The 72089-nt window shown below is 47.0% G+C and overlaps 1 protein-coding gene across 1 annotated transcript; it reads right to left on the minus strand.

Annotated features, from left to right (window-relative positions):
* Window positions 1-12670: 12670 nt before the first annotated feature.
* On the minus strand, window positions 12671-40996 carry rnf7 (ring finger protein 7). Its single transcript, XM_085989904.1, has 3 exons — window positions 40784-40996; window positions 15823-15870; window positions 12671-13158 (listed from the first exon to the last, which is right to left on the minus strand). The coding sequence occupies exons 1-3, from the start codon at window positions 40947-40949 to the stop codon at window positions 13040-13042; spliced, it is 333 nt and encodes a 110-aa protein (XP_085846030.1). The 5' UTR covers window positions 40950-40996; the 3' UTR covers window positions 12671-13039.
* Window positions 40997-72089: the final 31093 nt, after the last annotated feature.

The following is a 72089-nucleotide window of genomic DNA, read 5'->3' on the forward strand; positions in this document are numbered from 1 at the left end:
CATTGCATAAACTTACAAATCCTTAACTGTTTACTAATATGAGCTCACAACTCTTAAGTTGTGTTGTTATCTCTCAAAGAACATTTGCTATGAGGAATATTAGTTAGTACTTGAAAAAGCTGTAAGAAACAGACAGTGCATGGTACTTGAGATGAAACTAGGTTACGTTGAAAGGATAATCCTCTAAAACCCTACTGGGTTATGTGTAGAGCCTCTTTAATTTCAATTTTGAACTGAAAAATACTTCAGAAAAAATGTGCTGACTATTAACATCAGAGGCATATCTAATTAGTGTGATACATGGGTGCAATCCTGTGAAGAGCAGTTCTAACTGGCGTTGTACTTCTTTCATATGCAATTAATCAGGCTGATGGACATCAAGGGTTGCAAATTAGGTTATTACCATTGAGAGGCAACTGGTGAGCCAAGTACAGAAAGATGAGCTGCTGCTGAATTAAAAGTGTGTGCTTGTTGCAAATTTAGGTCTGCCGCAGATACCTTCTTGGTTCAGTGGCATTAATCAATCCCACAGGTAGTGTAAGCATCTTCATTTTAATCAGAGTTGACTCCACACACTACCCTATATCTACTTGCATGATGGCATAACCCTGGGGTGTAAGAATATTTCCCCCTTTTGACCTGAACCGGATATCTGGGTCTTTTGCACGTGTCCTCACGCCTCTTCAAACTTTATGAAGGCGTAACCAGAAAACACTCAACAAGACACAGCCTTTATACAAAATAAAGAATGCACCACGTTACCTCCTGTCCTTCTCCCACCCTCATCAGTGGGTCATCTTTGACTTAAACAAGGTGACCTCTAACTGTCCTCCAGCACTTCTAACCACCTAGTCTCGGCAAAAGCCCTTGTGGCTTTTGATTTAAAAACCTTGGCTTTTGTGGGTCCTGACTGCCTACGTCTCGATCTATTTTTTTTTGTTTGCCCCAGTTCAAGAGCAAAAATGAGACACCCCTACCTTACCAAGCACCCGAGACCAGAGAGTTCCCAATACAATAGGTGTGAGGTCTTAATTAATTGCCAAATTAAGCTAATGAATTGTTTATTGTTTACAGTCTTTGGTGAGAACAACTCTATTAGCATATTAACAACTTATTAGCCTTTTGTTGAAGCACAACATTTTTTCCCAACTCCTTTCTGTGGAAAAGTGATCAAAAAATCACAAAATATGGCAGTGCCTTTAAAAAAAAAATAAACTGAGCCATGTGAAACTAATTGAGCCGTTTTTCTCAAAATCAGCAGTGTCAAGTCAGTCCAAAATATATCCTGGGCAGGATCTGGCTTCCAAGGAGCACTATACACTGCACGGACACTAAATATTCAATTTGGACAGGTACACTTCTTCAAGGTCCTACTTCCGGCAGGTAACTTCACTTTAATTTAACGTGGAACTGTGTAAACACCTTTCATGATGCTGTTATATTCCACTGGACTTCCACTGTCTGGAATTCAGTATCTGTTTGGATATTGGCCTTTATCTAAACCGATAGTGAGTTACAAAGGACATTAACCATTTTCCCCTCTCTCTGACCACTGTCTGAGGCGGAACCACACTGTTCCCAACCTCGGCGTTCAATTTGACCCTGAGCTGAGCTTCCGACTCCATAGCCTCTCCGCCACCAAGACTGCCTACTTCCACCTCCGTAACATTGCCCATCTCAGCCCCTGCCTCAGCTCATCTGCTGCTGAAACCCTCATCCATACCTTTGGTACCTTGAGATATGTCTATTCCGATGCGCTCCTGGCTGACCTCCTACCTTGCACCCTCCGTAAGCTTGAGCTCATCCAAAATTCTGCAGTCCATATCCTAACTCGCACTGAGTCACGTTCACCCATCACCTCTGCTCGCTGACCCACATTGGCTCCCGGTCTGGCAACACCTCAATTAAAACATTTTCATACATGTTTTCAGATCCCTCCCATGGCCTCGCTCCTCCCTATTTCTGTAACCTCCTCCAGCCCTACAATATTCCGAGATCTCGGCGCTCCTCCAATTCTGGATTCTTGCGCATCCCTGATTTTCATCGCTCTACCATTAGTGGCCGTGCCTTCAGCCGCCTAGGCCCTAAGCTCTGGAATTCCCTCCCTAAACCTCTCTCTCTCTCCTCCTTTAAGATGCTCCTTAAAACCTACATCTTTGACCAACTTGTCCGAATATCTCCTTTGTCTGATAACGCTCCTGTGACGCGCCTTGGGATATTTTACTATGTTAAAGATGCTATATAAATGCAAGTTTTAGTAGTAGTAGTCTGCAATACAAACTGACCTATTAGGTAAATATTTTTAATAAGTCATATTTCTGTGCAGTAGTGCTGCAGTCCATGGGTAATTAGAGTGCTGAACAAATAAATCTGTAAATTAAATCATCTGGACTTTCCAATTATTAAACTGGACAACAACAGAAAATGCTGGAAACACTCAGCAGGTCAGGCAGCATCGAGGAGAGAGAAACAAAGTTAATGTTTCGGGTCGATGACCCTTCGTCAGAACTGGAAAAGGTTAGAGAAGTAACAGATTTTTAAGCAAGTGCAGGAGCAGGGAGGGGAGGAAAGAACAAAGGGAGGGTCTGTAATAGGCTGGAAGGCAGGAGAGATTGACTGACAAAAGGGATGATGGTGCAAGGCAAAAAGAGATGGTAATGGGACAAGTTAAGAAACAAAAGATGACTCTAGATGAGATGTAAATGACAAAGGCAGAATCATCAACAGCTGCCATGTGAGAAAAAAAGGGGAAAAAAATACAGGGGCCAAGGTTATAGTCTGAAATTGTTGAACTCAATGTTGGGTCCAGAAGGCTGTAAAGTGCCTAATCGAATGATGAGGTGCTGTTCCTCGAGCTTACGTTGAGCTGTACAATCCATTCATATTGATTAAGATGAATGTGTTGGACAACCACACATAGTAGAAGGACTCCACTTTACTAACTCTATTACAATTAGAAGAAAAAAATAAAACTTCTTTTGTCATTACTGTATATGAATTTCTTCACCTTGTCACTACAACTCAGAGACAGCAACAGAAGTTAGGTGGAATAGCAAAACATTGAATATAGTGGACGATGGTAACCAGAACTGCAAAATGTGATCAGTGTCAAAGAAGATATGAATATACACATCACAAATTGCCATGCTAGTGGAAAGTAGAAATTATGGCAACAAAGCTGATGTAGAATACAAACTCTTAGCCTATAGCAGCATAATATTAGGATGCTGATGACTTGCTGTTGTGTCTTGAAACCGCGTAACCTCTCTCAACTGTAATATTGTTTTGTAACACACCCTCTATTGCTCTACTTATATACTTGCTCATCTGGAATCGAATGTTTTCAACATTCATTCTTTATATGTTAACCCGTGAAAGGTTTCAAAGTGTTGGGGGGAAAAAAACAGGTGTTTGTTTACTTATGAAATAAAAATATTTTGGAATGAAGAAATAATGTTTGAAAAACTGTAGACATGCAAAAAGGGAGTATGAAAAATAACTTGCAAGGAATATCAAAGCTTAACAGTAAATGCTTTTAGAAATACATTAAGAGAAAGAGAGTGGCAAAGGGGAATGTGGATCTATTAGACACAGAAGCAGGTTATAAGAACATAAGAAATAAGAGCAGGCGTAGGTCATACGGCCCCTCGAGCCTGCTCCGCTATTCAATAAGATCATGGCTGATCATCGATCTCAACTCCACTTTCCTGCTCGATCTCCATATCCCTTGATTCCCCTAGAGTCCAAAAATCTATCTATCTCAGCCTTGAATATACTTAAAGACTCAGCATTCACAGCCCTCTGTGGCAGAGAATTCCAAAGATCACAACCCTCTGAGTGTAGAAATTCCTCCTCATCTCAGTCTTAAATGGCCTACCCCTTATCCTGAGACTATGCCCCCTAGTTCTAGACACTCCAGCCAGGGGAAACAACCTCTCAGCATCTACCCTATCAATCCCCTTCAGAATCTTGTATGTTTCAATGAGATCACCTCTGGTTCTTCTAAACTCCAGAGAGTATAGGCCCATTCTACACAATCTCTCATCATAGGACAGCCCTCTCATCCCAGGAATCAATCTAGTGAACCTTCGTTGCACCGCCTCCAAGGCAAGTATATCCTTCCTTAGATAAGGAGACCAAAACTGTGCACAGTACTCCAGGTGTGGTCTCACCAAGGCCCTGTATAATTGTAGCAGGACTTCCTTACTCTTATACTCCAACCCACTTGCAATAAAGGCCAACATGCCATTTGCCTTCCTTATTGCTTGCTGTACCTGCATGCTAGCTTTCTGTGTTTCTTGCACGAGGACACCCAAATCTCTCTGAACACCAACATTTGAAAGTTTCTGACCATTTAAAAAATATTCTGTTTTTCTATTCTTCCTACCAAAGTGAAGAAGCTCACATTTCCCTACATTATACTCCATCTGCCACCTTACTGCCCACTCACTTAGTCTATCGATATCCCTTTGCAGACTCTTTGGGCTGGATTTTCATTGACTCGTCGGGTAGGAGGCGAGACTACAACTTTCGGGGTTGTAGTCCCGCCTCCATCGAGTTGTGGCCAACCCACGTGATTTTGACTTGATTGACCTTGTTGAGCCCGCCCAGTGGGCTCAGAAGGCCAATTAAGGGCCACCCAGCAACAGGTGACGTCACAGATTGATATTTCATCTGTCAAGACCTTTTGACAGATGAAATATCAGCGTTTCACAGCTGTTTGAAGCTGTCAAACACTGACAATCTGTACTCCAAGTTAATTCCTTCCTGTCAGGATGATTTAGAGATCTCCCCGGAACAGAAAGCTGAATGCTGGAACTTTTGACAGATCGCGGCCATTCTGCTTTCTGTGCCGGTGAGATGAGGGACTCCCAAGACCTGAGGGAAGGAAGGCTGTAAAGGTATGTAAATGTAAGTAAAACTTCTTTAAACACACTTACCTCTGCACTCATGTACCCATCACTCACCTGAACACTGGCCATCTTGACCCCTCCAACTCGCCCCTCTTATTTAAGTTTAAGACTCTAGTTTTGGACTTAGGAAGTCACTCTCAAAATTAATGTGAAATTCTATCATATTATGATCACTCTGCCCCAGAGGATCCTTTACCATGAGATTGCTAATTAACCCTGTCTCATTACTATTACAATACAAGATCTAAAATAGCCTGTTCCCTGGTTGGTTCCATGACGTTATACTATAATGGATAATAAAGAAATGGCAGACTTGCTTAATGAAGACATTTTATCTGTTTTCATAGTAGAGGAAGAAGACAAGGGAACCTAAAAATAAGTCAAGGGGAGGAACTTAATATAAGTAAGAAAATGGAATGGAGAAAAAAATGGGACTTAAGATAGAAATCAGTTAACTACAGTTTAAGGCCAGTTATAGCAGGTTGAAGAATGAGAGGGGATCTCATTGAAACTTATAAAATTCTAACAGGACTAGACAGACTAGATGCAGGAAGGATGTTCCCGATGGCGGGAGAGTCCAGAACCAGGGGTCACAGTCTAAATATAAGGGGTAAGCCATTTAGGACAGAGATGAGGAGGGATTTCTTCACCCAGAGAATGGTGAACCTATGGAATTCTCTACCACAGAAGGCAGTTGAGGCCAATTCATTAAATATATTCAAGAAGGAGTTAGATATATTTCTTAAGGCTAAAGGGATCAAGGGATATGGGGAGAAGGCGGGGACAGGGTACTGAGTTTGGATGATCAGCCATGATCTCATTGAATGGCGGAGCAGGCTCGAGGGGCCGAATGGCCTACTCCTGCTCCTATCTATGTTTCTATGTTTCTGAAATCTATCATCAGGTTGGGTCAATTGAAATTTTCAAGACTGAGATTGATATATTTTTATTAGGTAAGGATATCAAGGGATATGGATCAAAGGCAGGTAAATGGAGTTGAGGTATAGATCAGCCATGATCTAACTGAATGGTGGAACAGGATCAAGGGGTTGAATGGACTACTCCTGTTCCTATGTTTCTATAAGATGTACCATACAGAGATTGTCCAATATCAATTGTCCACTTTCTTCAAATAGGGAAGAGAAGACCCCCAGCATACTTATGCACAATAGTTTGGAGAAAGTAAGTGGGACGGTGCTATAGTTTCCACCTTTTAATCAAACCCTAGATTATTAAAAATCTACAGTAAAATACTGCACAGCACCACCCAGCTGACATAACCCAGGTCTAGCGAATAGGCTGTTTGCGCCACAGTTTCTATTACAGTTCCAAGTCACAATATTTTGCCCAGCTTTATACTTTGTAGATCTCCGTGAAGTTGTCTTTACATAACTAATAAAATATATTAACGATAGAAAGTGCTTGGGGAATGCATTGTGGTATTAATCTTGATACAACCACTAATTTAAAATAACTGTATTCTGCATGGGAAAACAATATCTACACTATTCAACAAATTCTTTTACTTTCATTGTGAAATGAAATCAAAAAATATTGAATGTTACATTCTTAGTTCTAGAAACTTCCAAATTTGTTACACAGTAGCTGAAGTTCATGCAACTGTTATTGTTTAACTGATTTTTCACTTATACAAGCTGATTACCTGCCAGATACAGAACAGGTGCATAGTAATCCGTCATGCTGCATTAGTATAAAGACGACTGGAATCCTATTATCAGACACCAGCTGCTTACTACACGTTGCTGTGAACTAATGAGGAAAATGTTTATCAGAAATACAACTTGTACACAGGAGCAGTTTTATATTCCAAACTACCCATTTAATCAATAGAGTGAAAGATAAATAAATTATTCCATTTTTATTGATCAGTGGGGGGTGGGGGGGGGGAGGGGATCCAACCCTAGTTCAGCCTTTTTCCAGTGAGTTTAAGTTAAAATGTTGTGAAAAAGAATTGTGACACTTGCATCAATATTAACATCCAAATTGTGGTGTCCTATTTTCCCTAAGCAAACTATGAAGGGCTAATTTGCTGTCAGCAGTTGTTTCTATCCTCCTGTGCAGATGGTTCTAGTGTTGTGGAAGAGGTCAGGGGATCATGCATAAGACTCAATAACATGTATCTAAGTGACCCATAAAGGCAAAATGCTTGGGTTCCCCTGAAGCGGATGTTTGTAAAAAGTGATGCAGTTGGGGGAGAAGAAATTATCAGACTATCTGTCCGTGTTTATTTTTCCCCCCCCGAAGATTTCAACCCTATAAAAGTGGATTGAGAAACGTTAGCAAAATGTAGGTAAAATGTCATTTGTTGTTAAGGCCAATAAGCTGGTCAAAATGATGGTACAGTGGAGGATCACTGAAAGGTGAATAGTCTGACGAGAGGTCATCGACCTGAAATATTAGCTGTTTCTTTTTCCACAGATGCTGCCTGACCTGCTGAGTGTTTCCAGCATTTTCTGTTTTTATTTCAGATTTCCAGCATCTGCAGTATTTTACTATTTTACCCATTTAGAACTGGTAGCAATGAGTTTTCAGAAACATCACCTTTTAAACTAACCCTTTTATCTTTTTCTTATTAATTAACTACACAGCTGGAAAGTTGAAACCACCTATTGGGGAGCACAATATATGGATTTTAATAGCCAACTGGGACTTGTACATAAGTCTGAAAGGGGGGAAAAAATTACTACATCCATTAACGAGTTAATGCTGGAAATACACAGCAGATCCATCAGCATTTGTAAGAAAAAATGGGTTAACCTCTCCGATCTCTTTATAGAGGCCGATAGATTTGCTATGTACTTCCAGTATTTTCTGTTTATTAAAATTTTAAATGAAAAAATTAATTTACTCCTTGGCTGCGTTTGAAAGCTTCAGCTGAATTCTGTATCTAAACTTGAGGGTCAGACTATTACTTACACAACATAATGGCCCAGAAATTCGGGTCGGGGGCTTCCCGCGGGTGCAAGCTCCCGATCTGCACTTAGCTAGTGCGCCGGCCGTTGAGCTGTGGGCCCGCGTGGGATTCCGATCCTGGGCCTCCTCCAACTGCCGACGCGCAGTGCTTGCGTATCCCAGGGGCGCAGTTAGTTTGAAGCATCCCCTGGGCCATGGAGAGCCAATGGTAGCAGGGAATGCTTCATTCATAAGTTTGTCAAACCTATAAATACTACAAGCCCCAAAACATCACTAAATCTTCAAATAAATTTTTAAAAAACCATCACATTTTTAAAATAAACTATAAATTACATGAAATAACTATTTTAAACAATAATTTAAATTTTTGAAAAAATTAATTACATTTTCTAACGGGGCTAAAAATAAACTTACCTTTCTTTAAAGTATTTAAAAATAATAAACCTGTGGAAAAAATGTTTTAATTTTAATTAATTCACCACTTACCTTGTAAAAAGCAGGCCTTGCGACTGCTTTTTACATGTCTAACTTCTGGAGACTTACCTTCCCGGGAAAACCTGCAAAAAAAACGTAAGTTCGATGCGCACGCGCAGCCTCTCCTGCGCACGCATTCGATTTCTGAACCCCTTCTTTCAGGGGAACGGAAGTGCCGGTTTCCCGCGCATGCACGAAACCGGCACTTCCATTGGGCTTACGGGTGCGTACTCACCCGTGGAGACCCGAATTTCTGGGCCATTATCCTAACACTTAGTGCCCAGCTCAGTGTACAAATAACCTGCATGTGATTCTTTATCCCAACAAATAAAAATGAATAGAATATTGTCACTTCATACAGATATTCATAATTCATTATTAGTTCTGTTCCTGCTCTAGAAACTCTTATCACATTCACATTTTGCGATATGACCGTGGTTAATTTTATAGACTGTGCTGAATATATATTTGCAGTACAAGATCTCTCTGTGGAGAATGCTGATCGGCTGAATATTTGCAAAGAAATGTCCTGGTTTCTTCCCTATGATTTAATTTGTACGGTTGAATGTTTGGGTAGGTAGACGTCCCGATTTTAACTCCAGGTGGATTCCTCGCTTAGGCCCGAGTTAAAATTACAGTCGGGTCTCAATTATGTCATCAGGCCACAACCTGCATATGTAACGAAGGACCCTGTTGGCTCCGGGCGCGTGTCCTTGCTGCCTGATCAGGAGAGCAGGTTAAAATTGCAGATGTTGCGATCGTGGCTGCTTTCGGACAGGTAAGAGCCAGGGCGATTGTAATTGCCCACCCACCAGGTTTCTGCTGAGCGAGGAGGGTTAAAATCGCCCCCATGTAAGATGCAATAGCAGCAAATCTTTAACAGGACAGGTTTTCTGGCTGCCCCTTTGCAGCGCCCCCATCACAATCATATACTACCCTCCCTAAAGAACACTTTATCCGTTTGGAATTATTTTAACGTTTTTTTTTGAGGAAGGATAATTGAAGCTTCATTCATTAGTATTAAAAAGTCTTCAAGAGAAGCTTTTATTGTATATTCTGTTTTAGCCTATCCAATGATGCACATTTTGTTGCTATATTTGTGGTTAATTTATAAAGCTGCAAATGAATAAATGTTGCGATTAAAGATTTGATGGAGGGGCAGTTATGAAAGCTCATTTGATAGACAGAACCCTAGTTAATGAAGACATTCAGCTTTCCAGAGAGCCTGCTGGGATCGCCACTATCACACACTGACTGTGCTTGCTGGTAGGCAAGAATAGTGGCAGACTTCTACAGATTCACTCGGTGAGTCCGTGATGTAATCCAGATAAGTGTCAGTTTAAATGGCTTGTTTATTACTTCTAATCACAGTAACTGAACCTTGAAATTATTTAAATGAGTGCTGAGCTGGACAACAAATTGAATCCTTTGCGACTAGCTTGTAAAGGAAAGCAAATATACCATGAGGAACACACCTTTTGTTTCTAAATAAAACACTCTCAGGAGCCAAGGTTAAAATACTGTTTCGATGAATATAATAATTGGGAGAGTAGCCTGAAACAGGAAGCCAAAAATATCTCGAGTAAAAAAAAAAGGGTGAAAAGTTTAACATCTTGGATACATTTTTGGCAGACAGGGTTTTTGAAGGATATCAGAAGTGGGGTAAGTAGTCTGTAACTGTTGGAGCAGACCCACTGGATGCAGATGGTCGTTTCCACTTCTGTACAGTCCTGTGTTCATAAAGAAACTGAGACGTATGGCAGGAGAGGCAGGGCATGGAGGAGGTTATTTTAAGTATGTCCGGTGATGCATCACGGGTAACCACGGTCTCCTGGAGTTTTCTTGATTGTCTTAAGTGTGTCAGCCGTGGCTTAGTTGGTAGCACCCTTGCCTCTGAGTCAGAAGGTTGTGGGTTCAAGTCCCACTCCTCTAGAGACTTGAGCACAAAAATCTAGGCTGGCTGGCAGTCCAGTGCAGCATTGTCAGAGGTCCCGTTTTTCGGCTGAGACATTAAACCGAGGCCATCTGCCCTCTCGGGTGGATGTAAAAGATCCCACAGCACTATTTCGCAGGGGAGTTATCCCCAGTCTGCTGGCCAATATTTATCACTCAATCAACATCACTAAAACAGATTATCTGGTTCATTAACACATTGCTGTTTGTGGGAGCTTGCTGAACGCAAATTGGCTGCCGCGTTTCCTACATTACAACAGTGACGACACTTCAAAAAGCACTTCATTGACTGTAAAGCACTTGGGGACATCCGGAAGGGCGCTGTAAGTCTTTCTTTTCTTTTAAGAGACAGTGAAGAATCTTCCAGTACAAAAGCAAACTACTGCAGGTGCTGGAAATCTGAAATAAGAACAGAAAATGCTGAAAATACTCAGGTCAGGCCACATCTTTTCTTGCCTTCCCCGGGAGTTGGGTGAGTGGTGTGTGAGGTTAGACTGTCTAATGTCTACAGCGAGTATGGATGGATCTAATGGTCTTTACTTTTAGACACTAAGGGAATCAAGGAATATGGGGATAGGGTGGGAAAGTGGAATTGAAATAGAACAGCCATGATCTTATTGAATGACGGAGCAGGCTCGTGGAACTGTATGCTCCTATTTCTTATATTCTTACATACGTACATTACCTCCAGCCTCCAACACAAGGCTGTGAATGGTGATTCAGACCTAGCCACTGTTCCTCAATTCAACAGGTGCAAGTTTGTGAACTCACTCTTCAACGATACGGCAGTTCTTGACAGATGAAATAACTGTTTCACAGCTGTTTGAAGCTGCCAAACACTGACAGTCTGAGTTCTAACATGAGTCCTTCTGCACAGACTCAGTTAGAACTCTCAGCAGCACTCAAAGCTGAAGGCTGTCACTTTTCACAGATCGCAGCCATTCAGCTTTAAGTGCCGGCTGAGTGATGCGCTCCCGACGGCTACAGGAAGAAAGGCTGTTAAGTACAGGCAAGTAAAAGTTCTTTACACACTTTAGACACACCAAACACACTTACCTTTGCACTCATGCACCCATCACTCACCTGAACACCGACATCGCAACCCCTCTAACCCGACGGCCCGCCTGCTCTAACCTGGCGTGGCTTGGAGCCGTCGGGAATCCCACACGACACCCCTCAAAATAGGGATTAGGCTAAAAACTGCCTGTTAACTACCTGTTAACAGGCAGTTAATTGTGTCGAAATCTCGACTCCGAGTAAGACTCTAAAACACAAGCAGTACCGTCAGATTGTTAGTTTAATTTTTACTTGCACAAGGAGAGAGCTGCCTGGACAAAGGCTAGACCAACATCTCTAAAGGACATCAGCGAATGCAGCATATTTATACACTCAAACAAGCAAGCGTTCCATAAATCACGTGTAATGGTATTGTATCATCTTAGCAAATTAAGAGTTTGCACAAGGACAATCAAAAGGTCAGCAGGACAGAAATATCTCCAGACAAGGTTAGTTAATCATATATTCTGTCAGGAGGTTCTGTCTGAATCTTGTTACCAAGATGATTTACTTACTCATGTCTGATCATCTTGTTACCAAGATGATTAGCTTACTCAATAGTTTTGCTTCTTTGTCTAGCGACAATCATTAATAGTTTATCTATTCTATAGCCTTATGCCTCCCTTGTGCTAGTGAGTCAATTATAGCTGTTATCACATCCTCAATGTGGGTGGGTATTATGAAAGATCTCTTGGTCCTGGACACGTTGTGACATATTTACTTTTTCTTGCTTTAGCTGCAACCTAGCAAGTTTGTTCTTTTACTTGGCCATTTTATTTTACCCAGCATGCTAAGTATAATGTCAATTTCCACATTTGGCACTAATCCCTTCCCGCCTGAGGTCGGCAGGTCCCAGTGCGGGGCGGGTACTCGCCGCCTCTGAAACTTGCGTGGAGCGGGGTTTTGGGCGGGATGGTGTCGGGACCCCTGAATTTGGGATTTCCCCTCCCACACGCCTGAAACTCTGCCTGACGGCTCCAGGAAAATCGACCCCCTTGTCTCTATAATCTCTCCCCCCCTGTCCCGCCCATTCTCTGGTTGAGAGGGCTTCCAGACTTCTATCAATAATGCTGTGGAGCTGGATGGGAAGAGTGCACACGAGTGACCAAAGGAGGCTCATCCACTCAAAGTGCCTAATCTGTGTCAATACCTATATCTCCCAAGAGTATAGCTAGGATGGGTGTGGCATTTACCCATCAAGGGAACTTTTTCCTGAGCGTTACAGCAAAGATTGAGAACTCAGCACATGGATTGCGAACATTAACTTCAGCTGCTAAAATAATCTTCATGGAGGTTCAATTTAAAAACGATAAACAAAAGGTAAGACACTCTACTTCTAAAACAAGAAAAATGCACGTATTTTAATTTCAAACCGTACAATCAAATGCTACAGATACTTTTTGGGGGGAAATTGTACAATATCCAGAGTAACTCACACAATCAAAACTACACCCGGTTAAAGAAACAAAAAGATAGGAAAACATTTATTTCTCTCCAGCTTTTTAATAAATATATACGAGGCAACAAGACACCCAATGGTATATGATTAATTAAATTTAACACAGGCTGATCGTCTTTTTATAAAAAGACTGAGGTGAAGGAGAGGCCACTGTTATAGTGCTCGCTTCACAAGAACAGCAAACAATACTCCACCGGATCAAACACATCAACAACCATGAAGACGGCAGTGAAAGGGTGCACCACTATTTTCATTTGCCTATTCTCTGCACCACCCAGTCCTGCTGGCAAAGCGGGCAGCGGTTGTTCTGTTTTACCCACAGCGACATGCAGCAGTTGTGGAAGGAGTGGTTGCATTCTCCCCAAACCACTGTAAAGTAAGAATTTAAAAAAGTCAGTGCTTCCAAACATTAAAAAACACAAATGAAATTCCCTTATATACACAAATATACGAAAGTGAATTATATAACTTGTATTTATATAGCGCCTTTAACGTAGTAAAACGTCCCAAGGTGCTTCACAGGAGTATTATAAGACAACATTTTTTTACACCGAGCCAAAGAGGTAGGTTGTAAGGAGCGTCTTAAAGGAGGAAAGAGAGGCGGAGAGGTTTAGGCAGGGAATTCCAGAGCTTAGTGCCTCGGCAACAGAAGGCACGGCCACTAATGGCTGAGCGATTATAATCAGGGATGCTCAAAAGGGCAGAATTAGAAATATCCTTCGAGTCAGAACACAAGAGGATTGATGCGTAACATTCTCTATAATACATACTGACCACAGGATAATAATAATAGCAGATGGGCCAACACCTCTGTTAAAAGAGCAGACAGAAGGACGTTATATGAATGTCTCCGTCCACTACTGTTCTACCCTTATATCTCTTGGCGATTCTCTTAGTTTATTTTCACTTGATTAGTTTGCAGTAATTTTGTCCACATTGTTAATTCTTTAGCACGGGCATGATCCAAACTGCTGCTGGTGGTGAGCAGGTGTAACGATGAAGGCAAAAGAAAGATTGTAGGGGAGTCATCACTGAGCCACCATTGTATCTAGTGACCTGCTAAACAGTGGCATAAACTGGAGCCCAGTTAGGAGTGAACCGGTAAATGCCAGAAAAAAATAACAACTTTCTGGGTGCTTAAGCATGTCGGAGAGGGGAACTCCAAGCTCCTCTCCATTCTCCCAGCTTAAGAGCACCAATGTTCAAGCCTTCTTAGGCAGCCATAACTTACAGGGGTTGCAGCAGCTATAGGTCTTTGCACCTTCTCACTTACAGGAGATCAATTTGCGAGACTCCAATCTTGGCAACATAACCATTTTCCTCCCTGCAGTATCAGATTTACTCTGTCTGTACAGAAAGATAACTAGGCTTCTCTCATTCTGCCATTTTAATTACTCTTGTCCAACACCCCTGTGAAATCTGGACGTCACTATGATCCATCCCATCCTACGGCACAAAAGGGTGAGAGAGAGAGTTCTTGCTACACAATTCAGAGATAAATGTTCTCTACCTATCTTCAGGCAAATCTTCTATTTCCATAGACCATCTATAGTGATTATTTTCCATTTGTTAAGACTCCCAGTTATGCAGACTGCTACTTTCTATACACTGCTTTGCAGATACTTCCTAGCAACAATTTTGCTCTTTTCTCACTGGTTTTCTTAAGAGCAAGAGACCAGCACCCCAGAACAAGCATTGATATGGCAACTGAGCCAATGGAAGTTCTCCATCAACCGAAATTAAGTGATCTGAATCCTTAAGTAGGTGTTCAATCACAGGCTGAATCAAGCCTCTGTCGAAACCTTGCTGTGTAACCATGCCTATGTAACTTGAGTTTCTCACTGTCCATTCCCGTGTGGGTTTTGGCTGCTGCTCCAGACTTGAGCCTATCACTTCTATTTCCCTTTTTTCTTCTTTTCTCTTTCCCCAAACCTCTCTGCCTTTAAGATGCTCCTTATAACCTACCTCTTCACCTGTCCTAATATCTCCTTATGTGGCTCAGCGTGAAATTTTGTTTGATAACGCTCCTGTGAAGTGCCTTGGGATGTTTTACTACGATAAAGGCGCTATATAAATGCAAGTCATTGCTTCCCAACTTCATCTGGCTTTGGAAAACAATGGCTCCATGTTTAAATTTGCTCCAGCAGAGTCACATATGAATGATGTGAGTGTTATTTTAATGAAAAGTGCTCACTTCTGGAAAAACCCAGGAAACCACTAATCTGCTGGTGGGGAATGAAACAGACAGCGCTGCTAGCTCTTTCAGATGTATGGCCCCGCTCCCTGCTGATAAAGAATCTGTGCTACTGCAGGTTCCGGCTGAAGGTGGGCTTGCTGTGCACCCGCGGAGATGGCAAGCAGCTCTCTCTGGCTGTCTGTTTCATACTTCACTGGCAGAGCAGCTGTTTAGATTTTCAGAGGAGGTGCTTTTCACATCAGCTGTACTAGTTGGGCATCGTATCATTTTTAATTTGGAATTAACTGCATGCAAAATTTTAATTGCTTAAGTGCCCGCACCTTTTTTCTGAGTCTTGCGCTCAAGAAACAAAGGGTTTATAGGCCCGTTATCATAAGGAGAAATTTGACACTCCACAAATATAAAAATTAGTTTTTCAGGGCCAGAACGTTTGTTTAGCCGTCAATATGCTGTTAAAACTTCAGTTACACCTACTTCAACAAGGCTTAACATTTAATGGAGTATTTAACAACGATATTAGCGTGGAAAAGCCCAGGTTTTGTCAGTTTCACTGATTACATGGATTGCCGGCTGGGGGCGGGGCTGTCACAGCGCAGCCAGTGTTGGAGCAGTGAATGATTGACCGCAACTTCAGGATTTCCATGTTTAGATGCGCATGCGCTACATCCTGAAGTTGCGGTCAGTTTCAGAGGGGTAATGAGGGCGAACGCTGTCAATTCCGCCGGAAGTTCCGGCCCTGTGTGCTCTGTGTGACGTTCAGAGTTTTTCTTCAATTAAAAAACTGAACTCTCAGATTTGCAAAATGGTGAACATCGGAACTTGTTACAAAAACTTACCAACACAGTCTTCTTGTTTATTTTCAGCTTGACACCGAAGGCAGGCATCTAAACAAAGAAAGAAACAATCATTTTGATAATGCTGTAGAAGTTAGGGATTTGGACGGATCTGGAAACCAAATCAACGTTCCAGGGCTTTTGACTGCTGCACTGTGAAACACTGTAACCTAGATGTTCTCCTTTTGCAGAATTGGGGTGCACCTTTGACGTGGTGGGGCTGTTCTTTCCTCTCCCAGGCCCGGATCGTCCTAGAGGTGCGAGGTGGGGAATTTTGATGATATAGTGACTGGGTCTTCAACATAACAGGACCTAGTTTCACACTCGGAGAGGTGGGGTGGAGATTTCACTGTGATAGGGTAGAAGGGGCCCAGAGCTGGATTTTGGTTTCAGTGGAGGGTGGTCAACACAGCTGGGCTGGTATTTAACTCTTAGTTTTGGGAGGGAGGGGGGAGTGTAATGGGCAACAAATAGATCAAGGCCACGTTTTAGGCTCAGTGCCGGGGTATTCAGTTTCAGTGGGGCAGCATCCTAGTCAATGTGCTCTGTATCCTCGCTATTGCTTCAACAGTCTCCCTATGGTGTGGTCCCCAGAAACGCACACAGTACTCCAACTGTGGTCGTATGAAGGTTTCATCTCCCATCTCCCTTTTCTCTCTAAGCTTCCTGAACATTTTGTCATCTCCCAGCTCTATGTCCATCTCTGCTGAAAATACCCGTCCGTTTGTATCTCTCCAGTCTGGCTTCCACCCTTCTCACAGCACTGAAATGGCATCCTCTGCAACTGTGGTGCATTATTTCTTCTTGTCCTTTCCAGTATTCAGTATGGTTGACCATGCCATCCATCGCCAACTTCTCTCTTCAGCCATCCAGCAGTGTGTGAATGTCCTTGCATGCAACTAGTGCATCACCATCAATAGCTTCTCTTATCTCCCCTCATCGCTAGGTCCCTATGAATGTACGCATAGTCCTCTTTCTTTTCACCTTGGTAAAATCATTTGCAGCTGTACACTGTTGATACCCAAGTCGAGCTCAGCACCGTCTCTCGATTGCCTCCATGCTGTCATGCCGCTTGTCTGACATTGTTTTAGATGAGTTACAACTTTGTCCAGCTCAACATTGAGAAGGTTGAAGCCATTTTCCTTGCTTCACCCCCCCCCCCCCCCAAACAACTCACCACTGATTCCATGTCCCTCCCTGGCCACTCTCAGGCTGAAGCAAACAGTTTGCAAGAGGCGAGAGCGACTGCTCGATATCAAGGCAGCATTTGACCGAGTGTGGCGCTAAGGAGCCCCAGTAAAACTGAAGTCAATGGGTACCAGGGGGAAACTCTCCAGTGACTGGCACAAAGGAAGATGGCTGCGGTTGTTGGAAGCCAATCATCTCGGCCCCAGGACACAGCGGCTGGAGTTCCGCAGGACAGTGTCTTTGGCCCAACTATCTTCAGCTGCTTCATCAATGATCTTCAGCCCATCATGAGGTCAGAAGTGGGGCTGTTCGCTGATGATTGCACAGTGTTCAGTTTCATTCGCAACTCCTCATAATGAAGCAATGCCCTATATCCCCTGCTGAACATCTGTTCCTATAACTCTGATCTTCTAGGGATATAGGAACAGGAGTAGGCCATTCAGCCCCTCTAGCCTGCACTGCCATTCAACCCCATTTACCCATCTTTGCTCCATATCCTTTGATACATTTACCTAACAAAGATCTCTCTATCCCAACAACAACATGCATTTATATAGCACCTTTAACGTAGTAAAATATCCCAAGGCACTTCACATGAGCGTTATCAAATAAAAATTTGACACCGTGCCACATAAGGAGATATGAGGACAGGTGACCGTAGGTTTTAAGGAGTGTCTTAAAGGAGGAGAGGGAGGGGTTTGGGGAGAGAATTCCAGAGCTTAGGGTCTAGGCAGTTGAAAGCACGGCTGCCAATTGTGGAGTGATTAAAATCGGGGACGCACAAAATTCAAGAATTGGAGGAACGCAGAGATCTCGGAGGGCTGTAGGAGGTTACAGAGATAGGGAGGGGTAAGGCCATGGAGGGATTTGAATACAAGGATGAGAATTTTGAAATCGAGGTGTTGCTGGACCGGGAGCCAATGTAGGTCAGCGAGCACAGGGGTGATGGGTGAACAGGACTTGGTGCGAGTTAGGACACGGGCAGCAAAGTTCTGAATGAGCTCAAGTTTATGGAGTGTGGAAGAGCATTGGAATCGTCAAGTCTAGAGGTAACAAATGTATGGATGAGGGTTTCAGCAGCGGATGAGCTGATGCAGGGGCGGAGATGGGCGATGTTACAGAGGTGGAAGTAGGCGGTCTTTGTGATGGAACAGATATGGGGTCAGAAGCTCATCTCAGGGTGAAATACCACACCAATGTTGCGAATGGTCTGGTTCAGCCTCAGACAGTTTACCAGGGAGAGGGATGGAGTCGGTGGCAAGGGAACGGAGTTTGTGGCGGGGACCAAGACAATGGGTCTGAAATTACAGTGCTTTCAACAAGCCTTCAGAAAGGCCCTGCAAGTTCCAGGTTTCCGCATGTGTTGCGCCCGCACGTAAACCCGGAACTTGCGATCTGTCAAGCTTCGCTTGGACAGATCCTTCGCATCCGCTCCAAAATCACTTTCGCTGGTGCAGTGGGGCCTTCTTTTACCAGTAAGGGTTAAAATAAAATTTTAATAATGATTAAAACATACACGTACATTTAAAATTAGTTTCGGTAAATTTTTCCCCGTTTTAAAATGTTTAAATTTATTTTTCAAAAATATCAAATTTTAGTTTAAATGCTTAACTAAAGGGTCTTTGAATTTATTTTGAACATGTGATCATTTATTTTTATTTATAAGTGGTGTGAGTTCTTATTTATTTGGGGATTTCGAATATGTTTACGGGGATTCCGTACATAAATGGAATCCCCATAAGCATCATAGGAATCCCCCTTTTTGATTGGTTGACCGGGCCCACGTGATCCCAGGGAGGCTTGCGAACTGCATGCGCTCCGGGATCCGTGGGCCTTTACACAGGCCTACGCCTGCAGGCCCAGGACCGCAAGAGTCCGAAGTTCCGGAGAAACCAGGTACCTTCGGGTTTTTTTTTTCCGGTTCGGAGACCTATTCTTCTGGTACGTCTCCGACTGCAAATTCAGAGCCTATGGCTTTGGTCTTCCCAATATTTAGTTGGAGGAAATTTCTGCTCATCCAGTACTGGATGTCGGACAAGCAGTCTGACAATTTAGAGACCGTGGAGGGGTCGAGAGAGGTGTTGGTGAGCAATGTTCCCCCTCATTTTATTTTGTACTGAGCGGACCACGAACTCCTTTGAGTGCGACCTTTTCGGCCGTGAGCAAATTTGACCACAACAACAACGGCAGCAACAGCAACCACTTAAAAGCATAAACAGGAAACTCTTTGGTATCCGGCACCAATGGGACCGGGATGGTGCTGGTCGATTAACAGAGGTAGGCAATTTTTAACACAAAAATAATAAAAACCAGCGACTAACTCGGCCACCGCGGAAAACTTGGACTCGGAAAAACGAAAAATGGATGGATTCGGCAAGATTACCGGCTATCTATTTTGCCGGTTATTAAAGAATTCCGGTTGATTAGGTGCCGTTTAAGCGAGAGTTTACTGTCTACAGTAATGCCATATTGCTAACCCACCATCTCAAATCATGAGACAATCCGATTCATACAAGTTTAACATAACTTCTCTGCTTTTGAATTCTATTCCTCTAGAAATGAATCCCAGTGCTTTTTTAACCTGTGTTGCTACTTTTAATGATTTGTGAATCTATACCCCTAGATCCCTTTGCACCTCGACTCCAGTTAGTCTCTTATTTTCCAAGGAGTAGGCAGCCTCCTTATTCCTCCTACCAAAATGCACCACCTCACACCAATCTATATCAAAATTCATTTGTCATTTACATGCCCATTCGCCAACTTTGTTTAGGGTAAAATTAAAAGCACTTTCCTGTATTTTTTTCCGGCTTTAAACAATTTTCCAAATAAAAAACTCATTTTTGTTTCTGACAAAGGCAACCTGTGTTGCCCCGGGCAGTTTAAATTCTTCAGCAGACAGATGTGCTAATTGGGTCAGCCTGTCGAAGGTGAGGTGCCTCAACATTTCTAAACGTATAAACCCGACGCCCGAATTCTGATTTTCAAAAGTAAGCTCCAATTTCCCCCACTTTTTATGTTAAAGGTTTTTATGAACTTTCATCAGCAACAAGACTAAAACCTGGTGCAATAATGGATTTATTAAAACTGGCAAATTAAAGTAAGTTAAACTTGTGTTAATCACTCTTCTTCTTTCTGCTAAAATGCTTCCGTGCTTCACCTAATGATTGAAAGCCTGATCTTACAAACCCATCTGCAGTAGGATCATTTAATTATAAAAAGCGGATTCACGTACAGCTCAAAATTCACACAAACTCGTTTCTCATTTCCTCTCCTAAAACATGTCACTGCCACCCGACAGCAACAAAGTCCCTTCTTACTCACCTGTTGCAGGTAAAAGTCGGCGACTCACTCACCTGTATCAGATTTAATAAGACGAGGTACACCTGGTTATCTACTGATCGCTCACACCAATTTTTAAAGCTTTGTCCAGCCGCACTGAGCTTGTCCTGCTCCAGAATGGCCCCGCTCCGACTTGGCCCCGCTCCGGAATGACTGGCCCCGCTCCGATTTGCCCCTCGGGGAGCGTGGAGCTTGTATAACACAGGCCCCTGGAACCGTGGCGCCAAAGGAGAGGGAGGGAGACGCTGCCCTCATCACCATGGCAACCGGCTGACCGGGGCTCCTCTACAGCTTCTGCCTGCAGTAGCTAGAACTTCCCAGAGAGCGACACAACCAACCCTCCACCCACTCCCTCATGAAGTGGCCGCTGCCCCAACTCTTTTGTTACTTTCCAATGTGGATCAGCTCCGAGGTCTCAAGACTCGCAAACGACGGTGTCTGCATTCTGGGCCGTTGTGTATTGGGCCCGGGCACCTCCCCCGCTCCAGCTGTCTGGCAGTCCAGTTCTCGGCGTGACATTTAATTTGAAGTGCGCGCGAGCTCTGGGACATGTGCGTGATTTAGAGGGAGCAGTGGTGATGAGGTAAAGCTGTGTCGTCAGCATAGTGTGTTTTAAAAAAGCAAAATACAGGTTGAACCCCGGTAATCCGGCACCCGACGGTCCGGCACCTTCAGTGGTCCGGCACGAGGAAGGTCCTGCTGTCACATTCCCTCCCTGGGATGGGTCCGGCTCAGGGAGGACAGCAGCAGGAAGAGGAGGAGCAGGTGGTGGTGGTGTTTGTGGTGACTTTCGACACCTTCAGTGGTTCGGAATTTTCAATGGTCCGGCACCGGCCTGGTCCCGCGGGTGCCGGATTACTGGGGTTGTACCTGTACTGCGGATGATGGAAATCTGAAATAAGAACAGAAAATATTGGAAACACTCAGCAGGTCAGGCAGCATCCGTGGAGAGAGAAACAGGTATGAAACGTTAACTCTATTTCTCACTCCACAGACGCTGCCTGACCCGCTGAGTGTTTCCAGCATTTTCTGTTTTTATTTGCGTTTTCGGATGATGTCTCAGTCTTGAAAGCTCCAAATGATGCAGCATCCACAGCCTTTTGAGGGAGAGAGTTCCACTACCCATTGTGTGAAAAGTGCTTCCTGATTTTGCTCCAGAACGTTCTAGCTCTAATGTTAAGATTATGCCCCCTTGTTCTGGATTCCCCCCACCAGAGGAATTAGTTTCTCCGTATCTACCCTATCAAATCCTTTAAACATTTGAAACACCTCGATTAGATCACCTCTCAATTTTCTAAATTCGAGGGAAGGCGAGCCAAGTTTATGCAACCTGTCCTCATAATTTGACCCTTTAAGCCCCAGTGTCATTCTGCTGCACCCCTTCCAAGGCCAGTATGTGCCTCCTGAGGTTTGGTGCCCAAAACTGAATACAGTACTGCAGGTGGGGGTCATAGAACCATAGAAAGTTACAGCACAGGAGGCCATTCGGCCCATCTGGTCCGTGCCGGCCAACAAAGAGCTGTCCAGGCTAATCCCACTTTCCAGCTCTTGGTCCGTAGCCCTGTAGGTTACAGCACTTCAAGTGCGCATCCAAGCACTTTTTAAATGCGATGAGGGTCTCTGCCTCTACCACCCTTTCAGGCACTGAGTTCCAGACCCCCACCACCCTCTGGGTGAAAAACATTTCTCCTCAAATCCCCTCCAAACTTTCCACCAATTACATTAAATCTGTGCGCCCTGGTTATTGACCCTTCTGCTAAGGGAAACAGGTCCTTCCTATCCACTCCATCTACGCCCCTCATAATTTTATACACCTCAATAAGGCCTCCCCTCAGCCTCCTCTGTTCCAAAGAAAACAACCCCAGCCTATCCAATCTTTCCTCATAGCTAGAATTCCCCAGTCCAGGCAACATCCTGGTAAATCTCCTCTGCACCCTCTCTAGTGCAATCACATCTTTCCTGTAATCTCCTCTGTACCCTCTCTAGTGCAATCACATCCTTCCTGTAATCTCCTCTGTACCCTCTCTAGTGCAATCACATCCTTCCTGTAATCTCCTCTGTACCCTCTCTAGTGCAATCACATCCTTCCTGTAATCTCCTCTGTACCCTCTCTAGTGCAATCACATCCTTCCTGTAATCTCCTCTGTACCCTCTCTAGTGCAATCACATCCTTTCTGTAATCTCCTCTGTACCCTCTCTAGTGCAATCACATCCTTCCTGTAATCTCCTCTGTACCCTCTCTAGCGCAATCACATCCTTCCTGTAATCTCCTCTGTACCCTCTCTAGTCCAATCACATCCTTCCTGTAAATCTCCTCTGCACCCTCTCTAGTGCAATCACATCCTTCCTGTAATCTCCTCTGTACCCTCTCTAGTGCAATCACATCCTTTCTGTAATCTCCTCTGTACCCTCTCTAGTGCGATCACATCCTTCCTGTAATCTCCTCTGTACCCTCTCTAGCGCAATCACATCCTTCCTGTAAATCTCCTCTGTACCCTCTCTAGTGCAATCACATCCTTCCTGTAATCTCCTCTGTACCCTCTCTAGTGCGATCACATCCTTCCTGTAAATCTCCTCTGTACCCTCTCTAGTGCGATCACATCCTTTCTGTAATCTTCTCTGTACCCTCTCTAGTGCGATCACATCCTTCCTGTAATCTCCTCTGTACCCTCTCTAGTCCAATCACATCCTTCCTGTAATCTCCTCTGCACCCTCTCTAGTGCAATCACATCCTTCCTGTAATCTCCTCTGTACCCTCTCTAGTGCAATCACATCCTTCCTGTAATCTCCTCTGTACCCTCTCCAGTGCGATCACATCCTTTCTGTAATCTTCTCTGTACCCTCTCTAGCGCAATCACATCCTTCCTGTAATCTCCTCTGTACCCTCTCTAGTGCAATCACATCCTTCCTGTAATCTCCTCTGTACCCTCTCTAGTGCAATCACATCCTTCCTGTAATCTCCTCTGTACCCTCTCTAGTGCGATCACATCCTTTCTGTAATCTTCTCTGTACCCTCTCTAGCGCAATCACATCCTTCCTGTAATCTCCTCTGCACCCTCTCTAGTGCGATCACATCCTTCCTGTAATCTCCTCTGTACCCTCTCTAGTGCAATCACATCCTTCCTGTAATCTCCTCTGTACCCTCTCTAGTGCGATCACATCCTTTCTGTAATCTCCTCTGTACCCTCTCTAGTGCGATCACATCCTTCCTGTAAATCTCCTCTGTACCCTCTCTAGTGCAATCACATCCTTCCTGTAATCTTCTCTGTACCCTCTCTAGTGCAATCACATCCTTTCTGTAATCTTCTCTGTACCCTCTCTAGTGCGATCACATCCTTCCTGTAATCTTCTCTGTACCCTCTCTAGTGCGATCACATCCTTTCTGTAATCTCCTCTGTACCCTCTCTAGTGCGATCACATCCTTCCTGTAAATCTCCTCTGTACCCTCTCTAGTGCAATCACATCCTTCCTGTAATCTCCTCTGTACCCTCTCTAGTGCAATCACATCCTTCCTGTAATCTCCTCTGTACCCTCTCTAGTGCGATCACATCCTTCCTGTAATCTCCTCTGTACCCTCTCTAGTGCGATCACATCCTTCCTGTAATCTCCTCTGTACCCTCTCTAGTGCAATCACATCCTTCCTGTAATCTTCTCTGTACCCTCTCTAGTGCGATCACATCCTTTCTGTAATCTCCTCTGTACCCTCTCTAGTGCGATCACATCCTTCCTGTAAATCTCCTCTGTACCCTCTCTAGTGCAATCACATCCTTTCTGTAATCTCCTCTGTACCCTCTCTAGTGCGATCACATCCTTCCTGTAATCTCCTCTGTACCCTCTCTAGTGCGATCACATCCTTCCTGTAATCTCCTCTGTACCCTCTCTAGTGCGATCACATCCTTCCTGTAATCTCCTCTGTACCCTCTCTAGTGCAATCACATCCTTCCTGTAATCTTCTCTGTACCCTCTCTAGTGCGATCACATCCTTTCTGTAATCTCCTCTGTACCCTCTCTAGTCCAATCACATCCTTCCTGTAATCTCCTCTGTACCCTCTCTAGTGCAATCACATCCTTCCTGTAATCTTCTCTGTACCCTCTCTAGTCCAATCACATCCTTCCTGTAAATCTCCTCTGTACCCTCTCTAGTGCAATCACATCCTTCCTGTAATCTCCTCTGTACCCTCTCTAGTCCAATCACATCCTTCCTGTAATCTCCTCTGTCCCCTCTCTAGTCCAATCACATCCTTCCTGTAATCTCCTCTGTACCCTCTCTAGTCCAATCACATCCTTCCTGTAATCTCCTCTGTACCCTCTCTAGTGCGATCACATCCTTCCTGTAATCTCCTCTGTACCCTCTCTAGTGCAATCACATCCTTCCTGTAATCTCCTCTGTACCCTCTCTAGTCCAATCACATCCTTCCTGTAATCTCCTCTGTACCCTCTCTAGTCCAATCACATCCTTCCTGTAATCTCCTCTGTACCCTCTCTAGTCCAATCACATCCTTCCTGTAATCTCCTCTGTACCCTCTCTAGTCCAATCACATCCTTCCTGTAATCTCCTCTGCACCCTCTCTGGTCCAATCACATCCTTCCTGTAATCTCCTCTGTACCCTCTCTAGTGCGATCACATCCTTCCTGTAAATCTCCTCTGCACCCTCTCTAGTGCAATCACATCCTTCCTGTAATCTCCTCTGTACCCTCTCTAGTCCAATCACATCCTTCCTGTAATCTCCTCTGTACCCTCTAGTGCAATCACATCCTTCCTGTAAATCTCCTCTGTACCCTCTCTAGTGCAATCACATCCTTCCTGTAATCTCCTCTGTACCCTCTCTAGTGCGATCACATCCTTCCTGTAAATCTCCTCTGTACCCTCTCTAGTGCGATCACATCCTTCCTGTAATCTCCTCTGTACCCTCTCTAGTGCAATCACATCCTTCCTGTAATCTCCTCTGTACCCTCTCTAGTGCAATCACATCCTTCCTGTAATCTTCTCTGTACCCTCTCTAGTGCAATCACATCCTTCCTGTAATCTCCTCTGTACCCTCTCTAGTGCAATCACATCCTTCCTGTAATCTCCTCTGTACCCTCTCTAGTGCAATCACATCCTTCCTGTAATCTCCTCTGTACCCTCTCTAGTGCGATCACATCCTTCCTGTAATCTCCTCTGTACCCTCTCTAGTGCAATCACATCCTTCCTGTAATCTCCTCTGTACCCTCTCTAGTGCGATCACATCCTTCCTGTAAATCTCCTCTGTACCCTCTCTAGTGCGATCACATCCTTCCTGTAATCTCCTCTGTACCCTCTCTAGTGCAATCACATCCTTCCTGTAATCTCCTCTGTACCCTCTCTAGTGCGATCACATCCTTCCTGTAATCTCCTCTGTACCCTCTCTAGTGCAATCACATCCTTCCTGTAATCTTCTCTGTACCCTCTCTAGTGCAATCACATCCTTCCTGTAATCTCCTCTGTACCCTCTCTAGTGCAATCACATCCTTCCTGTAATCTCCTCTGTACCCTCTCTAGTGCAATCACATCCTTCCTGTAATCTCCTCTGCACCCTCTCTAGTGCGATCACATCCTTCCTGTAAATCTCCTCTGTACCCTCTCTAGTGCAATCACATCCTTCCTGTAATCTTCTCTGTACCCTCTCTAGTGCAATCACATCCTTCCTGTAATCTCCTCTGCACCCTCTCTAGTGCGATCACATCCTTCCTGTAATCTCCTCTGTACCCTCTCTAGTCCAATCACATCCTTCCTGTAATCTCCTCTGTACCCTCTCTAGTGCGATCACATCCTTCCTGTAAATCTCCTCTGTACCCTCTCTAGTCCAATCACATCCTTCCTGTAATCTTCTCTGTACCCTCTCTAGTGCAATCACATCCTTCCTGTAATCTCCTCTGTACCCTCTCTAGTGCAATCACATCCTTCCTGTAATCTTCTCTGTACCCTCTCTAGTGCAATCACATCCTTCCTGTAAATCTCCTCTGTACCCTCTCTAGTCCAATCACATCCTTCCTGTAATCTCCTCTGTACCCTCTCTAGTCCAATCACATCCTTCCTGTAAATCTCCTCTGTACCCTCTCTAGTGCAATCACATCCTTCCTGTAATCTTCTCTGTACCCTCTCTAGTGCAATCACATCCTTCCTGTAATCTTCTCTGTACCCTCTCTAGTGCAATCACATCCTTCCTGTAATCTCCTCTGTACCCTCTCTAGTGCAATCACATCCTTCCTGTAAATCTCCTCTGTACCCTCTCTAGTCCAATCACATCCTTCCTGTAATCTCCTCTGTACCCTCTCTAGTCCAATCACATCCTTCCTGTAAATCTCCTCTGTACCCTCTCTAGTCCAATCACATCCTTCCTGTAAATCTCCTCTGTACCCTCTCTAGTCCAATCACATCCTTCCTGTAATCTCCTCTGTACCCTCTCTAGTGCGATCACATCCTTCCTGTAATCTCCTCTGTACCCTCTCTAGTGCGATCACATCCTTCCTGTAATCTCCTCTGTACCCTCTCTAGTGCAATCACATCCTTCCTGTAATCTCCTCTGTACCCTCTCTAGTGCGATCACATCCTTCCTGTAAATCTCCTCTGTACCCTCTCTAGTGCGATCACATCCTTCCTGTAATCTCCTCTGTACCCTCTCTAGTGCAATCACATCCTTCCTGTAATCTCCTCTGTACCCTCTCTAGTGCAATCACATCCTTCCTGTAATCTTCTCTGTACCCTCTCTAGTGCAATCACATCCTTCCTGTAATCTTCTCTGTACCCTCTCTAGTGCAATCACATCCTTCCTGTAATCTTCTCTGTACCCTCTCTCGTGCAATCACATCCTTCCTGTAATCTCCTCTGTACCCTCTCTAGTGCAATCACATCCTTCCTGTAAATCTCCTCTGTACCCTCTCTAGTCCAATCACATCCTTCCTGTAATCTCCTCTGTACCCTCTCTAGTCCAATCACATCCTTCCTGTAAATCTCCTCTGTACCCTCTCTAGTCCAATCACATCCTTCCTGTAAATCTCCTCTGTACCCTCTCTAGTCCAATCACATCCTTCCTGTAATCTTCTCTGTACCCTCTCTAGTGCGATCACATCCTTCCTGTAATCTCCTCTGTACCCTCTCTAGTCCAATCACATCCTTCCTGTAAATCTCCTCTGTACCCTCTCTAGTCCAATCACATCCTTCCTGTAATCTCCTCTGTACCCTCTCTAGTCCAATCACATCCTTCCTGTAAATCTCCTCTGTACCCTCTCTAGTGCAATCACATCCTTCCTGTAATCTTCTCTGTACCCTCTCTAGTGCAATCACATCCTTCCTGTAATCTTCTCTGTACCCTCTCTAGTCCAATCACATCCTTCCTGTAAATCTCCTCTGTACCCTCTCTAGTCCAATCACATCCTTCCTGTAATCTCCTCTGTACCCTCTCTAGTGCGATCACATCCTTCCTGTAATCTCCTCTGTACCCTCTCTAGTGCGATCACATCCTTCCTGTAATCTCCTCTGTACCCTCTCTAGTGCAATCACATCCTTCCTGTAATCTCCTCTGTACCCTCTCTAGTGCGATCACATCCTTCCTGTAAATCTCCTCTGTACCCTCTCTAGTGCGATCACATCCTTCCTGTAATCTCCTCTGTACCCTCTCTAGTGCAATCACATCCTTCCTGTAATCTCCTCTGTACCCTCTCTAGTGCAATCACATCCTTCCTGTAATCTTCTCTGTACCCTCTCTAGTGCAATCACATCCTTCCTGTAATCTTCTCTGTACCCTCTCTAGTGCAATCACATCCTTCCTGTAATCTTCTCTGTACCCTCTCTCGTGCAATCACATCCTTCCTGTAATCTCCTCTGTACCCTCTCTAGTGCAATCACATCCTTCCTGTAAATCTCCTCTGTACCCTCTCTAGTCCAATCACATCCTTCCTGTAATCTCCTCTGTACCCTCTCTAGTCCAATCACATCCTTCCTGTAAATCTCCTCTGTACCCTCTCTAGTCCAATCACATCCTTCCTGTAAATCTCCTCTGTACCCTCTCTAGTCCAATCACATCCTTCCTGTAATCTTCTCTGTACCCTCTCTAGTGCGATCACATCCTTCCTGTAATCTCCTCTGTACCCTCTCTAGTCCAATCACATCCTTCCTGTAAATCTCCTCTGTACCCTCTCTAGTCCAATCACATCCTTCCTGTAATCTCCTCTGTACCCTCTCTAGTCCAATCACATCCTTCCTGTAAATCTCCTCTGTACCCTCTCTAGTGCAATCACATCCTTCCTGTAATCTTCTCTGTACCCTCTCTAGTGCAATCACATCCTTCCTGTAATCTTCTCTGTACCCTCTCTAGTCCAATCACATCCTTCCTGTAAATCTCCTCTGTACCCTCTCTAGTCCAATCACATCCTTCCTGTAATCTCCTCTGTACCCTCTCTAGTCCAATCACATCCTTCCTGTAATCTCCTCTGTACCCTCTCTAGTGCAATCACATCCTTCCTGTAATCTTCTCTGTACCCTCTCTAGTCCAATCACATCCTTCCTGTAAATCTCCTCTGTACCCTCTCTCGTGCAATCACATCCTTCCTGTAATCTCCTCTGTACCCTCTCTAGTGCAATCACATCCTTCCTGTAAATCTCCTCTGTACCCTCTCTAGTCCAATCACATCCTTCCTGTAATCTCCTCTGTACCCTCTCTAGTCCAATCACATCCTTCCTGTAATCTCCTCTGTACCCTCTCTAGTCCAATCACATCCTTCCTGTAATCTCCTCTGTACCCTCTCTAGTCCAATCACATCCTTCCTGTAATCTCCTCTGTACCCTCTCTAGTGCGATCACATCCTTCCTGTAAATCTCCTCTGTACCCTCTCTAGTGCAATCACATCCTTCCTGTAATCTCCTCTGTACCCTCTCTAGTGCAATCACATCCTTCCTGTAATCTCCTCTGTACCCTCTCTAGTCCAATCACATCCTTCCTGTAATCTCCTCTGTACCCTCTCTAGTGCGATCACATCCTTCCTGTAATCTCCTCTGTACCCTCTCTAGTGCAATCACATCCTTCCTGTAATCTCCTCTGTACCCTCTCTAGTCCAATCACATCCTTCCTGTAATCTCCTCTGTACCCTCTCTAGTGCGATCACATCCTTCCTGTAATCTCCTCTGTACCCTCTCTAGTGCAATCACATCCTTCCTGTAATCTTCTCTGTACCCTCTCTAGTGCAATCACATCCTTCCTGTAATCTCCTCTGTACCCTCTCTAGTGCGATCACATCCTTCCTGTAATCTCCTCTGTACCCTCTCTAGTGCGATCACATCCTTCCTGTAAATCTCCTCTGTACCCTCTCTAGTGCAATCACATCCTTCCTGTAATCTCCTCTGTACCCTCTCTAGTGCGATCACATCCTTCCTGTAATCTCCTCTGTACCCTCTCTAGTGCGATCACATCCTTCCTGTAAATCTCCTCTGTACCCTCTCTAGTGCGATCACATCCTTCCTGTAAATCTCCTCTGTACCCTCTCTAGTGCAATCACATCCTTCCTGTAATCTCCTCTGCACCCTCTCTAGTGCAATCACATCCTTCCTGTAATCTTCTCTGTACCCTCTCTAGTGCAATCACATCCTTCCTGTAATCTCCTCTGTACCCTCTCTAGTGCGATCACATCCTTCCTGTAAATCTCCTCTGTACCCTCTCTAGTGCAATCACATCCTTCCTGTAAATCTCCTCTGTACCCTCTCTGGTGCAATCACATCCTTCCTGTAAATCTCCTCTGTACCCTCTCTAGTGCGATCACATCCTTCCTGTAATCTCCTCTGTACCCTCTCTAGTCCAATCACATCCTTCCTGTAAATCTCCTCTGTACCCTCTCTAGTCCAATCACATCCTTCCTGTAAATCTCCTCTGTACCCTCTCTAGTCCAATCACATCCTTCCTGTAATCTTCTCTGTACCCTCTCTAGTGCGATCACATCCTTCCTGTAATCTCCTCTGTACCCTCTCTAGTCCAATCACATCCTTCCTGTAAATCTCCTCTGTACCCTCTCTAGTCCAATCACATCCTTCCTGTAATCTCCTCTGTACCCTCTCTAGTCCAATCACATCCTTCCTGTAAATCTCCTCTGTACCCTCTCTAGTGCAATCACATCCTTCCTGTAATCTTCTCTGTACCCTCTCTAGTGCAATCACATCCTTCCTGTAATCTTCTCTGTACCCTCTCTAGTCCAATCACATCCTTCCTGTAAATCTCCTCTGTACCCTCTCTAGTCCAATCACATCCTTCCTGTAATCTCCTCTGTACCCTCTCTAGTCCAATCACATCCTTCCTGTAATCTCCTCTGTACCCTCTCTAGTGCAATCACATCCTTCCTGTAATCTTCTCTGTACCCTCTCTAGTCCAATCACATCCTTCCTGTAAATCTCCTCTGTACCCTCTCTCGTGCAATCACATCCTTCCTGTAATCTCCTCTGTACCCTCTCTAGTGCAATCACATCCTTCCTGTAAATCTCCTCTGTACCCTCTCTAGTCCAATCACATCCTTCCTGTAATCTCCTCTGTACCCTCTCTAGTCCAATCACATCCTTCCTGTAATCTCCTCTGTACCCTCTCTAGTCCAATCACATCCTTCCTGTAATCTCCTCTGTACCCTCTCTAGTCCAATCACATCCTTCCTGTAATCTCCTCTGTACCCTCTCTAGTGCGATCACATCCTTCCTGTAAATCTCCTCTGTACCCTCTCTAGTGCAATCACATCCTTCCTGTAATCTCCTCTGTACCCTCTCTAGTGCAATCACATCCTTCCTGTAATCTCCTCTGTACCCTCTCTAGTCCAATCACATCCTTCCTGTAATCTCCTCTGTACCCTCTCTAGTGCGATCACATCCTTCCTGTAATCTCCTCTGTACCCTCTCTAGTGCAATCACATCCTTCCTGTAATCTCCTCTGTACCCTCTCTAGTCCAATCACATCCTTCCTGTAATCTCCTCTGTACCCTCTCTAGTGCGATCACATCCTTCCTGTAATCTCCTCTGTACCCTCTCTAGTGCAATCACATCCTTCCTGTAATCTTCTCTGTACCCTCTCTAGTGCAATCACATCCTTCCTGTAATCTCCTCTGTACCCTCTCTAGTGCGATCACATCCTTCCTGTAATCTCCTCTGTACCCTCTCTAGTGCGATCACATCCTTCCTGTAAATCTCCTCTGTACCCTCTCTAGTGCAATCACATCCTTCCTGTAATCTCCTCTGTACCCTCTCTAGTGCGATCACATCCTTCCTGTAATCTCCTCTGTACCCTCTCTAGTGCGATCACATCCTTCCTGTAAATCTCCTCTGTACCCTCTCTAGTGCGATCACATCCTTCCTGTAAATCTCCTCTGTACCCTCTCTAGTGCAATCACATCCTTCCTGTAATCTCCTCTGCACCCTCTCTAGTGCAATCACATCCTTCCTGTAATCTTCTCTGTACCCTCTCTAGTGCAATCACATCCTTCCTGTAATCTCCTCTGTACCCTCTCTAGTGCGATCACATCCTTCCTGTAAATCTCCTCTGTACCCTCTCTAGTGCAATCACATCCTTCCTGTAAATCTCCTCTGTACCCTCTCTGGTGCAATCACATCCTTCCTGTAAATCTCCTCTGTACCCTCTCTAGTGCGATCACATCCTTCCTGTAAATCTCCTCTGTACCCTCTCTAGTGCAATCACATCCTTCCTGTAAATCTCCTCTGTACCCTCTCTAGTGCGATCACATCCTTCCTGTAAATCTCCTCTGTACCCTCTCTAGTGCAATCACATCCTTCCTGTAATCTCCTCTGTACCCTCTCTAGTGCAATCACATCCTCGTAAATCTCCTCTGTACCCTCTCTAGTGCGATCACATCCTTCCTGTAATCTCCTCTGTACCCTCTCTAGTGCAATCACACCTTTCCTGTAATCTCCTCTGCACCCTCTCTAGTGCAATCACATCTTTCCTGTAATCTCCTCTGCACCCTCTCTAGTGCAATCACATCCTTCCTGTAATCTCCTCTGTACCCTCTCTAGTGCAATCACATCCTTCCTGTAATCTCCTCTGTACCCTCTCTAGCGCAATCACACCCTTCCTGTAAATCTCCTCTGTACCCTCTCTAGTGCAATCACATCCTTCCTGTAAATCTCCTCTGTACCCTCTCTAGTGCGATCACATCCTTCCTGTAATCTCCTCTGTACCCTCTCTAGTGCAATCACATCCTTCCTGTAATCTCCTCTGTACCCTCTCTAGTGCAATCACATCCTTCCTGTAAATCTCCTCTGTACCCTCTCCAGTGCGATCACATCCTTCCTGTAATCTCCTCTGTACCCTCTCTAGTGCAATCACATCCTCGTAAATCTCCTCTGTACCCTCTCTAGTGCAATCACATCCTCGTAAATCTCCTCTGTACCCTCTCTAGTGCAATCACATCCTTCCTGTAATCTCCTCTGTACCCTCTCCAGTGCAATCACATCCTTCCTGTAATCTCCTCTGTACCCTCTCTAGTGCAATCACATCCTTCCTGTAATCTCCTCTGTACCCTCTCTAGTCCAATCACATCCTTCCTGTAATCTCCTCTGTACCCTCTCCAGTGCAATCACATCCTTCCTGTAATCTCCTCTGCACCCTCTCTAGTGCGATCACATCCTTCCTGTAATCTCCTCTGTACCCTCTCTAGTCCAATCACATCCTTCCTGTAATCTCCTCTGTACCCTCTCTAGTCCAATCACATCCTTCCTGTAATCTCCTCTGTACCCTCTCTAGTCCAATCACATCCTTCCTGTAATCTCCTCTGTACCCTCTCCAGTGCAATCACATCCTTCCTGTAATCTTCTCTGTACCCTCTCTAGTGCAATCACATCCTTCCTGTAATCTCCTCTGTACCCTCTCCAGTGCAATCACATCCTTCCTGTAATCTTCTCTGTACCCTCTCTAGTGCAATCATATCTTTCCTGTAATCTCCTCTGCACCCTCTCTCGTGCAATCACATCCTTCCTGTAATCTCCTCTGCACCCTCTCTAGTCCAATCACATCCTTCCTGTAATCTCCTCTGTACCCTCTCTAGTGCAATCACATCCTTCCTGTAATCTCCTCTGTACCCTCTCTAGTCCAATCACATCCTTCCTGTAATCTTCTCTGTACCCTCTCTAGTCCAATCACATCCTTCCTGTAATCTCCTCTGTACCCTCTCTAGTCCAATCACATCCTTCCTGTAATCTCCTCTGTACCCTCTCTAGTCCAATCACATCCTTCCTGTAATGTGGTGACCAGAACTGCACGCAGTATTCTAGCTGCGGCCTAACTAGTGTTTTATACAGTTCAAACATAACCTCCCTGCTCTTATATTCTATGCCTCGGCTAACAACAACAACAACTTGTATTTATATGGTGCCTTTAACGTAGTAAAACGTCCCAAGGCGCTGCACAGGAGTGTTACCAGACAAAAAAATTGACACCGAGCCACATAGGGAGCAGTTAGGGCAGGTGACCAAAAGCTTGGTCAAAGAGGTAGGTTTTAAGGAGTGTCTTAAAGGAGGAAAGAGAGGTAGCGAGGCAGAGAGTTTTAGGCAGGGAATTCCAGAGCTTAGGGCCTAGGCAACAGAAGTTACGGCCACCAATGGTTGAGCGATTATAATCAGGGATGCTCAAGAGGGCAGAATTAGAGGAGTGCAGATATCTCGGGGGGTTGTGGGGCTGAAGGAGATTACAGAGATAGGAAGGGGCGAGGCCATGGAGGGATTTGAAAACAAGGATGAGAATTTTGAAATCGAGGCGCTGCTTAACTGGGAGCCAATGTTGGTCAGCGAGCACAGGTGAGATGGGCGAACGGGACTCGGTGCGGGTTAGGACACGGGCAGCAGAGTTTTGGATGACCTCAAGTTTACGTAGGGTGGAATGTGGGAGGCCAGCCAGGAGTGCGTTGGAATAGTCAAGTCTAGAGGTAACAAAGGCATGGATGAGAGTTTCAGCAGCGGATGAGCTGAGGCAGGGGCGGAGACAGGCGATGTTACGGAAGTGGAAATAGTCGGTCTTTGTTATGCTGCGGATATGTGGTCAGAAGCTCATTTCAGGGTCAAATATGACACCAAGGTTGCGAACAGTGTGGTTCAGCCTCAGACAGATGTTAGGGACAGGGATGGAGTCAGTGGCTAGGGGATGGAGTTTGTGGCAGGGACTGAAAACAATGGCTTTGGCCTTCCCAATATTTAATTGGAGAAAATGTTTGCTTATCCAGAACTGTATGTTGGACAAGCAGTCTGACAATTTAGAGACCGTGGAGGGATCGAGAGAAGTGGTGGCGAGGTAGAGCTGGGTGTCGTCAGCGTACATGTGGAAACTGACAGTGGGCCAGAAATTCAGATCGGGGGCTTGCCGCGCGTGCAAGGCCGCGATATGCACTTACCCGACGTGCTGGCCGTTGACCTCCAGGGACGCTTGGAATTCGATTTTGAAAAAGAAGAATCCCGGGCAGCGTATGACGTCACGCCGCCCAGGAGTGCAGCCAGCGCGAAGCCTGTAGCGCGCTGTGCAACTGAGACACGCCCCTTGAGGTCTCAGTTTGACAGGACACGCCCCCAATGTTTCTGCCAAGCTGCTAAGCATTTTTACATGCAAAGCAGCAGTTTAAATAGGTTTTTGGAAGTTTTCTGAAGATTTTGGTAACTTTTATAAACTTTTAAAAACGTTTACATTATTTTGAAGAATCTGAAGTAGTTTTAAACAGAATTAAAGCAATTTAAAGACTTTTAAAAGCCCTAAAAGAATTTTTTAAATTCCATTTATTTATTTAGCAATGTCGTCGTCATACGTGTCTTCACACTGTTCCCTTTGGGGAACTGTATGAAGTGGTGGAAGGATTTATGGCCATGATTAACGCTCATTCCGTGACCGTAACCATCTTTGAACCAGCCATTAGGGCGGTTAGTCCTATGGCGGGAGGGTTTTACGGGCTCCCACAAGCTATACAAGGAGGGGGGGGCCACCCACACCCACGGACGCAAATATCCCACTGGATGTCAACCCAGAATTTAGAGCCGGAGCTCCGACTCCACTTGCCGGGACTGTCTGGAGCGGGGTTCGAAACCCTACCCTGATCTGGCCCAGCGGCGGGGATCCTACCGCTATGCCAAAGGCCCAATCCGATTAGCAACGTGAAATGGCTGGAATGAGCACAATTCACGGCATTAAAAGAACTCACAATTGAACTGATGATGACCTCAGCAATCTCCTCAAGGAGGTGGAGGCGCAGCGCCTGCTCATCATTGGTAATGAGAAGTCAAAGGCGCCGCAAAAAGGGCAGATGATAGCTTGGTCTTTCAAGTGGCAGCATAGGGCTCCAGTCACGGGGAGGGAAAAGGCGCAGGAAACGTATGGGTGTCACCTTTTGTGCGGAGTGGGCCTTTTGCGTAGCAGTAAGCATCCCCGCCGCTGGGCCAGAAGGAGTAGGGTTTCGAACCCCACTCCAGACAGTCCCGACAAGTGGAGTCGGAGCTCCAACTATAAATTCTGGGTGGACATCCAGCGGGATACTTGCGTCCGTGGGTGTGGGTGGCCCCCCCCCCCTCAGATGGGTTGTGGGAGCCCGTAAAACCCTCACGCCATAGGACTAACCACCCTAATGGCTGGTTCAAAGATGGTTACGGTCACGGAATGAGCGTTAATCACGGCCATAAATCCTTCCACCACTTCATACAGTTCCCGAAAGGGAACAGTGTGAGGATACGTACGACGATGACCTCTTGCGCAATGCACCTCCTTGGACCCTCAGTCGCAGATGCGAGGGGGCAAATCGTGCAATTGTTAAATTTTTCATTTTATTGACATGTAAAATGTTGGCCCAGTAATTCCCTTCCAAATGCGCGAGTACGGTCGGGGTACTTACGCGTCTGGCCGGAGGAAATGCCGGTTTTCAGCATGCACAGCGCATGCGGGGAAAACCGGCATTTCCTGTCCTCTGAACGAAGGGGTTCAGAGGCAGAACGCGTGCGCAGTAAAATTCGCCGCTTTCATTCATGCTTTCAGTGAGGTCAAGTCCTTACAACTTACACATGAAAAAAGCATGGGTACAGTTGCTCCAGAGGAAGATATTTCTTATCGTGGAGCTTCTGAAAGTATGTATGTCTGTATATATTCCTTTGCGTGTTATGTATATATTCCTTTACTTATGTGTATGAATGTATTATTTAATTATGACTTTCAGAGAAAGTAACTTATTGGAAAATCGTAATTAAAAACATACATTCATACACATAAGTAAAGGAATATAAAACATACATACATATACGTAAAGGAATATATGCGGACATACATACATAATTACTTATTACTGATGAAAAGTTTCTTTCTTAAAAGCGCTGGAAATGTTACATTACTCATTTTAGAACACTCATTTTCACATTCAATTCACACAGCCACAATTGCTCCTTCTACCTACCGTTCTGAAAACCCGTTTGAAAAAAAAAAAATTTAAACTTTAAAACTTACTTAAAATAACTTCCCTCCCTTTCCCAAACAAAAATATTGCCTTTCAGAAGCTCCACGATAAAATATATCTTCCTCCGCAGCCTTGGAACAACTTTACACATGCTTTTTTCAAGTGTAACTTGTAAGGACTTACCCTCACTGAATCCGTGAATGAAATCGACGAAGTTCACTGCGCAAGCGCTGCCTGTGCAGTCGCACGCGCTGTGCCTCTGAACCCCTTCGTTCAGAGGACTGGAAATGCCGGCGTTCCCCGCATGCGCTGTGCATGCTGAACGCCGGCATTTCCACCGGCCAGATGCGTGAGTACCCAGACCGTACTCACGCATTTGGACCCGAATTTCTGGCCCAGTGTGTTTTCAGATGACGTCACCAAGGGAACATGTAGATGAGAAATAGGAGGGGGACCAAGGATAGATCCTTGGGGGACACCAGAGGTAACGATACGGGAGTGGGAACAGAAGCCGGTGCAGGTGATTCTCTGGCTACGATTAGATAGATAAGAATGGAACCAGGTGAGTGCGGTCCCACCCAGCTGGACGACGGTGGGGAGAGGCGTTGGAGTAGGATGGAGTGGTCAACCGTGTCAAAGGCTGCAGACAAGTCAAGAAGGAGGAGGAGGGATAGTTTAGCTTTGTCACAGTCACAAAGGATGTCATTTGTGACTTTGATGAGAGCCGTTTTGGTACTGTGGCAAGGGCAGAAACCTGATTGGAGGGATTCAAACATGGAATTGAGGGATAAAGGCAAGTATCCCGTATGCCTTCTTGACCACCTTATTGACCTGTCCTGCTACCTTCAGGGATCTGTGGACATGCACTCCAAGGTCCCTCTGATCTTCTGCACTTCTCAGTGTCCTACCATTTATTGTGTATTCCCTTGCCTTGTCAGCCCTCCCCAAATGCATTATCTCCCACTTCTCCAGATTGAATTCCATTTGCCACTGTTCTGCCCACCTGACCAGTCCACTGATATCTTCCTGCAGTCTGCAGCTTTCTTCTTCATTACCAACCACACGGCCAATTTTTGTATCATCTGCAAACTTCTTAATCATACTTCCTACATTCAAGTCCAAATCATTGATATGTACCACAAAAAGCAAAGGACCTAGTACTGAGCCCTGCGGAACCCCAATTGAAACAGCCTTCCAGTTACAAAAACACCCTTCGACCATTACCCTTTGTTTCCTGCCTCTGAGCCAATTTTGGATCCAACTTGCCACTTTACCTTGGATCCCATGGGCTTTTAATTACGTGACCAGTCTGCCATGCGGGACCTTATCAAAAGTCTTGCTAAAATCCATATAGACTACATCAAACGCACTACCCTCATCGACCCTCGTTATCTCCTCAAAAAATTCAATCAAGTTAGTCAGACACGACCTTCCCTTAACAAATCCATGCTGACTGTCCCTGATTAATCCGTGTCTTTCTAAATGAAGATTTATCCTGTCCCTCAGAATTTTTTCCAATAATTTTCCCACCACGATTGGCCTGTAATTACTCGCTCTATCCCTTTCTCCCTTTTTAAACAACGGTACCACGTTCGCAGTCCTCCGGCACCACACCTATAGCCAGAGAGGATTGGAAAATGATGGTCAGAGCCCCTGCTATTTCCTCTCTTAACAGTTTGGGATACATTTCATCTGGGCCTGGGGATTTATCCACTTTCAAAGATGCTAAACCCCTTAATACTTCCTCTTTCACTATGTTTATTTCAACTAATATTTCACACTCCTCCTCCCTGATTGCAATGTCTGCATCGTCCCTCTCTTTTCTGAAAACAGATGCAAAGTATTCATTAAGAACCATACCCATGTCTTCCGCTTCCACACACAGGTTACCTTTATGGTCCCTAATAGGCCCCACTCTTACTTTAGTTATCCTCTTGCTCTTAATGTATTTATAAAACATCTTTGGGTTTTCCTTGATTTTACTTGCCAATATTTTTCATGCCCTCTCTTTGCTTTCCGAATTTTCTTTTTGATTTCACCCCTGCACTTTCTATACCCCTCTAGGGTTTCTCCAGTATTGAGTCGTCGGTATCTGTCATAAGCTTCCCTTTTTTACTTTATCCTACCCTGTATGCCCCTTGACATCCAGGGAGCTCTAGATTTGTTAGTCCCACCCTTTTTATTTAAGGGAACATTCTTGCTCTGAACCCTCACTATCCCTTCCTTGAATGCCTCCCACTGCTCTGATACTGATTTACCTTCAAGTTTCTGTCTCCAGTCCACTTTGGCTAAATCACATCTCAGCTTAGCAAAATTAGCTTTTCCCCAATTGAGAACTTTTATTCCTGGTCTATCCTTGTCCTTTTCCATAATTACCCTAAATCTAACTGAATTATGATTACGACCACCAATATGCTCTCCCACTGATATCCTTTCCACCTGCCCAGCTTCAGTCCCTAAAGCTCGGTCCAGAACCGCCCGCTCTCTTGTTGGGCTTGCTACGTACTGGCTAAAAAAGTTCTCCTGAATGCATTATAAGAATTCTGCTCCCTCTATGCCTTTCACACTAATTTTATACCAGTTAATATTAGGGAAGTTGAAATCCCCTACTATTACTGCCCTATTTTTGCACGTCTTGGAAATTTGCCTACATATTTGCTCTTCTATCTCCCTCTCGACTGTTCGGAGGTCTATAGTACACACCCAGCAGTGTGATTGCCCCTTGTTTGTTTTTCAGTTCAACCCATATGGCCTCGTTTGATGATCCTTCTAAGATATCATCCCTCCTCACAGCTGTAATTGATTCTTTAATCAATATTGCGACCCCCCTCCTTTTTTATCCCCCTCTCTATCTTGTCTGAAAACCCTGTAACCAGCAATGTTGAGCTGCCATTCCTGCCCTTCTTTCAGCCATGTCTCAGTAATAGCTATAATATCATACTCCGTGTCTCTGTGCCCTCAGCTCATCTGCTTTATTCACTGGACTCCTTGCGTTGAAGTATATACCATTTAGCACTGCCAAACTCCCTTGTTGTCTATTTTCTGACCAGAGCTTTGTACAACTGTAGCAGAACTTACAGCCCAGCCCTCTTCTCTGCGATCCCCACAGCCTTCAGCCCTAACCTGCCCCTCTTCCGTGGCATTGTCGGTGGCAGGGTGGCCCTGGAGAGGGAGCATGCGGTTGTCTGTCGGTACGCTTGGCGCCTTGCACAACCGGTGGGCACCACAGGGTAGCGAGGCGATAACCGATATCCAAAACCACATTACGATTTAATTATGTGTAATGTTGCTGTACTGTGCATAGTTATTATTGTTTGTATCATACCGGTGGTATGGGTACAGTAGCATAGTGGTTATGTTACTGGAGTAGCAATCCTCCGAACGAATGATCCAGAGACATGAGTTCAAATCTCACCACGGCAATTTATAGTCAATTAAATTAAATTAAATAAATTAAATAAATCTGGAATAAAAAGCTAGTATCAGTAATGGCGGCCATGAAACTTACCGGATTGACATAAAAACCCATCTGGTTCACTAATGTCCTTTAGGGAAGGAAATCTGCCGTCCTTACCTGGTCTGGTCTATATGTGACTCCAGACCTACAGCAATGTGGTTGACTCCTAACTGCCTTCTGAAATGGCTGAGCAAGTCACTCAAGGGCAATTAGGGATGGGCAATAAATGCTGCGACAAAGTCAGCACTGTGGCACTATCTTCACCACAGGGACTGCAGCAGTTCAAGGCGGAGGCTCAGCACCACCTTCTCAAGGGCAATAAACAGCGATGTCCACAACCCATGAATGAATAATAATCTCTGGGGCACTTGCTTTAATAGTTTTTATTGCAGTCTGCTGATCCCCTCCCTTAACAGAGTCCCAGCACCTTGATAAACCCTCTCCTCGCACGCCAGCTACCCGCGGGGACCGGGTTTCCTGGGCTCGGCTCGGCTCGGCTCCCTCCCCGGCCCGGCCCGGCCCCCGCAGTAATCGAGTCCCGAGGCCCAGCGGCCTGCTCCTTACCCATCACCTGCACCCTGCAGATGGCGCAGGTGTCGCACTCCACGTCCCAGCTCCACATGGCCACGGCGTTCCACTTCTTCAGGGTGAACATCTTGTCTCCGGATTTAGCGCCGTGTCCCACCACATGGTGATGCGAAACCGAATCCTCCACCTCCTCGTCCGCCATCAGCGACACTGAACCACCGCGCACCGGCCGACAGGGGGCGCGGCGACACTGAACCACCGCGCACCGGCCGGCAGGGGGCGCGGCGACACTGAACCACCAGGAATGGCCGGCAGGGGGCGCAGTGACACTGAACCACCGGGAATGGCCGGCAGGGGGCGCAGCGACACTGAACCACCGCGCACCGGCCGGCAGGGGGCGCGGCGACACTGAACCATCGGGAATGGCCGGCAGGGGGCGCAATGACACTTGCACCACCGCGCACCGGCCGGCAGGGGCCGCAGCGACACTGAACCACCGGGAATAACCGGCAGGGGGCGCAGCGACACTGAACCACTGAACCACCGGGAATGGCCGGCAGGGGGCGCAATGACACTTGCACCACCGCGCACCGGCCGGCAGGGGCCGCAGCGACACTGAACCACCGGGAATGACCGGCAGGGGGCGCAGCGACACTGAACCACCGCGCACCGGCCGGCAGGGGGCGCAGTGACACTGAACCACCGGGAATGACCGGCAGGGGGCGCAGCGACACTGAACTACCGGCCGGCAGGGGGCGCAGCGACACTGAACCACCGGCCGGCAGGGGGCGCAGCGACACTGAACCACCGGGAATGACCGGCAGGGGGCGCAGCGATCCTGAACCACCGGCCGGCAGGGGGCGCAGCGACACTGAACCACCGGGAATGACCGGCAGGGGGCGCAGCGACACTGAACCACCGGCCGGCAGGGGGCGCAGCGACACTGAACCACCGGCCGGCAGGGGGCGCAGCGACACTGAACCACCGGGAATGGCCGGCAGGGGGCGCGGCGACACCCAGCCGACTGCAGTAAAATCGGACGCAACGGGGTCCAGTTTCTACCCTCAGTCTCAAAAATCAGAAAAAGTTATGTAACATGAAATGAGTCCCTTCATAGTATCATAGGAATTTACGACACAGAAGGAGGCCATTTGACCCAGCGTGTCTGTGCCAGCTGAAAAAGAGCTATCCAGCCTAATCCCACTTTCCAGCTTTCTCGCCTTGTAGGTTACAGCACTTCAAGTGCATATCCAAGCACTTTATAAATGTGATGAGGGTTTCTGTCTTTATCACCCTTTCAGGCAGTGAGTTCCAGACCCCCACCACCCTCTGGGTGAAAAAAAAGTTCTCCTCAACTCCCCTCTAATCCTTCTACCAATTACTTTAAATCTACAAATGGAAGTGCTGGAGAATAAAGGGCAACAGGACAGGGGATGTGAGGGAAAATGGGGAATGTGAGGGAAAATGGGGAATGTAAAGGAAGGTGGAGTTGAGGTAGAAGATCAGCCATAATCTTATTGACTGGCGGAGCAGACTCGAGGGGCAGAATGGCCTACTCCTTCTCCTAATTCTTATGTTCTTATGTTCTATGCCCCCTGGTTATTGACATCTCTGCTATAGGAAATAGGTCCTTCCAATCAACTCTAGGCCCCTTGTGACTTTATACACCTCAATTAAGTCTTCCATCAGCCTCCTCTGTTCCAAAGAAAATAACGCCAGCTTATTCAATCTTTCCTCATAGCTTTCTTTTTATATATGTTTGACACTTTGAAGTGTGAAAACTGAAGTATGACGGACTCGAAACAGGATAGATTAACTTAATTTGTCACCTTGTTACATTGTGAAAGGACATCCTATGTGACTGTGACAAAGGTAATCTATCCCTCCTCGTCCTTCTCGATCTGTCTGTAGCCTTTGACATGGTTGACCACTCCATCCTTCTCCAATGCCTCTCCACCATTGGCCAGCAGGGTGGGACCGCACTCGCCTGGTTCCATTCTTATCGATCTAACCGTAGCCAGAGAATCACCCGCAATGGTTTCTCTTCCCGCTCCCACATTGTTACCTCTGGTGTCCCCCAAAAATCTATCCTTGGCCCCCTCCTATTTCTCATCTACATGCTGCCCCTCGGCGACATCATCTGAAAACACAGCGTCAGTTTCCACATGTACGCTGACGACACCCAGCTCTATCTCACCACCATCTCTCTTGACCCCGCCATTGTCTCTAAGGGGTAGATTTTCCTGAACCTGTCGGGAAGAAGGCGGGATTTACCCTTTCGGGTTTTTGACCCGCCTACATCGACATCCGGCCAATCCGCGCGATTTTCCCTTGATTAACCTTGTTGAGCCCGCCCAGCGGGCTCAGCAGGCCAATTAAGGGCCACCTGGCAACAGGTGATGTCACAGACTGCAATTTCATCTGTCAAGAGTTTTTGACAGATGAAATATCAGTGCTTCACAGCTGTTTGAAGCTGTGAAACACTGACAGTCTGAGTTCTACCATGAGTCATTCTGCACAGACTCAGTTAGAACTGTCACCGGCACTCAAAGCTGCAGGCTGTCACTTTTGACAGATCGCAGCCGTTCAGCTTTAAGTTCCGGGTGAGTGATGGGCTCCCGACGGCTACAGGAAGAAAGGCTGTGAAGGTAAGTACAGGTAAGTAAAAGTTGTTTACACACTTTAGACACACCAAACACACTTACCTTTACACTCATGCACCCATCACTCACCTGAGCGCCAACATCGCGACCCCTCCAGCTCCTTCAACCCGACGGCCCGCCTGCTCTAACCTGGCGTGGTTTGGAGCCGTCGGGAAACCCACACGAAACCCCTCAAAATAGGGATTAGGCTAAAAACTGCCTGTTAACTACCTGTTAACAGGCAATTAATTGGCACTAATCCCTTCCCGCCTGGTTTCGGCGGGTCCCAGTGCGGGGCGGGTACCCGCCGCCCCTGAAACTTACGTGGGGCGGGGTTTTGGGCGGGATGGTGTCGGGACCCCCAAATTCGGGATTTCCCCCCCCCCCCCACATGCCTGAAAACCCGCCCGACGGCTGGGGGGAAATCGGGGCCTAAATTGTCTGACATCCACTACTGGATGAGCAGTAATTTCCTCCAACTAAATATTGGGAAGACCAAAGGCATTGTCTTTAGTCCCCGCCACAAACTCCGTTCCCTGGCCACTGACTCCACCCCTCTTCTTGGCATCTGTCTGAGGCTGAACCAGACTGTTCGCAACCTTGGTGTCATATTTGACCCTGAAATGAGCTTCCGACCATATATCCGCGCCATAACTAAGACCGCCTATTTCCACATCCGGAACATCGCCCGACTCCGTCCCTACCTCAACTCATCCGCTGCTGAAACCCTCATCCACGCCTTTGTTACCTCTAGGCTTGACTATTCCAACACACTCCTGGCCTCCCACGTTCTACCCTCCGTAAACTTGAGGTCATTCAAAGCTCTGCTGCCCGTGTCCTATCTCGCACCAAGTCCCGTTCACCACCACCTCGGGGCTCGCTGACCTACATTGGCTCCCGGTTAAGCAATGCCTCGATTTTAAAATTCTCGTCCTTGTTTTCAAATACCCTCCATGGCCTAGCCCCCTCCTTACCTCTGTAATCTCCTCCAGCCCCACAACCAATGGTCCCTGTAAACTGCGCTTTGTTCTGCGCAGCCTGTTTCCTTTAGTGCGCGGTCCCTTTAAATTTCCACGCATGTGCGGGATTTACAGCGGAGAAGCCAGTGAGCGGCCTGTACGGGATCTTTCCCATTACTGCGTGGCCACACAGCTTAGAGGGAACATTGGTTATTAGACTAATAAATATTGCAGTAAAACCTAATGCACTTTCAGTAATTCACAATATGTAGTTCATGTGCAATATCTAATGGTATTGTACTGATACTAATTCACAGTTCATGCTCATCACAGGTCAGTTGGTGAAGCCAATATGAAACTGAGCCACGTAGGCTGAGAAGGTTCCTATTTGAATCTCAGCTAAGTTAGCTGATCTCAGCAGAGGCAGAATTGTCCTCAGTGCCTCTGGGCTAGAAAGAGGAAAATAATCAGTCAGAGTTTGTGCTCGTGATCACTACCCATTGGCCTCTGCTGGAGCATGCGGACAGGACAAGTCTCAGCTCTGATGCTTTTCATCCTGAGCTTATTATACAATATTTTTTATAATAATTAAAAAATATATATATGGAGTAACCTAAAATCTGGAAGCATTTTTAAGCAATATGTAAATAGTCAGCAAGATGTGCAATCTGTGAAACCATGACAAATTTTTGAGTTTGTAAAATCACAGATTTTATGGCAATCATTGCTCGGCCTTGAGTTCCAAGTAGCTCATAAGAGCATAAGAGTAGTTAGTTGACTAATCAAACCTGCTCCTCCCATTGTCCTTATTCAATATAAATATCCCCTGATCCCCAGAGTAATAAATCAAACACCATGACTATTTATCCATTCCACATCTCCATTATAAATGCAGGAAGCATCCTTTTGTTTGGTGAGATCAGGGCCTAGAAATTGGGTTCTGGTCTTGCCAGGGCTGTAGCGCCAGAAAGTTTGCGCCAGCGGTAATGCGGCAGCGCCCGACGAAAATTCGGGTGCGCCGGGCCCAGACGGCGGCGGGTGCTAAAACCCTCCTTTAGCGCCTCAAAACGGGCGTGAACTTGGGTTTCCCGGCGCTAATCCCCCGCTGCGGCACCCGATGCGGTGCGGCAGGCGGGGGAACTGCAGGCCTCCTCCTCCTGTTAAGGAGGAGCTGCCTGCAGCCGACAACTGTCCGGCGGATTGACCCGACATCTGAGCCCAGCACCTCGGGGAAGTGCCGGGCTCGCATGCGACACTGATCAGGGCCGCGGGGGGGGAATGCAGGAGTCCGGGAAGGGAGGTGCGGGCAGGCGGCCGCCGGGAACGCGGCCGGCCACTGCTCCACCTTTATGCGCCGGCGCACACTGGGGGAAGACTCTGTTGCCAGAGTCTTAGTTGCGCCTGCCACGGGCGAGGCGGGCGCAACTGAATTTCGGCTTGGGGCCGGGTTACCACGGCAACCGGGACGCTGCGCACACCGATGACGTCATCGGTGCCGGCGCAGCGCTACCGGTCTACCGACGCGGAAGGGCCCCAGGCAATTTAGGAACCGGCGCCAATTGCAGCGCTAGGCCCTCTAGCGCCGCAAAATCGGTGCTAAGGGCACTGAATTTCTAGGCCCAGATCTCCACTGTGAGCTCTGGACGGTATGGCGGCGAAATTCGGAGGTGTAGCGCTGGCCGTTAAGGTCGGGTTTGCTGAAAAAATGGTGGCTGCCTCGCTTCTGCCTGCTTTCGGTGCAGAACACGGCGGCTGCCATTTTGGGGAGGTTGTTAGCGCTGCCATTGCTGTGCACGGCTACCAAATGTAAATATGCAGATCGCGACGTCAATTGCCGTGCAATGCCTGAATTGATGCACGATTGTGATTTTGGACATCGCCACTCTGGATACTGCCCTCTCCAAACCACACATGGAAGAACGTGTGCAGCAGTACTACAGAGACATTGCCAGCACTTCTTAAAGGGACACACATATCTTTCAGGTAAGTTTCGATGTTAGCTTCTGGACTTTTTTTAGCATTTTATTGGAGTAGTGACTTGGTGCAATACATTTAAAAAGTTGTTAAAGTGTGCAGGGAGTGCTGTTGGATGCTTGCAATGCTTTGGATGTTAAAGGAAGGCCTCTGAGAAGACCACTCGCTCACAGTCCTGGGGGCTCTAGTTGCAGTCACGCACGGGCTGCAGCATCACATGGAGATGAAACAGAGGCAACAAAGGGGACAAGCTGCTCACGGAGGGAGGAGGAAGCAGAAGAGGAAAATGCAGAAGAGGAGGAAGCTGAAAGAAGGAGGCAATCCAGACAACCCCTTTCTGGCCGTGATATCCGGTCCACCTGCGGTACCAGTGAACACAACCCCAATCCCCCTTTCAGCATTTGTCCCACACCTTACCTTCCCTCTGTTACTGACCATCACAGCGTCCTCTTGGCCACAATGGTGAAATAAAAACCACCACAAAGCAAACCTTCCAATCCAACTTTATCCATATATGCATCCAATATTACGTCAAAAAATCAACTAATCACCCTTGTGCATTCCCTTAGTGACTGTCTTGCATGTGCCTTTGCCTATCCTAGTGATGTCACGCAGTGCTACCCCAATGGCTGCAGCATGGCTGGTGGAAGGCTGCTGACTTTCAGTGGGGGACACTGCAGATGGCCTTGCAGGACGACCTCAAAGAGCTGGTGGCTGGGAATGTCAAATCGAGTGATGGTGTTTCTTCTTCTTCACTCTCCTCTCCCTCTTCTTGGTCAACCACTGGCTGGGTAGGCTGCATTTCTTGTGCGTGTGAAATGAGGAAGGCACAAGACTAGAGTTGTGCGTGTTGAGGGGAGGGTGGGAAAGCAAGAGGTGCATGCTTGCACCATGTGCAACTTGTACATCTGAAGAGATTGTGGGATGAGGGTAAGTGAGATGTGAGAAGGAGGATAACGAATGAGGATACCAGCATTCTTTCAGCCCTGCCACTGGCCAAGGGCTCAGCCATGCCCCTGCCAAGAATGGCCAGCATTGTCTCCTCCAAGGGGGTGAAGCTAGGAATGGGAGGTGTGCCTTGTGTTTGGTAGAGATTGTTGGTAGGTGAGTGATGGGGGGAAGGTCATGCATTGAGCAGTGTGTGAAGCTAGTGGTACAGTTGTTAGGAGATGGCTTTTGAAGGTCCATTCACTGATCTTGCCACTCATCTGACATCATGAAACTTCTTTGGGCACTGGAGCCAGGTCCTGGGGGTGACACAGCTGGTAGTGATAGCCTCGGTGATCTGGTCCCACACCCTTCTTTCTGGAGGGCCTCCTGGCCCCTGTGGGTAGAGCACCACTCTTCCAGTGTTGACCCCCTGCACAAAGTGCTGTGTCCGAGACCCTGGGTACCCTTTTCCTGGCCTGTTGAACCATTTGTGTTAGTGCTGAAGCACTTTTACAATTTTTTATGTGCAGCTTTAAGAGCTGCAGACTGCCTAGTTTTGAATGATTTTAATTTTTTTTTCAGAAGGCAGTTCACCTTTAAGGGCTAGAGACTGCCTTGAAAACCAGCAGCCTAGCTTTAAGGAAAGGCAGCGTTGCTCCAGCGATGCGACCTTGGGCCCCCTGCTGAGCGCACAGCCCATCAGCAGCGCGATAGTCACTAGGCTGTGTGCTAAAATCATTTAAATTAGCAGACAGTACCAAATTGATGTGCTGCCTATGCTTTTTGAATGGGTGCATTGTGGTGCCCGTGCCGTTTTTTTGTGTAATCGAATTTCGCGGCCTATTTGTACTATCTTTAGTTGAGGATATTCAGATTTTTTTTCTAAATGTAATTAACTGAAGAAAGGACATTACTGAACAGTAACACTAACCACCATCTTGATTTTCCGTACATTATTATTTTCCGGATAGGGATCAATGTTATTAACTTTGTGCAGACCTCACTCTCTCTCTCTGTTTTTGTCATTTTTTCCCATATGTCTCTTTACTTTTTATCTCTCCTCTTTTAATAATCTCTGAATATTTCCCTGTTCTACTTTCATTCTTCCTGTTGATGGATTGCCTCTACTTTAATTATTTTTATAGCTCAGTTGGAATCTCCCTTCCTGGTTCATGTTCCTTGGTGTCTTTCTGTTTCTCTTTGTTCCCTATATTTATTCTCGGCACTATCTCACTCTCTCTGTTCCTGGAGGTATTTTTAGTTCCACCTTATCATCTCACCTTGATCTTTCTCTACTCCTTGCTATGTCTGTCTCCAATGTTTCTCTGTATCTCAACTATCTTTGGAATCTCACAAGTTATCTCTCAGTGCTCTGACCTTGCAATCACTGGATAATAACTGGATGACAAAATTAAATGTAAAAAAAAATTATGTGTATGGTACAGTCATTGTAATATTCTAAGTATTGTAGTATAAGTGAAACGAACAAGGTGAGCACTGAAATGTCTTTCTAGAACATCATTTACCAAAGGTAGTAATGTGATCAGTAATGTCCTTTAGGGAAGGAAATCTGCTGCCCTTACCCGGTCTGGCCTATATGTGACTCCAGACCCACAGCAATGTGGCTGACTCTTAACTGCCCTCTGAAATAGCCTAGCAAGTCACTCAAGGGCAATTAGGGATTTGCAATAAATGCATGCCCATTAAGTTAGTTGACCGTGGACATTAAGGGGATCCAAATCAGTCAGGGGAGAAATGGATGAAAAAATGTTAAATTCTTCAAAATGCATTTTCTTAATTTCCGTGGGTTCCCCCGCTATCACGCCATTCAAAAACATTTTTCCAAGGGTTCCACTGATGTCCAGCTGAAGAACTCCCACAGAAATTCCAGGTGTAGATATGAGCTGAGTGCAACAGGACATAGAAAAGCTAGCAGAATGGGCAGACAAGTGGCAGATGGAATTTAATACAGAGATGTGTGAGGTGAAGCATTTTGGCAGAAGGAACAGGGAGAGGTAATATACACTTAATTGCACAGTTTTAAGGAGTGTGCAGGGACAGAGGGACCTGGGAGTTAATGTGCATAGGTCCCTGAAGGTGGCAGGTCATATTGAGAGAATGGTTAACAAAGCATATGGGATATTGGGCTTCATAAATAGAGGTATTGAGTACAAAAGTAGAGAAGTTATGCTGAACCTTTATAAAGCGGTGGTTAGGCCACAACTGGAGTATTGCGTCCAGTTCTGGTCACCACACTTTAGGAAGGATGTGAAGGCCCTTGAGAGGGTGCAGAGGAGATTTACCAGAATGGTTCCGGGGATGGGGGATCTTAGCTACAAGGACAGGTTGGAGAAGCTGGATTTGTTTTCATTAGAGCAGAGGAGGTTGAGGGGTGATTTGATAGAGGTGTACAAGATTATGACGGGTTTGGATAGGCTAGACGGGGAAAGGCTGTTCCCACTAGTTGATGGTACAAGGACTAGGGAACACAGATTTAAGGTTTTGGGCAAGAGATACAGGGGGGACGTGAGGAAAAACTTTTTACACAGCGAGTGGTGATGACCTGGAATTTGCTGCCAACGGAAGTGGTGGGAGCGGAGACACTCAATGTTTTCAAAGATAGACACTTGAGAGAAATAAACTTGCAGGGCTACGGGGATAGAGCGGGGGAATGGGACTGACTGGATTGCTCTACAGAGAGTTGGCACGGACACAATGGGCTGAATGGCCTCCTTCTGTGCCGTTATGACTCTATGGTTATGAGTGCTGCTTCTGCACCGACATGGGGTTTCAATAGGAACTCGTTGAGCTGTGCCATAGCTGCTGGGAAAAACAAACCCCAGCTTTATGATCCTGGCAAAAATGGGGTTGCGCTGGCCCATTTTTGCACCCATGGTTCACTAGGTGGGCCGCCCGCTCTACTGAACAGACTTCAGACACAGGAAGAGCTTGCCCAGAGAGCCTGGCTTGTAGTGCATTTGGTTGAGAAAAGCCAACTGTTAAAGGGCTGCAGCCTGCCATAAGAAGGGACGTTGTGGTGGGACAGAAAATATGCCTAATTGCTCACAATGGCACAATGGAGACATGTAGGCAACACTTTGACACTGAAGGGTTAGAGGTCCTGTTGCAGCAGATGTCCCAAAAGAGGTTGACTCTATTGGAGGCTATAGGCCACAGTCCCATTAAACCATTGAGGAAGGTCAGTGACCAAATCAATGCAGTCACCCAGCTCCCTCAGACCTGGCTACAAGTGAGGAAGAAGGGTGGGTAAAAGCGAGGACAAAAGTGAGGGTAATTATACTCACATTCTTGTGAGGCCCATCAGTCATGGCACAAACCCTAGTTGGGAACTCCAGCCCCCACTTGGAGCTACTATTTCAGGCATTGCTCACACCCATTGCCTTCTTTCATTGTACCTAATCTGTAAGGTACACTTTCTTGAAGATGAAGTTAACAGCCAAGGATCAGCAAACTGTTGCTAGGGACTCCAGGCTGAGGCAGTCCTCTGTTGCTGTGGGCTTTCTTAGTGTGGTAACCAGTAAAGGATGCTTAGGTAGCCCTAATCTCCTAAGAGCTGTCGGTGCTTCATCTGCTTAAAAAAACATGCACTGTGGACCATTTCCTGGATAACAGCCATTAGTGTGAACAGGGGTTTCTGCGGAATATTGTTTGAGTGCAAACCCTTTCTCTTCATGAAAGTCCTGGGCTTGACTTGAAGAGCCTTGATGCCTGCATGGGCACCATGTATGACTCTTTGTGATTGAGGAAACGCTGCCATGTGGTGAAATCTGAATGTCCTGTCCAGATGATGCATCCTTTGCACAGTAAAAGTGATGACGATGTTATCCCTTGCAAATATAGCAGCTGTCACATGCCTGATACATGTGTGCACAGCAGCCTGGCTAATGTGACAGCTCCCTCCAGCAGATCTCGCTGGCTGCAGGCCCAGAATACCCAGTTTTAATGGGCAAGGCCACCACTGTGGGCACTGTCTGCATGTGAAGCTCTGCTATGGCTCCAATTGGTGAGTTCCTATTAAAATGGGCTATTGTGGTGTGCTACCCGGGGGGCATGCTCAAGGACCTGAGCAGGTACTTATAAAGGCAAAAACCAATGATTTAATTATTAAAAGAGTGTTCTCATAGATTAAAAGTACACAAAATGAAATGTCATTATGCGAGCAGTGAATACTAGGCTATCCTCTGAGCAATGTTATCAAACTTGAATGGGGCTGCTCCTGTCCATGAGAAATGCATCAATTGATAATAGGATCAAAGTTAAAAGGAAGGGGGAAAATGAACTTCATTGGGTCAATGAACTATTGCAATATGTGAAACGTGGTCACTTTTCCTTTGGGATGAAATGATTTCAGCAGAAAGAAAAATTATTTCATCCAATTCTAATCAGTTAGAAAATCTAATTTTAGTCATAATAATGGATCAAGATTCAAGATCATTTTATTGCCATATGTAACTAGTACAATGGAATGCTTACTCCCCATTCACTCCCACAATACAAGCATATAAATATAAAAGCAAAAAATAAAAACAAGTATAAATAAAAACAATAAGCAAATAAGCAGAAAGTATAGCAATAACAGTCCAAGTTGCAGGATATGATGAATAGTGCAAAAAAGCCTCAATTACCACTGGAAATAATAGTAATGTAATATGATAAATATATGGTAATATAAGTATAATATATATATTTACATAAACATATAACTATAATATATGGGGCAGTGCGGTTAGCAGTTCAGTAGGCGCACTGCCTGTGGATAGAAACTGTTCTTAAACCTGCTGGTCCTGGTTCGGATGCTGCGGTACCGACGTCCGGACCGCAGGAGGGAGAACAGTTTGTGCCCAGGGTGATTGGGGTCCTGGATGATGGAGCAGGCCTTGTTCCGGCACCTGGTCTGGAAGATCTCCTCGATGGACGGAAGTGCACACCCGATGATCTTTTCTGCCGTATTCACAACTCTCTGGATGGCTTTCTTGTTCTGTGCAGTGGTGTTACCATACCACACATTGACACCACTCGTCAAATGAATGTTAAAAACAATCCTTTGACAGGTACATGTTTTGAGTAATAATGGAGTTACCATATCAGTTGCCAGGCATTTTGAAAGACTTGCATTTATATTGTGCCTCATCATGTCTCTCAGAAACATCTTGAAGCAAACCACATAAAATAAATTACTTTGAAATATTGTGACTGTTGTTATTTAAGGAAATAACAGGTTGCTGTATTGTTTACATAGAAACATAGAAGATAGGAGCAGGAGTAGGCCATTCGGCCCCTCGAGCCTGCTCCGCCATTCAATGCGATCATGGCTGATCATCCAAATTCAGTACCCTGTCCCTGCTTTCTCCCCATATCCCTTGATCCCTTTAGCTTTAAGAAATATATCCAACTCCTTCTTGAATATATTTAATGAATTGGCCTCTACTGCCTTCTGTGGTAGAGAATTCCACAGGTTCACCACTTTCTGGGTGAAGAAATTCCTCCTCATTTCTGTCTTAAATGGCTTACCCCTTATCCTTAGACTGTGACCCCTGGTTCTGGACTCCCGACCATCAGGAACATCCTTCCTGCATCTAGTCTGTCCAGTCCTGTCAGAATTTTATACGTTTCAATGAGATCCCCTCTCATTCTTCTAAACTCCAGTGAGTATAAGCCCAATCGACCCAATCTCTCCTCATACGTAATTCATGCCATCCCAGGTATCAGCCTGGTGAATCTTCGCTGAACTCCCTCCATGGCAAGAACATCCTTCCTCAGATAAGGCGACCAAAACTGCACACAATACTCAAGATGTGGTCTCACCAAGGCCCTGTACAACTGCAGCAAGACATCCTTGTTCCTGTACTCAAACCCTCTCACTACGAAGGCCAACATACCATTTGCCTTCTTAACCGCCTGCTGTACTTGCATGCTTACCTTCAGTGACTGGTGCACAAGGACACCCAGGTCTCGTTGCACTTTCCCTTCTCCCAATCTATTGCCATTCAGATAATAATCTGCCTTCCTGTTTTTGACACCAAAGTGGATAACCTTGCATTTATCCACATTATATTGCATCTGCCATGCTTCTGCCCAATCACCCAACCTGTCCAAATCATACTGGAGTTTCTCGGCATCCTCCTCACAGCACACACGCCCACCCAGCTTTGTGTCATCTGCAAACTTGGAGATATTACATCTAGTTCCCTTGTCTAGATCATTAATATATATTGTGAATAGCTGGGGTCCAAGGACCGATCCCTGCGGTACCCCATTAGTCACTGCCTGCCACTCGGAAAAAGACCCGTTTATTCCAACTCTTTGCTTTCTGTCTGCCAACCAGTTCTCTATCCAAGTCAATACCTTGCCCCCAATCCCATGTGCCTTAACTTTACACGCTAATCTCTTATGCGGGACCTTATCGAAAGCCTTCTGAAAGTCCAAATACACCACATCCACTGGTTCTCCCTTATCTATTTTACCAGTTACATCCTCAAAAAATTCCAGTAGATTAGTCAAGCACGATTTACCTTTTGTAAATCCATGTTGACTTTGTCCGATCCTGTCACTGTTTTCCAAGTGCTCTGCTATTACATCTTTTATAATGGGCTCTAGCATTTTCCCCACTACCGATGTCAGGCTTACCGGTCTGTAATTCCCCGTTTTCTCTCTACCACCTTTTTTGAATAATGTTTAGTAAACACTCATGTAATTCTAGGCGCAGTATTCCACCCTGACTGCCACTGTACTAAGTCAACAATTGCAGCATTGCCAACACCCATTATTCTCCAAATATTCAATGTAACGTCCAAGCAGGAGTCTCGAGACCTAAAGGATCATCGACATATGGATGTTTTCCCTTTCTTTTAAAAAGTGTTTTGAATTTCTATGAATATGTGCACATCAAAGTGAAGGATGTTTGTGAACGGAACATTCTGCCACTTATATTTGGTACTCAGTGGCTAGGTATAAAGTTGGTTAGATATCCAGTAAAGTTCACTCCAAGGTTCTCCAGGAATGTGCATCTTTTTGTCTGATGGCATCAGCCTGGCATTTTCATTTCCCATTCAGCCTTTATGACCTGTCTGACTTAGACTGACAATTTGATGGTTATTAAAACACTTTTGTGATCTGGAGTCGTGCTGCCTGGTAATTGAAATTCACATAATACCTTAACAACCATCCAAAAGAGGTTTTCATCGCTTATATGTGGGCTGGATTTAAGATCAGGGCCAAAATAAAAAGCGCAATGCACCAGTCTGCCATTATTGAATCATAAGAACATAAGAACATAAGAAATAAGAGCAGGAGTATGCCATAGGGCCCCTCGAGCCTGCTCCAGCATTCAATAAGATCATGGCTGATCATCGACCTCAACTCCTTTCCCTTCCGATCTCCATATCCCTTGATTCCCCTGGAGTCCAAAAATCTATCTATCTCAGCCTTGAATATACGCAAAGACTCAGCATTCACAGCCCTCTGGGACAGAGAATTCCAAAGATTCACAACCCTCCGAGTGAAGAAATTCCTCTTCATTTCAGCCTTAAATGGCCTACCCCTTAGCCTGAGACTATGCCCCCTAGTTCTAGACACTCCAACCAGGAGAAACAACCTCTTAGCATCAACCCTGTCAATCCCCTTCAGAATCTTGTATGTTTCAATGAGATCACCTCTCATTCTTCTAAACTCCAGAGAGTATAGGCCCATTCTACACAATCTCTCATCATAGGACAGCCCTCTCATCCCAGGAATCAATCTAGTGAACCTTCGTTGCACTGCCACCAAGGCAGGTATATCCTTCCTTAGATAAGGAGACCAAAACTGTGCACAGTACTCCAGGTGTGGTCTCACCAAGGCCCTGTACAATTGTAGCAAGACTTCCTTACTCTTATACTCCAACCCCCTCGCAATAAAGGCCAACAGGCCATTTGCCTTCCTTATTGCTTGCTGTACCTGCATGCTAGCTTTCTGTGTTTCTTGCACGAGGACACCCAAATCTCTCTGAACATCAAGGCCTAGAAATTCGGTAGGCTTAGCGCTGCATTTGAGGCGCTAGAGGGCCTAGCGCTGGAGTTATGGCCAGTTGAGAAATTCCCTGGGGCCCTAAATCGGCGTTGCACCGGTAGCGCTGCGCCGGCACCGATGACGTCATCGGTGTGCGCAGCGTCCCGGTTGCCGTGGTAACCCGGCCCCAAGCCGAAATTCAGTTGCGCCCGCCTCGCCCGTGGCAGGCGCAACTAAGACTCTGGCAACAGAGTCTTCCCCCAGTGTGCGCCGGCGCATAAAGGTGGAGCGGCGGCCGGCCGCGTTCCCGGCGGCCGCCTGCCCGCACCTCCCTTCCCGGACTCCTGCATTCCCCCCCCGCGGCCCTGATCAGTGTCTGATGCGAGCCCGGCACTTCCCCGAGGTGCCGGGCTCAGATGTCGGGTCAATCCACCGGACAGTTGTCGGCTGCAGGCAGCTCCTCCTTAACAGGAGGAGGAGGCCTGCAGTTCCCCCGCCTGCCGCACCGCATCGGGTGCCGCAGCGGGGGATTAGCACCGGGAAACCCAAGTTCACGCCCGTTTTGAGGCGCTAAAGGAGGGTTTTAGCGCCCGCCGCCGTCTGGGCCCGGCGCACCCGAATTTTCGTCGCGCGCTGCCGCATTACCGCTGGCGCAAACTTTCTGGCGCTACAGCCCTGGCAAGACCAAAACCCAATTTCTAGGCCCAACATTTAAAAGTTTCTGACCATTTAAAAAATATTCTGTTTTTCTATTCTTCCTACCAAAGTGAATAACCTCACATTTCCCTACATTATACTCCATCTGTCACCTTACTGCCCACTCACTTAGTCTATCGATATCCCTTTGCAGACTCATTGGGCACGAATTTCCAAGCCCCGTGGAGGCGGGTTTGGAGGCGGGAGTGGTGGGAAAATTGCAGAATCGGGGGGCAGGAACCCATCCCGCCCCCAACCCGCCTCCGTGCCAATGTCCCAGAAGGTGGGTACCCAATCTGTGCTGGGTGCCACCTCCCCGAGGCGGGAAGGGGATTAGTACCAATTAACTGCCTGTTAACAGGTAGTTAACAGGCAGTTTTTTGCCTAATCCTTATTTTTAGCCCTGAAGTGTGGGCTTCCTGACGGCTCCGAATCACGCCAAGTTAGCAAGGCGGACCGTCGGCCTGAAGGGGTTGGAGGGGTCAAGATGTCCATTGTGCAGTTGAGTGATGGTTGCATGTGTGCAGAGATAAGTGTGTGAGGTAAGTCTAAGGTGTTTTAATAAGTTTTACTTACCTTTACTTTCTCCTGCAGGCTTCCTTCCTTCAGTTCTCGGGAGTCCCTCAGTTCACTGGCACAGAAAGCAGAATGGCCGCTGAACTCTCAAAAGCTGCAACATTCTGCTTTCTGGTCTGGAGAGATCTCTAACTGAGTCTGAGTAGAAGGACTCAAGTTAGAAGACAGATTGTCAGTGTTTGACAGCTTCACAGAGCTGTCAAACATTGATTTTCCATCTGTCAAAAGCTCTTGACAGATGAAATGTCAATCACTGACGTCACCAGTAACCAGGTGTCCCTTAATTGGCCTGCTGAGCCTGCTGGGCGGGCTTAACAAGGTCAATCAAGGGAAAATAGCGTAGGTTGGCCACAAGTCAATGGAGGCGGGACTACAACCCAAAAAGTGGGAGTCCCGCCTCCATCACATCCCCATTGATAAAATCCAGCTCTTTGTGTTCTCCTCACAGCGTACTGTCCCACCTAGCTTTGTATCATCAGCAAACTTGGATACATTACACTCGGTCCCTTCATCTAGGTCATTAATATAGATTGTAAATAGCTGAGGCCCCAACACTGATCCTTGCGGCACCCCACGAGTTACAGCCTGCCAACCTGAAAAAGATCAGTTTATTCCTACTCTCTGTTTTCTGTCCATTAACCAGATCACTGTGTTGTTATTAAGTATGTCCCTTATGTTGGGGTAGCAAGCGTGCGATGGTATACATCAGAGATTATGATGGGTGGCACCAACACCATTGTCCTCCATAACACCTGTGAGGATTCCTTGCTGGCCAGTTCTCTTATTCTGGACCTAGTGATCCTGACCGAGCTCTGCCAACGGATAACATTCCAAACTGAATCGTATCCAGAATTCCAAACATTCCACAGTATTCTCTCGATCCTCAGCTACCTCTGTAAGGCCCCGGTAGTGCCAGCTGGAAGTCCTGTCATTAACTCGCTTTTCAAGCAAAGGACCTGCATTGAAAATATAATGAGAGCTTGCCTGGCCCTTCCTCCTTAGAACCACATGCTCCTGGAACTATCATACCTACGTAGTTTGCTTTGTTTAAATTTAAGTCCCTAGTTTCGGATTTAACTAAGTCACTTTCAAACTCAGTATAAAATTCTATCATATTATGGTCACTCTTCCCTAAATACCCCTTTACTACAAGGTTATTAATTAACCCTTTCTCTTTGCACAGTACTAGATATAAAATAGCCTGTTCCCTAGTTGGTTCCTCAACATACTGATCTAGAAAACTATCTTGCACACATTCCATGAATTCATCCTCCACACTATTACTGCAAATTTGGTTTGCCCAGTCTATATGTAGATTAAAGTCCCCCATGATTACTGTATTACCCTTGTTACGTGCGCCTCTAATTTCCTGATTTATACTCTGCCCTACATTACAACTATTGTTTGGGGGCCTATAAACAACTCTCACCAATGTTTTCTGCCCCTTGCTGTTTCTTAGCTCCACCCAAACTGATTCTACTTCTTGATTTTCGGAACTAAGATCCTTTCTCTCTACTGTCTTTATCCCATCTTTTATTGTCAGATATAGTGCCTTTAGCTTTTACTTATTTCTCTTTTTCCCTGATGTCACCTTAGTCACTGATGCCTTATTACCTTTGTTACTCTCTCCGTCCCTTCCTGACCCACTCTGCTTATTTTTACCCAAAACTCTACTCTGCTCTACAGCCTTGACATTTCTCTCGCTGCTTTTAAATTTGCTCTTTCCTGAATTCTCCCACCCCCCCTTCATTAGTTTAAAGCCCTGTCTACTGCCCTAGTGTGACCCTTCATCAGAACTGACCTGAAATGTTAACTCTGTTTCTCTCTCCATGGATGCTGCCTGACCTGCTGAGTGTTTCCAGCATTTTCTGTTGTTATTTCAGATTGCCAGCATCTGCAGTATTTTGCTATTGTATCTAAAATAGCCTGTTCCCTGGTTGGTTCCATGACGTATTGTTCCAGGAAACTATCCCAAATGCATTCCATGAACTCGTCCTCCAGACTACCTTTGCCAATTTGATTTGTCCAGTCTATATGAAGATTAATGTCCCCCACAATTATTGCATTACCTTTGTTACAAGCTCCTACTATTTCTTGATTAATATTCTGTCCTACGGTATAGCTACTGTTAGGGGGCCTATATACTACTCCTACCTGTGTTTTCTGCACCTTGTTATTCCTTATCTCCACCCATACTGATTCTACCTCCTGATCTTCCAAGCCGAGATCCTTTCTCTCTACTGTCCTTATGTCATCCTTTATTATCAGGGCTACTCCCCCTCCTTTTCCATTCTGCCTGTCTTTTCAAACGCCAAGTACCCTGGAACATTTAGTTCCCAACCTGGTCACCTTGCAACCACGTCTCTGTAATGGCTATTAGATCAAACCCATTTATCTCTATTTGTGACACTAGTTCATCTATCTTGTTACGAATGCTTTGTGCATTCAGATAAAGAGCCTTTCATTTAATTTTTTTACCATTATTCTCTGCTGCACTGCTACCGTTAAACTCTCTTGTCCCTTCCTGTCACACTTATTTTTACCCAAATTGCTACACTGCTCTATTGTCTTGACCTTTCTCTTTAGATTTCTAAATTTTCCCTCACCTGACCCCTCCTCCCCTTTCTTAGTTTAAAGCCTTATCCACAGCCCTAGTTATTTGATTCGCCAGAACGCTGGTCCCAGCCCAGTTTAAGGGGAGCCTGTCCCGGAACAGCTCCCTCTTTCCCAGTCAAACCCACATTTTCATTTAGTGTAACCTTTAGTATGGGAGAAGGCAACAGCAACCAATATGCTTTAAAATTAGCTTCTTCAAATATTATCATACAAAAGCTTAATGCATCATATGAAATTCTTTTGCCCACTATTTTAACATTAATTATAGGCAGATTAGCATCTCCCTTAAAATACCAGACAAGGGAAAATAATATAAATGTCTGCAATAATATTTGAAGAACCTAATTTCTTTGGGGGAGAAATTCATTATAGCCCAGGAATGGGTGCTAACTTCTGAAAAGTTTGAGATTTAGCGCCAGGAGCTAATGAATCTCGCTGCACGCTAAATTAAGTGTTAGTGCTCAAAGAAAGGACTGGAGAGCTAAATCAAGCGCTAATGACCTAGCTCAGTGGCATTAGACTCAAAGCACTAAGCAATTTCAGGTGCACTCTATAATCGTTAGATGTTATTGCCACAGGCTCTTTCCAGTTCTTAAAGGGGAGGTTCATTCATGCTGCAGAACCTCATTCTCAGCATTGCTGGTTCTGCAGCTGTCTCAGCAAGCAGCAGAAGGCCAAGGAGAAGGAACCGGACCACTGAAGGAGGTGTCATTATGGCAGATCAACGGCCCAGGGAGCGAGCTCGCAGATTCTGTGACCAAGAATTGGAGGCCTTGGTCCTCGCTGTGGAGAGCCGGAGGGCGGTGTTGTACCCGACAAGTGGCAGGAGGCCCTCGCCGCAAGTCTTCTGCGCCATGTGGTCGACCTGATTTGAGACTTGAGGTCTGGTTGCGAGAGGTGGCAGAGTTTGGTGACCACATCATTGTTAAAGCAGAGCAGAGCTCCTCGCTTAATTGGAGGTAGAAGAAGTGCTCTCGGAATAACCTTGGAGGGTATGGCCTCCTGTTGAGAGCCCTGATGGCCCTCCTCCTCCCTCTGGCCACATGTTCCAATCTTTCTCGCTGCCACTGATCCCTCCGCTGTTGATCCTGGAGGGTGAGGTCGACTGCCAGTACATCCCCCATTAACGTAACGATGTGTAGCACTTTGAAATTTTGTCAGAATAAATGTAACAAATATTTAGTAGCCACAACACTCCTGATACTAAAGAACCTTTAAATGACTGAATTAAACTCTTGCACAATCGCAAACTGACAAGGAAGCAGTGAAACAGCACTAACCTGACAGCTGCGATGAATCCCTTTAAATATCATCCCTGGAGCCGACATCTGCCTGCTCCACGCCTCCTCTTCCTGTTGTTTTAGGGGTGAGGTGCTAAGGCAGGGGGCGATAATCAATTTGGCAGATTGGGCGCTCAGTGAGTGTTCCATGCTAAAGCCCCAGGTGCTAACTGTTAGCGGTGGCGCTAAGGGGCGACTGGATTTGGCGTGCGGTGCTGGAATCGCCTCACCCCTGCACTACTTCATTATCGCCCCGTTAGTGCCCCCGCCAGGTGCTAACGGGAGGCGCTAACCAACTGAATTTCTGCCCCTATAAATCTTTTGGGCAAGCCCGTTAAAATGAAACAAGGTCTCATTCGTTCATATGTTTGTTCCTCTTACAGAACTTGCCTAAATTTATTTCATTATAAAAATAATCATAAATAATAAAGTTTCAAATGAATATTTAAGGCGTTATTGAAGGAGGCCAAATTAGTCCAAGAAACCATGGCATGCTCCATCGCCCCGTAACTTCACAAAGCTTTTATCGTACCCTTTAGAAATCAACTAATGTCTTACAAGGTATCAAAGCTGGAATGAGCTCTCTCATTACCGCCAATTTATATCAAACGTTCTCAATTATCCTCGACAAAGTAAATTGTCACTGTTAAAAAGCCACGGGGTAGAAATTGGTTTAAGCACATTTTCGGGTGCAGAATAGGCATTGTGCTTGATGCACGTGCCCAATCATGTTGACAAAACTAAGGCCCCCAAATTCTCCCCCCCACCCCCCCCTGATTAATTAGGTTAAAATAGGTTTGCTATCAGTGCTACTCACGCTGTTCATTGCCAGCTTGCCTAATGTGTGTGGGGTGGTGGGGTGTCAATATTGTAAATTGTTGACGTCATTTAAAGACAACTTGCACCTCTTAAAGGGAAGGTTCACTTTGGCTGCAGGCAAACTATAACTGAAGATTGTGGACAATGGCAGGCACAGGAGAAGCTGTGAGGGTCCTCATTTTTTTGATGCTGTGATGGAGGTACTGACGGCAGGAGGATGGATATCTTCTATCCAACAGGCGGCAGGAAGATATCAAGACAAGGTGCCCGGCACAAGTGGGCAGAGTTGGCAGAGCGGGTCAATGCCAGAGGTATTGCTCCCAAAGACATGGTTGCAACACAGGAAACAGTTCAATGACCTCACAAGGATAGCTAAGGTAAACCTTCTATCTGATTATCAGCACTTTTCTCCAATCACTGCAGCACACTGTACTCCACCTCCTTATGCTCTTATTGCAGCCCTTGACGCCTGCTACTCGCCTCACTATTACTTTCTTCAACTCCTCACACCTCTTTCACACACCAGCAATGCTATTCTACCCCGACATGCACATCCTTAAAACTTCTCACTACTCTAATACTGAGACACTTCTTTCTTGCAGGGCAAGCTCGCACGCAATAACAAGGAGCAGACAGCCACAGGAAGAGGACTACTCTTCATCCATGTGCTGTCCCCAGTTGAAGAACAGGTTATGGACATTGGTGGCAGGGGGCGTGTCAGGAGCTGAAGGACAAACCCTGCAGGGTTTTGTACCATCTTCCTCTCCTTCCTGTCTCACTTAGGTCTAACCTTTACACATTTACAGATTGAACCATTACCCATGCCACTAAATGCTAACTTTTGTCCCTTTCTTACATTTCAGTCCGAGAAGCTCAACACAACCGTCAGGGAGCAGTAGAAGAAGAAGAGGGCAGCACTGCACAACAGGAAGCAGGTCACTCAACCTTACACTTCCTGACACCAGCTCAGAGACTGGCGCTGTGCGTAGCTCAGAGGGTAGGCTAGAGGAGTCTGCACGTGGAGATGCACCCAGCACTAGTGTGCAGGAGCAAGGAGAGGGGGATAGAACAGCCCAGCTCCCGCGTAGGAACACTAGAATAGGTAACCCAGCACACAAGACAGTCACTAGGGGTTTGCACAAGGGTGATTCGTAGATAGGCATCAGTCCTGTAACCATTTGTCAAATCAAGAATGGAGTCTTTTGAAGTGGTGAAGTAAAGTAGTCTGTTTTGGTATAGCCGTTGGACTTGAAAATCTTAGTGATGTAACAGGAACATCCAGAAATTGTACTGTTTGAGAGCATTGACATGGTGGGTGTCAGGGCTGGGTCAAATGGAAAGAGGGAGTGTTAGTGCTCTGGGGAGTGTAGGAATGGTTCAGTAGAAGCACTCCTCAATAATTTGCTGCTTTAATGTACTGGCAGTTCACAGGCCGTGTTCTAGGCCGTGCTCTTCCTCCGCATCTTCTGGTTCCTCTTCATCTTCCTGCTCCACTTCTTCCTTCTCAGGCAGCTCGATGGCAACTCTCCTTTGCATAGAAAGATTGTGGAGCATACAGCAAATGATTATGAATCTTGACACTTGCTCTGGGCTGTACTGAAGGACTGACCCAGGATCCGCAGTGGTTTTTTGTTAGTTTCACCCACTGCAAAAGCTTCATTCAGTAATTGCAAGGTTCTTTTGTATCAGGAGTTTTCTGGCAACTAAAACGTAGCTACATTTATTCTTCAAAGATTCAAACTGCTACACTTGGTAACATTAATGGGGGCTGTACTGGCATGCCACATCGCCCTCCAGGATCTACGGTGGAGGGAGCATAGGTAGCTAGAAATACGGGAAGAGGGAAGAGGAGGGCCATCAGGGCTCTCACCAGGAGGCCTTATCCTCCGAGGATATTCCGAGAGCACTTCTACCTGCAATTAAGCGAGGAGCAGTGTATTAGAAGGCTTTGCTTCACCAAGGAAGTGGTCACAGAACTCTGCCACCTCCTGCAACCAGACCTCCAGCCCCAGACCAGGGCAACCACGGCTCTCCCAGTGGCAGTCAAGATCACTGTGGCCCTCAATTTCTTCGCCAGCGGATCCTTCCAGTCTGCAACAGGAGACATAACTAACATCTCACAGTTTGCCGTCCATCGCTGCATCTGGGAGGCCACTGAGGCTCTCTACAGCAGGAGACGGAGCTACATTGGCTTCCTGATCACCAGAGAGAAGCAGGACGAGCCTGTATATGGCTTTGCCAGGATAGCTGGCTTCCCCATGGTGCAGGGCGCCATCGACTGCACCCACGTGGCTTAGCGGGCACCGCATAACAATCCTGAGATCTTCCGTAACCGCAAAGGCTACCACTCACTTAATGTGCAGTTGGTGTGCGACCACACACAGGAATCCTTAATGTCAATGCTCGCTATCCTGGCAGCAGCCACGATGCCTTCATCCTGCGCCAGATCGGTGTCATAGAGTCATAGAGTAATACAGCACGGATAGAGGCCCTTCGGCCCATCGTGTCCGCGCCGGCCATCAAGCCCTGTCTAATCTAATCCCATATTCCAGCATTTGGCCCGTAGCCTTGTATGCTATGGCATTTCAAGTGCACATCCAAATGCATCTTAAATGTTGTGAGGGTTTCTGCCTCCACAACCCTTTCAGGCAGTGAGTTCCAGACTCCAACCACCCTCTGGGTGAAAAAGTTCTTTCTCAAATCCCCTCTAAACCTCCCGCCCTTTACCTTGAATCTATGTCCCCTAGTTATTGACCCATCTACTAAGGGAAAAAGCTCCTCAGCATCCATCCTATCTATGCCCCTCATAATTTTGTACACCTCAATCATATCCCCCCTCAGCCTCCTCTGCTCCAAGGAAAACAAACCCAATCTGCCCAGTCTCTCTTCATAGCTGAAGCGCTCCAGCCCTGGTAACATCCTGGTGAACCTCCTCTGCACCCTCTCTAACGCGATCACATCCTTCCTGTAGTGTGGCGACCAGAACTGCACACAGTATTCCAGCTGTGGCCTAACCAGTGTTTTATACAGCTCCATCATAACCTCCTTGCTCTTATATTTAATGCCTCGGCTAATGAAGGCAAGTATCCCATATGCCTTTTTTACCACCTTATCCACCTGTTCCGCCGCCTTCAGGGATCTGTGTACTTGCACACCCAGATCCCTCTGACCCTCCGTCTTGCCTAGGGTCTTTCCATTCATTGTGTATTCCTTTGCCTTGTTAGTCCCCCCAAAGTGCATCACCTCGCACTTTTCCGGGTTAAATTCCATTTGCCACTGTTCCGCCCATGTGACCAACCCATCTATATCGTCCTGCAGACTGAGGCTACCCTCCTCGCTATTTACCACCCTACCAATTTTTGTATCATCCGCGAACTTACTGATCATACCCTTTACATTCATATCCAAGTCATTAATGTAGACCACAAACAGCAAGGGACCCAGCACCGATCCCTGTGGTACCCCACTGGCCACAGGCTTCCAGTCACAAAAACAACCTTCGACCATCACCCTCTGCCTTCTGCCACTAAGCCAGTTTTGTATCCAATGTGCCAAGGCACCCTGGATTCCATGGGCTCTTACCTTCTTGACCAGTCTCCTGTGCGGGACTTTATCGAAGGCCTTACTGAAATCCATGTATACCACATCCACTGCGTTACCCTCATCCACACACCTAGTCACCCCCTCAAAAAATTCAATCAAATTAGTCAGACATGATCTTCCCTTGACAAAGCCATGTTGACTATCCCTGATTAATCCTTGCCTCTCCAAGTGGAGACAAATTTTGTCCCTCAGGATTTTTTCCAATAATTTTCCTACCACTGATGTTAGGCTCACTGGCCTGTAGTTCCCCGGTTTTTCCCTACTACCCTTCTTGAATAATGATACTACATTAGCGGTTCTCCAGTCCTCTGGCACATCCCCTGTGGCCAGAGAGGTCCTGAATATATGTGTTAGAGCCCCCGCAATCTCCTCCTTTGCCTCACACAGCAGCCTGGGAAGTGTGCCAGCACTCTTCCAGCCACCACGCCAAGCTCGAGGGTGGCTGGTCAGAGACAAGGGCTATCCGCTCTCCACCTGGCTCATGACTCCCCTCCGCAAACCCAACACTCCTGCCCAGCACTCATATAATGAGAGCTCCAACAACCCCTCCCCTTCCCATTGTACCTTCTCATGCAAGCGCAGGAGATGCAACACCTGCCCTTTTATCTCCTTCCTGCCCACTGTCCAGGGCCCCAAACACTCCTTCCAGGTGAAACAGCAATTTAGTTGTACTTGCAATCTAGTAAACTGTATTCACTGCTCACGATACGGTCTTCTCTACATTGGGGAAACCAAACGCAGATTGGGTGACCGCCTTACGGAACACCTCCGTTCAGTCCGAGCTTCTGGTCACTTGTCACTTTAATTTTCCGCTCCACTCCCACTCTGACCTCACCGTCCTCGGCCTCTTACACTGTTCCAATGAAGCTCAACGTAAACTCGAGGAACAGCACCTCATCTTTCGATTAGGCACTTTACAGCCTTCTGGACTCAACATTGAGTTCAACAATTTCAGTCCATAACCTCTGCCCCTATTTATTCAGGTGGCAGCTGTTGATGATTCTGCCATCCCCATTGCAACAGTTAGGCCTAGAAATTGGGTATAGCCCCGCTTGAGGCGTTAGAACTGGCGCTGTGCAAAGTTTATAGCCAGACGAAACTTATCGCCGCCTGGCGCGATATTGGGTTGCATCGCCCCCAAAGGGGATTGTGGCGCGAATTCAGAAGTTGCACGGGCCTCCTAAGGCGCGAAACTTCCGGCGCTACCCAATATCGGCGCGGACGGGCGCAGCGCAGGTGATCTCAATTACCGATAACCACGAGACTTCCAGGCGCCGTCTGGCTCTTAAAGGGGTGGGTCAGTCAGCCTCAGCTTCCACACTCAACGCCCTGTAGGCCTCAGAATCAGCGCTCGCCCTTCTCTGGCGCAAAAAACTTGGTCAGGATGGAGAAGGTGAGACAGAGAGCAGAGCGCTTCAGCACTGAGGCTCTGGAGGAGTTGGTGTCCGGAGTGGAGCGCCATCGAGATGTTCTGTATCCTGACAATGGCAGGAGGCCGAATCAAAAGGATTACCACCGAGCTTGGAGGGATGTTTCTCAGAGGGTCAACTCCAGCAGCATGGCGACCAGGAGCCCTGTTCAGTGCAGGAAGAAATTCAACGACCTCACTCGGGTCGTTAGGGTGAGTGTTGTTTATGCAAACTTCTGATTCCCTCCATCTGCACCTGACTTCGCGCACCCTGTTGCCATGATGCCCCAATGGCCATCTGTCAGCAAGCACCCATGGCCCTTTCTGGGCACACACATGGACATTTGACTCAAGGCATCATGTAAGGGCTCTTGCACCATGGGGGGGCATGAGATGATCTCTCAAGGCATCATGTAAGGGCTCTTGCACCAAGGGGGGCATGAGATGATCTCTCAAGGCATCATGTAAGGGCTCTTGCACCATGGGGGGCATGAGATGATCCCTCAAGACATCATGTAAGGGCTCTTGCACCAAGGGGGGCATGAAATGATCTCTCAAGGCATCATGTAAGGGCTCTTGCACCAAGGGGGGCATGAGATGATCACTCAGGGCATCATGTAACAGAACTTCCCCTTCTTTCCCCTGCAGTCCAAGCTGGCGACGATCCGCAAGGACCAGCGTCGAACTGGTGGCGGACCTCCACAAGTGGTCACTCTCACGGATCTCGAGGAGAGAGTGCACCAAATTCTTGGAGGACGTCTGAGTGGTCCTGTTACCACTGCAGCTGCCGACCCCATTGTCGACAGCGAGGGTAAGGCTCTCACCTTTTTCAGCTGTCTCCTTCCACTTGGTCCCCCCGCCAGCATGCTTTCTCAGTGTGCAGCCATGTCAGAGCCTTGCCGCAATCTGGCATGCCTTGCCGCCAACCTGTCCTTTTGCTAAAGCCACTCTTCCACCTCCCTGCTTTCAGATGCTGCATCACCAACTCGGGATCTGCGCCCTGAAGCTGCCAGTGCCAGTGCGTCCGGAGGCGAGGATCAGGAGGAAGCCGGAGCATCCGTTCCAACCTCAGGGGAGCCTACACATCTGCAGACTGGGGATAGTAGTTCCCTGGAGGGGAGGGGGGGGTGGGGCTCCGCTGATGAGCCAGTTGCCGGAACAAGCGGCATGCATCAACGCGAGGAGGGTAGGCAAGTTCGGCCACCGGCTCCCCGGAGGGCAAGGCAGGGAGTGATGACTGCTGCACAGAGTGCAGAGGAGGTGCGTAGCCTGGCTGAAATGAGCACCCAGGCTCGGCTCAGGCACACTGAGCTGATGGCTGCAGTGGGGAGGATGCCTCAGTTGATAGAAACACTGGCAAAGAATGTGTTGGACTTTGGAGCAGCAATGGAGAGGACTGTCCAGGGCTTTGGGGCAGCAATGGAGAGGACTGTCCAGGGCTTCGAGGCTGCTATGGAAAGGACTGTTCAGAGCTTCAGACCATCCCTGGAAAGGTCTGTCCAGGGCTTGTCCGAGGCAGTGGAACGGACTGCTCCGGCCTTGTCCGAAGCAATGGAAAGAACTGTCCAGGGCTTCTCCAAAGCACTGGCACCTGCCACACAGGTCCTCACTGCTGCCACGCAGTCACTTGCTGGCCTCGTCCACACCCAGATTGAGGCAACGTGAACTCTTACTGCAGCCACCCTATCTGCATCAGCTAGGATCACCCCGGGCCCTTCCAGTATCATACAAGGCCAGGAATCAGTGGAGCAGGCGATTGTGGCGGATGAGCCGAACCGGTCCCCTCAGAGAGCCAGTGTGTCGTCCGACCATGGTGCAGGTGTCCTCTCTCGGCAGGTGACCATTGCTCATGCCACCGCTGGTACGTCTGCAGTGCAGCTGCCACCACCTGCAGGGCACACTGCTTCCAGCCATGCTCAGATGAAGCAGCCTGCGTCCGCACCCTCCAAGACCAGAGGTCGGCCAGGCCGTCCCTCAGGGGCTTCTGCGCTTCCACACAGTCAGCAGGCGTCCCCCAGCCTTGACCCCGCCACTGGGGTTCAATTACGTAGGAGCAGCAGGGAGGGAAGGGGCCGACCGCGAAAGAGAAGTCGTTCTCCATCAAGGGGCCAGCAGTAGAGGGAGGTGCTGAGACATTTCTTTGGCCAAATTCAAGGACTCCCTCACCTGTTGTGATTGTTGGAAATGGTTTGTTTAGTTTTGCGGCTTTGCCGAAGAGTTAACTGTTATTTTGTTAGTTATGGTTTCTGTTGACATGACGTTGTTATGCTGGAAGGAAGGACTTTTGTGACAATAAAGAAAAGTTTTAATTTGCAATGGTACACGTTACTATTTACAGTCATGCTGGCCTTCAGAGCCTTTCAAAGATCCGAAGTATGCAGGGCGAATGACACCCATCATTCCGCCAGAGGGGCCTCGAACCGAGTCCTGATGAGCCTCTGACGGATGGCCCTTCCACTTTCAGGAGCCCTTCCATCTTCCTCCTCCTCCTCCTCCTCCTCGTCCGCCTGCTCATCCTCCTCTTCCTCCTCCTCGTCCGCCTGCTCTGCTGGACCTTGAGGGACAGCTGGCATTGGCTGGGTGCGTCGAATCGCCAAGTTGTGGAGCATGCAGCAGACGACGACGATGTGACCCACTTGCTCCGGCGAGTACTGCAGGGCTCCCCCCGAATGGTCCAGACAGCGGAAACACTGTTTGAGCACACCAATAGTGTGCACTATAATGTTCCTGGTCGCCTGATGGCTGCTGTTGTACAACTCTTCTGCTGGGGTGGCGGCCAAACGGAGTGGTGTCATGAGCCATGGGCAGAGAGGATAGCCCTTGTCCCCAAGAAGCCAGCCTCGTGGGCGAGCCGGCCCCTCAGAAAGGTCACAAACTGAGGTCTGCCGCAGGATGAAGGCATCGTGGCTGCTCCCTGGGAATTGGGCGTTGACTGCCATGATCATTTGGCGGTGGTCACCAGCTGCACATTGAGGGAGTGGAACCTCTTGCGGTTGCGGAAGTCCTCAGGATTCAGTAATGGCGCCCGCAAAGCCACGTGTGTGCAATCAATCGCCCCCTGCACCATGGGGAAGTCCACAATAGCAGCGAAGCCCTGCGCGCGCTCCGCCTGCTTCTCCAGGCTCAGAGGGAAGGTGATGAATTGACGCCTTCGTCTATAAAGGGCAGCTGTAACTTGTCGGATGCAACAATGGACTGCAAACTGAGAGATATTTGCAATGTCCCCAGTGGCTGACTGAAAGGATCCGGTGGTATAGAAATTGAGGGCAACAGTCACTTTAACGGACACCGACAGAGAGGTCCTGCACCGTAGACGCGGCTGCAGATCCTCAGCAAGCAGGTGGCACAGCTCAGTTACAACCTCCTTTCCGAATCGGAGCCTTTGCACACACTGCTCTTCCGACATTGCAAGGTATGACACCTGGGCCTAGAAATTCACTATGGCCCCACCAGCTGGCTAACGGCCAAAAGTTAGCGCTGGGCGCGGAGCCATGTGCGACCGTCTGATATTCACTTTTTGCGCCCCAAGTCAGAACCGGCCGCTATACCAGGGTGTGCCCGCCCCCGCTTGGGGCGCTGAAACTGAATTTCAGCGCTCTAAGTGCCGCTGCGCCACCCGATGCGGTGCGGCAGGCTGCGGTACTGCAGGCCTCCTCCTTCTCTTAAGGTGGAGGTGCCTGCAACGGGGAGATCGCCGCTGGATTGTGCCGGCAAATGAGCCCGGCACCACGGAGAAGTGCCGGGCTCGCGGAAAGCAGCCGGCAATGCCGCGGGGGGGGGGCGTGGAGGAGGCCGGGGAAGGAGGTGCGGGCAGGCGGCTGCCGAAAAAGCGGCCGGCTGCACCTCCACCTTAAAGCGCCCCAGTAGCGCAGCAGTACGGCCCCGTTTTTCAATCGCTGTTTGCGGCTGCTGCAGAAGAGGCGGCTGCAACTAAATATGGGGTTTGGGCCGGAAGCGGGGCGGAACCGGGGCACTGCGCACACCGATGACGTCATCGGTGTCGGCGCAGCGCTACCGGCTACTGCCGCCATTACTGCAGCGCTGAATATCAGCGCACCCTCTTACACTGGCGCAGAAACCCTATTTGGGCGGTAACTGGGCGCAAAGCCCACTGAATTTCTAGCCCCTGCTGCCTGAATACCCTTGCAGCGTACCCTCGGATTGGCCAACCTCCATTGCCCCATCTCCTTCTGGCCAATCCCGGCCCTCTCTCCCGCTGTCTCTCTGCCCCTTCACAGTGTCCGGCCATGAGGATGTGGCCCTCCAAAGCAGCTCCCATTCCGATGCCAGTCGGTCAAAACGCTGTTAGGTGTAGCGCTCCAACTGCTCCGGACAGATTTGAAGGTCCCAAGTATTCTAAGGCTAAATTCCAAAAAATCTGCTCCACAGTAGCTCACCAACTCTCTCCAGCAACGATCACAATGAACAGGCCAAGTGGCTGCAGCTTTTATACTAGAGCTGTCCCCTTTAAATAGCGCCCCCCGACTCCGAGAAGGGCCTGGTAACGTTCCATCGAACTGTCACTAACAGCGCTAGGCGCAAAGGTTCCAGGCGCCACTGAATATCCGGTCAGGGGCGTCTAAAAGGCGTTGCACACTGAAATGACGTCATGATCTGCCTGCGCACGCGGGCGCGCGCTAACACTTAGTGCAGGCGTTAAATGTATAGTCAATATGGGAGGTGTCGCTATCTTCATTGTGCCCGCCCGAACATTGGGTAACGCCCCAATTCTCGGGCTCTTTAGGCGCTAATCGCTGGTGCTACCAACCGAATTTCTAGGCCTTAATCTCTCCTGCCTTCCACCCCATCACAGACCGTCCCTTTTGTTCTTTCCTCCCCTCCCCCCTTCCCTGCCTCTGCACCTGCTTAATATCTGTTACATCTCTAACTTTTTCCAGTTCTGACAAAGGGTCCCAGACCTGAAACGTTAACTCTGTTTCTCTCTCCACGGATGCTGCCCAACCTGCTGAGTGTTTCCAGCATTTTCTGTTATTTCAGATTTCCAACATCCGCAGTATTTTGCTATTGTTTCAGGTTAAGACCTCATCTTGGCCACCTCGGAGGCTCTTTAGCACCTAAAGTATTCAGGGAAAATCGCACCTCCCTCCGCAATCCTCCAGTCCTCCATATCTAAGAAGGATTGGAAGATTGTGGCCAGAGCCTCCGCAATTTCCACCCTCAGAAACCTAGGATGTATCCCATCCGGACTGGGTGACTTTTCTACTTCGAGCATTGCCAACCTTATATACATTTTTATCCTATCCAATTTCTCTACTACCTCCTCCTTTACTGTTACATTGGCAGCATCCTCTTATTTAGTGAAGATAGATGCAAAGTACTCATTTAGTACCTCAGCCACGTCCTCTGCCTCCGCAAGAAGATCTCCTTTGTGGTCCCTACTCAGCCCCACCCTTCCTTTGATTACCCTTTTACTATTTATATGTTTACAAAATACTTTTGGGTTCCCTTTATGTTACCTGCTAATCTATTCACATAAAATGTGTGGTTATTAAACAAATTGGGGGTGAAATTGGGTATAGCCCCGCTTGGGGCGCTAGAATTGGCGGTGCGCAAAATCTATCGCCAGGCGCAACTCATCGCCACCTCGAGCGATATTGGGTTGCATCGCCCCTAAAGGTGATTGCGGCGTAAAATCAGGCGCTGCACGGGGCTCCTAAGGTACTAACCTGGCGGCGCTACTCAATATCTGGGCGGCCAGGCGCAGCGCAGGTGCTGTCAATAATCGATGACCATGAGACATGCTGGCGCCGGCCAGCTCTTAAAGGGGCGGGTCATTTAGGATCAGCAGCCACACTCATCGCCCTGTAGGCC

The sequence above is a fragment of the Somniosus microcephalus genome, chromosome 6, assembly GCF_052327205.1.
Source record: "Somniosus microcephalus isolate GS21.2 chromosome 6, FLI_Smic_1.0, whole genome shotgun sequence".
Classification (NCBI taxonomy): domain Eukaryota; kingdom Metazoa; phylum Chordata; class Chondrichthyes; order Squaliformes; family Somniosidae; genus Somniosus; species Somniosus microcephalus.

Excerpts from the sequence above, each read along its gene's own strand:
- rnf7 (XM_085989904.1), bottom strand. The coding sequence starts at position 40,949 with ATGGCGGACGAGGAGGTGGAGGATTCGGTTTCGCATCACCATGTGGTG. Across the intron at positions 15,871-40,783 it reads CTGCAGGGTGCAGGTGATGG|ATGCCTGCCTTCGGTGTCAA; the intron begins GTAAGGAGCAGG and ends TTCTTTGTTTAG. Across the intron at positions 13,159-15,822 it reads TAAACAAGAAGACTGTGTTG|TGGTTTGGGGAGAATGCAAC; the intron begins GTAAGTTTTTGT and ends CTTACTTTACAG.